Raw genomic sequence first — 60,948 nt, forward strand, 5'->3', positions numbered from 1 at the left:
AAATAAAAATAAAAAAATTAGTTTTAAAAGGCTATTGAGGACTTCCCTGGTGGCGCAGTGGTTAAGAATCCAGCTGTCAATGCAGGGGACATGGGTTCGAGCCCTGTTCCAGGAAGATCCCACATGCCGCGGAGCAACTAAGCCCGTGCACCACAACTACTGAGCCTGTGCTCTAGAGCCCATGAGCCACAACCACTGAGCCCGAGTGCCACAACTACTGAAGCCCGTGTGCCTAGAGCCCATGCTCCGCAACAAGAGAAGCCACCGCAATGAGAAGCCCGTGCACCACAACAAAAAGTAGCCCCCGCTCTCCGCAACTAGAGAAAGCCCGCACACAGCAACGAAGATCAAACACAGCCAAAAAATAAATAAATAAATAAATAAATAATTTTTAAAAGGCTATTGAAGCAGACATGCAGCTTTGAAACAGTGGTTCTTAAAATGTGGTCCCTGAACCAGCAATATAAACATCACCTGGGACCTTTCTAGAAATGCAAATTCTCAGGCTCCAACCCAGACCAACCAACCTGAAACTCTGGGGTGGTGGCCCAGCCATCTGTGTTTTAACAAGCTGGGACGACTGCTTTAGAAGAAGCTGAAGCTGATTTCTAAATACAAGTCTATAGTTTTTAAGGAGGCTCACGTGTAAAATTCCCAGCTTGATATCAAAATGAAGTTAAAAGACCAGCACATGTTGCATTTAGGTGATTCTAGTAGCATCACCTCGCAGTAACCTATTTTGCTGGCCATCGGTTAATCATCAACCTTGTGAGTTAGACACCGTTATCCATATGTTTAGAGGTGGAGAAATGAAACACCACAGGGAAAAGCCAAATTTACTCATGAGGCCAAGACGCAAAGTCACCTGAATTTAATCCTAGGCTTTTTGCCCAACTGTGCTAGGGGTCTGCACTCACCCAGGTACATGTGAGTGGTCTGTGTGCATGCTCACATAAACACAGGGATAAGAACAATGAAGTCTGCACGTATTAATAGAGTAGTAAGAAAATCTGTCAATTCTCAAGAATGGATACCTCGCATTTGCACAACAGTCTAACAATTCTGCAACCTTCTCAAAATAACATGTAGAAAATGAAAAGCAAGTCATCTACATACATATCTAATCAAATATTAGGATTCCGGGGTTCATGACACCAGCGTGTGAAGCCCGGTCCGCCTCCCCGTCTCGGTCTCACACTCCCTTAAGATCTTAGAATCGGCTGGCAACCCCTCGTTTACTGTCCTAAACATAGGAATTATAAGAATGCAAGTTGATTTACAAATATATTCCAAATGATAGGGTATCATAAAAAACAATTTAGGGCTTCCCTGGTGGCGCAGTGGTTGAGAGTCCGCCTGCCGATGCAGGGGACACGGGTTCGTGCCCCGATCCCGGAAGATCCCACATGCCGCGGAGCGGCTGGGCCCGCGAGCCATGGCCGCGGAGCCTGTGTGTCCGGAGCCTGTGCTCCGCAACGGGAGAGGCCACAGCAGTGAGAGGCCCGCGTACAGCAAAAAAAAAAAAAAAAAAAAAAAAAAAAAAAAACAATTTAGCCAGTCATCTGAATTCAATTTAGCGGAAAAATCCCTGGTTATAAACCAACCTTCTCCCCAGCCGGCAGCCCCCGGCGTCTGGGCCTCGGCCTTCCTGCACCCAGGGTCTCCCCCGACCTCAGGGTCTCCTCAAACCCCCAGGCAGGCTCTCACCTTCCTCCCAAACCGCATTTTCACAAATACCTTCTCTTGCAGCATAAATTTCAAGTCTACCCACGTGCACTACAAAACTCACCCACACCAGCTCAGAACTCAAACTCAAAATAAAACACAAGCCTCTCAAAGTTTGATCTGGTGATTATTTATCACTATTATAAATAATGATATAGAATATGTCAAAACAGAAAGACATGTTTAGCACAATGTTAAGAGAAAAGGTACAGTGGGGTATACGTTATAAACATGATATAAAAACATATTTTCACAGGAGGCCAGGGTCTACAGGGCCTCATGTTGCAGACAAAAACAGCTATGTTGGGCTGGTGCGGACACTGATCTTTACTTTAAATGTTCTCTAATAAACGTATCACAGCATGTTAGATATAACATGCCTGCCGGGACCTACCAGGCAGCATATGACCCGGCTCCTGCCTCTGTCACTCTCCTCACCTGCTTCCCACGGCCCCATGGGCCCCTCTGCCCAGATCCTCTCCTCCCCCAACTCTGCACCCAGCTGGCTCCTCTCACCTCCTGATCCACATGTTGCCATGGCCTCCTTAGAGACGGCGTCCTGCTTGCCTGGCCTACATCCTCCTGGTAGAGTCTCTCATCACAGCCTGTCCTTCCCCTGCACTGCACTCACCTCAATGAGTAATTACACTTTCATCTGGGAAACTATACACTTGATCATAGGCTCCATGAAATAAAACAGTGTTTTTGCACTACTGCACCCCCTGCCCCAGAGCACCCAGTATCACTGGAGCTCCAAAAGCATTTATCAAATTAATGAAGGAAGGATTTTCACAGCCCCGTCTTTCAAACAGCACTCTTCTCCAAAAACGTGTGCGCACGCACACACACACACACACACAAACACACCCTGCCACTCCTTGGTCTTGTTTAGGATCGTCACGCTCTTTCCCACCATCCAAGGTAGAAGCCTCGGCATCATCTGTGATTTCTCACTCTCATGACCCTGTGCCGAGAACTAGTGACCAGGGTCAAAGGTTTTCTTAATGAACACCCATGACCCTTATGATTGTTTGACGTCTATGTTCCCCGTTAGACCATCAGTGCCGCGAGGGCAGGGAGCACATCTGATGACGGTGGTCCAAAAAATAATGCTTACTGAGTTTAACTGAATTGAGTGTTGTGGCTTTGGGGTCACTTATATCAGCACGAATTCCTTGATGCTCCAGAACACAGATCCTAAAGAAAAGGCTTATTTTGTTTTTGTCTGTAACGCGCCTTCTCTATCATGGACACAGAAGTCTAGTTTCAGAAAGTGCCTCAGAAATTCACTCTTACCTAATGAATATTTTCAGACTCACCACCACTCCTAATGTGATGACAGATACAGCAACAGGCAACAGAAAAACAAGCTGCGTCAGAGAAACTGACCACACATCAGCTGTCAAACAGCTGTTCCCAGCTCAAACACGGTTTCACTGGCAGCCTTTTAAAATGTAATCGATGGAAACGACTGCATCCTCCCGGCTCCTGTGAGCAGACCAGGAGTGTTGAATGTGTCCTATTTATAGTGCAGCCGGGCCCCAGCAAGTCCTCGGATGCTGGCAAAGGGAAGATGAGAGTTTCCCAGCTCGAGTTCCATAACGGAAAGTCGTGGGGCTGCCGCCACCTACAGCCAGACACGTGGACCTGCACTGTCCAGAGAGCCCTGCGGGCCTGGCGGAAGCATCTTCCGAGTTCACCGTAGCCAGCTAACACCTGTGGTCACGTGCAGCACCAAACAAAGGACATTCGACTTTAAAATTTATAAGCCGATGCTTGTTGATATGATATGTAAGTTCCTAGAAGACAAGTGTGCAACAAGAATCAGCACTGAGCACACGCTTGCTGCGTAAACAACTGAAACAAAACAGATGGAAGTGATCGTGGTATCACCACCACTTTCTGAGCACCTTTGTCTCGAGGCCTGAGCCCAGCACCTCACAGTGAACTCGCCAGGTTCCTCTGACCCGTCTGCTGACACAGGTGTTGGGGAAAGAGAAGCGCTCGCCTGGCCTTGGCTCCACACGCGGCGCTGGTGATGGGGGCACTATCTGTTTTGGTGCTGTTTTGTTTCACTGCCTTCAAGATAAACTATTTCTGAATTTGTAAATTCTGAAAAGTAAGAGAGCAGCGGGGTTAGATGGATTTTCTTATTTAGCTTATCAAGCCATAGGAACAGAGCCTTTGGGTCTGCAAAATAATCCGATCTTGTGAGTTACTGGAAAATTGTGTCCAAAACCTTGGGCGGGTCCTTCATGTGAATTTCACACTAAATTTTACGTTTCTCAGGCAGAGGTATTTTATGTCAACACAATGAGCACCACTTCTCTTCCCATAACTCAAACACACCACACACACACCACACACACACACACACACACCACACACACACCACACACACACCACACACCACACACACACCACACACACACACACCACACACACACCACACACACACCACACACACCACACACCACACACACACCACACACACACACACCACACACACACATACTCCACACACACACCACACACACCACACACACACCACACACACACACCACACACACACATACTCCACACACACACACCACACACACACACACCACACAAACACACACACACACACCACACACACCACACACACACCACACAAACACACACATACTCCACACACACACCACACACACCACACACACACCACACACACACACACCACACAAACACACACACACACACCACACACACACACACACCACACACACATACTCCACACACACACCACACACACACACACCACACACACACCACACACACACCACACAAACACACCACACACACACACATACTCCACACACACCACACACACACCACACACACACACCACACACACACACACCACACACACACCACACACACACACACCACACACACATACTCCACACACACATACTCCACACACACACCACACACACACCACACAAACACACCACACACACACACACATACTCCACACACACACCACACACACACACAACCACACACACACACCACACACAAACACAAGCATACACACATACATGCATACACGCATACATACACGCACGCATCACACACACACCACACCACAGCCACACACACACCACAATCTCACACACACACACACCACTGTGGTTCCCTCCATTTTCCTCACATCAGCCAGAAAAATCATTTTAAAATACTGATCTCCTCACGTTACTTCCTTGCTTTAAAAACTCCAGTTGCTTCCTATTGTCCTTAGAAAACTAAGACCAGAATCCTTAATGGTGTCACAGGCCTGCTTCTTTCTCCACGACTCTGGCCGCCGGCACTCCTTCTAAGCAGTCAGCAAGTACTGCCAATGTTACTTGGACAACACCTCTTACATCGACCCCCCTGCCCTCTCCATCCCTCACGTCACTGCCCACGTTCGTCCTCACTCATCTGGATTCCAGAAAGAGCCCCTTAGATGCACCCAGGTCTCCAACTCCTTTCTGCTCCACCCTCCTCTGTTGCCAGGATTTATCTTTCTAAAGCACAGATACAGTTACATTACTCCCTGGCTTAAAAAACGTGCAAGGCAAAACTACATGTGTTAAAATTTCACAGGACTATGCACCAAGAAATAAAATGAGTGCCTGTCAAAACTGGTGAAATCTGAATAAAGTCTCTATTTGTTACCAGCACTGTAGCAAAGACAGTGTCCTGGTTTGCTAAGTGCGCTACGGTTATTCTGTAAGATGCAACCACTGGGGCAAGCTGGGGTCACTCGGGAACTCTCTGCACTGATTCTGCAACTTTTTTGTGAATCTACATTGTTTTTAATTAAAAAAACAACAACCAAAAACATGTACTTGCACTACTTCTCCAGGGTATACAGACTGAAATCAAACTCCTAACTGTGGGATGTAAGATCATTCACATCATTAATAACCTGGCCCCAGGAGACTCTTCCAGACACCACAGCTCCACACCTGCTGCATTTTTACACAGAATCTGAATGAATATACCATGTAGTCCCTCACCTCTGAGTATGGGTTCATGCTTTTTCCTCCTCTGCCACCACACTCCAATTCATCTTTCAAGACTAAGGGTAGAGCCCCTCCTTCATGAGGCCTTCCTATCCTCCTTAAAACTAATCATGCCTTCTATCCGGAAAAGGTGAAAACTCTAATTCAAAGAGATACATGCACCCCAATGTTTACTGCTGCACTATTTACGACAGCCAAGACATGGAAACAACCTAAATGCCTATCAACAGATGAATGGATAAAGAAGATGTGGTACATATATTTATGCAATGGAATACTACTCAGCCATAAAAAGAATGAAATTATGCCATTTGCAGCAACATGGATGGACCCAGAGATTATCATACTAAGTGAAGTAAGTCAGACAGAGGAAAACAAATAGCATATGATATCACTTTTATGTGGAATCCTTAAAAAATGACACAAATAAACTTATTTACAAAACAGAAATAGACTCAAAACAGACATAAAATACAAACTTATGGTTACCAAAGGGGAAATGGGGGAGGGATAAATTAGGAGTTTGGGATTAGCAAATACAAACTACTATATATAAAATAAACAACAAGTTCCTACTGTATAGCACAGGGAACTATATTCAATATCTTGTAATATCCTATAATAGAAAAGAATCTGGGGACTTCCCTGATGGCACAGTGGTTAAGAATCCACCTGCCAACGCAGGAGATGTGGGCTCAAGCCCTGGTGTGGGAAGATCTCACATGCTGCGGAGCAACTAAGCCCGTGCGCCACAACTACTGAGCCCGTGTGTCACAACTACCGAAGTCTGTGCACCTAGAGCCTGTGCTCCGCAATAAGAGAAGCCACCGCAATGAGAAGCCTGCACACTGCAACGAAGAGTAGCCACTGCTTGCCGCAACTGGAGAAAGCCCGCACGCAGCAACGAAGACCCAACGTGGCCAAAAATAAATAAATAAATAAATAAATAAATGTAATTTTTTTAAAAGAATCTGAAAAAGAACATACATATATATGTGTAACTGAATCACTTTGCTGTATACCTGAAACTAACACAACATTGTTAATCAACTACACTTCAATTAAAAATAATAAAATTAAAATTAAATAAATAAAACTTAAAAAAACCTAATCATGTCTTTACAGACAACTTGGTCTTATAGTTTTGCTTTGCCAATTGTTTTATTTAATAAAGAAAAGGACAGGGACTTCCCTGGTGGTCCTGCGGTTGAGACTCCACGCTCCCAACGTAGGGGGGCCAGGTTCAATCCCTGATCAGGGAATTACATTCCGCATGCTGCAACTAAAGGAGCCCGCATGCCGCAACTAAAGATCCTGCATGCCACAACTAAAGATCCTGCATGCCGCAACTAAGACCCAGCACAGCCAAATAAATAAATAAATAATTTTTAAAAAAGAAAAGGACAAAAAGGTCAAAGGCACCCATATTTCCATTACCTTGCTAGGGGCTGGGGCACGTCAAGAATAAAGTATAGGAATAAGAATAAAGGACCTCTCAGTCCATCCCTCTAGTCCCACATCTATCTTCACTTTGATTCTCTGCTTCCAGACTTTTCTCGTGGCTATTTATCTGTGCGCCCTGCTAGTTTGTCAGTGAGCTCTTCCAGCGGAGAGAATCAGCTGCACTCATCTTCCTGTACGCAGCACCTACCATGGGGCCTGGCACACAGGAAGCACTCTATGAATCTTTGTTCTCAATGGACCACAGTTATCAACACCTATCAGTGCAAGGGTAAGGGGCATGGGTTAATTTTACCCTTGATCTCGAAAGCCAAGCAATGTTCTGAGCACGAGCGAGGCACTGTGATGGGCCCTTTAGGTCACCCCTGGCTTCGCACCACCTTCAGTTTAGGTTTTCTACATAAAGAGAATTAATAAATACGATTATATCAAAACTTGTACGGTAAGGTAGAAAATAGCAAGGATAATAAAACCAATGCCCCCCAAACAAGCACCGAGTCACAGACCATCAGATGCACTTATTAACCACAGGCATAAACATGATTAGAAGGCTATTCCACTGATATATTTGTTTTACTTGCCAGATAAGTATTGATGTCCAGTTTCTAACAGATGCTATTTATATCAGAATCATAACAAAAGTGCCATCCATCTGCCTTGGCATCCAGAGAAAACATAATTCAACACGACAGTAAGAAATGTGCACAGCCAAACAGAAATGGCATCAGAAGCAAAAACTGTTGGAACTGGTATCATGGGGGGAAAATTATCACTTGACAAAACTGGAAAAAGTTGCAAGCAACACAAAAAATTTTGGCAGTTAAATCCAAGTACTTGAGAAAAATCTTCTCCTTGTCTATTCTGATATCAAATGGATGTTCTGTCATATTTGGGGGCACATACACTTTAAAGCTCCCTTTTTAAACCTTCCATACACTCACTCCCTCATTTACTGAGCACCTCTACTTTGGGACAGTGGAAAAAATAAAGGGTTTGAAGTCAAGAAGACATGGAGTCAAACTGATTCCACTATCTACCATGCAAACTTGCAAGTTAATTAACCTCCTCCTGACCCAGTTTCCTCAACGGCAAAATGGAGATAATATCTCTCTTTAAAGCACGTTATTCATAACCTGGAATCTAGGGGCAAGGTACACGTGTGCATTTTTAGATCTTCAAACTCTCAGAGATTAAATGCCAAAGTGTGTGTGAGGTGATTTTTCTAGAAAGAGGATACATGGCTTCCACCAGGTTCTCAAGGGGCAAGTGACCCACGACGGTTCAGTGCCACACTCTGAAAGCTGTGACAGGACTCAGATAATGTATCTAAAGAGCCTGACACACAGCAGGCTGCACTCACCCCCGGACAGTTGTCATTAACTTTAGGTCCTGGGAAGGCACAGAAACATGAATCAGCCAGAGCCCAGGGTCAAAGGCAGGGAGACCGTTACGGTGTAAGGTGTTGAGGGTCGTCTCCGGGTTCCATAGGACAACAAAGAAAGGCAAACCAAAGTCTGTCCAGAAACACTCCAGCGGGAGAAAACGACAGGGTGGAGGCACTGGGCTTATCAGGACAGTGACGTGACCATCACTGCAGTGTCCTCAATGCCTAGACAGGGCCTGGCATACAGCAAGTGCTCCATAAATAACTGTTAAGTAAACAAATGACTGAGACCAACCCAGGGTCCAGGATAAGACCATTTACAAATTCCCAGGAGAAAAACAAAATTCAGAAGGTCTTCCTGAAAACTACTACTATTCAAAAAATTTTCATTTCAAAAATCCTACGCAGGGCTTCCCTGGTGGCGCAGTGGTTGAGAGCCCGCCTGCCGATGCAGGGGACACGGGTTCGTGCCCCGGTCCGGGAAGATCCCACATGCCGCGGAGCGGCTGGGCCTGTGAGCCATGGCCGTTGAGCCTGCGCGTCCAGAGCCTGTGCTCCGCAACGGGAGAGGCCACAACAGCGCGAGGCCCACGTACCGCAAAAAAAAAAAAAAAAAAAAAAAAAAAAATCCTACGCAAATACAATCATCCACATTCTCTCCCTTAATAGTGAGGACACTGAGCCTACACCCTGGTCACTCTGTAGGAAACCCAGCCATCCAGGGCTTGGTTATGAACCCCAGGAGAAATGTCCTTTAGATGGGGGGGTTAGAAATGCTTTCTTTTTTTTCCAAAGGAACTAAAATGCCTTATTTGCCTGGACAAAATGAATTCAATTTCTTTCTTTTTTTTTTTTTTTTTAATTTTCTTCTCCTGGGTTCAAGAAGCTCACAGCTAATAAAACAAAAATGAAGCAGACTCACAAATATAGAGAACAAACTAGCGGTTACCAGTGGGGAGAGGGAAGGGGAGGGGCAATATAGAGGCGAGGGGAAAAAAGGGCTTATTATGGGATTATATGAAATCATGTGTGTGAAACTTTTGAAAACTATAAAGCGCTATAGAATTTAAAGAATCTTTCATTCAATGAGAAAAAAAAGAAGCTCACAGCTAAATTTGCAGCCCAACTGTATTAACCATTACAGATGATCTGAGTACTCTCTTTCCTCCTGAAGTTACTTTCCTATTTTACCATATTGTATATATTTTTACAAGTCACCTCAAAGCCCAGTGGGACTTTTGGAGTACACACATATCTGAGAGTGTAAAAGCACTGGTCAAGAACACAGGTTCTGGGAATTCCCTGGAGGTTGGTGGTTAGGACTCTTCACTTTCACCGCCGAGGGCCCGGGTTCAATCCCCAGTCAGGGAACTAAGATCCCGCAGACCGCACGGAGGGCCCAAAAAACAAAAACAAAAAAAAGAACACAGCCTCTGTCACCAGGCAGTCCTGACGCAGAAGCCACACGTCACCATCTATCAGCTTTGTTGTCCCTTAGTTTTTCTGCATCCCTGTTGCCTCATCTATGAAATGGGAATAATAACTGTACTTTTTCATATGCAGGAAGTGAGCACTAAATTAAAAAGGTAATGTGAGGTCCCAAACTGTGCCTGGAACACAGTAAGTGCTCAATAAGTATCAGCCAGGAGGAGCAGTAGTAGTAGAAACAGTAAAACTGCAGAAAAACAGATGAAAAGATAACAATGGCGCCTGAAACAAATTAAACAAAATAGCAGTACAAGATTGAAACCGGAGAAAAAAGTGGAAAGTGAAGCTCTTTCGTGCTGGAAGTGCATCACGTTCGTATGTTATCTCTATTCACAGAGTTTTCTCAAATGCTCCTTCCCTTTGCATCTCCTCTCCTAAATGGCGTGGATATCCTATCACCTGCGTTGAAGGTGAATTAATATTTAACTAGTCCAAGAATTCAACCTACATAGTTGCACAAGCCTAGACCTGGGGTATTCTTAGATAAGTATGCTATACAAAAAGGTCAGCTCGGGCTTCCTTGGTGGCGCAGTGGTTGAGAGTCTGCCTGCCAATGCAGGGGACACGGGTTCATGCCCCGGTCCAGCAAGATCATCCCACATGCCACGGAGCGGCTGGGCCCATGAGCCATGGCTCCTGAGCCTGTGCGTCCGGAGCCTGTGCTCCACAACGGGAGAGGCCACAACAGTGAGAGGCCCACGTACCGCCAAAAAAACCCCAAAAAACAAAACAAAACAAAACAAAGGTCAGCTCACTAGTGGTATTTAAAGGAAGAAAGCGACTGTTAGCTTCTTGCCTCACTCACACCTTCTCATCTGTATTGTACAGCTTGTTTTTCAATCCTGGCAGGGGAAGGATTCATCCAAGAAAGACTTCAGTGACTATCATCATCTACTAACCTTAAACATTCACTTGATACCTGTAAAGAGGCTTTATTAAAGCGACTGTCTGGTTAACAGCCAATGGCCTCCCACTGGATTCCTGCTCTGGGCGGGTGCCAGACTCCTGAGCATCCTCCTGGAGCTGGTTCTGTCTCCATGTGCCACTCAGCTGCAGGGGTCACAGCATGGGTGCTGTAGAGATCTCTGCACAGGAAGAGGTGGACAGCTGGAAAAGGTCAGGGAAACGGAAGACAAAATGGACAGCAAATTTAAAGTCTCATGTAAGCCTTTCTTGACAAATATCTACAAGCACCTGCCATGAGCCAACAACTAAACTGATGGTATAGGGAAAGGGAGAGCACAGGTAGCTGAAATAAATCCTTGCCCTCCTAAAGCTTCCAGTAAGGCTGAGTGGGAGACAAATATGTTCATGGAAAATCAAAATCCTTGCCTGATTCACTTTCGATTCCCCAGAACTTAGCCAAGTAAATGTTGAATTGAAGACAACGGATAAAAGAGATGAAGGAACAGCAGTATGTGAACGTCAAAAAAAAGTCTTTACAGCATTTCTGTAAGTCTACTAATTTAGGAGCACATACAACTTAAGAAACATTATTAAATTACTCCTCTTGAAAGTGAAGTAAAGAGTCCTCTTAACAGGGGCAAGGCATCCTGAAAGGCAAAGATTTTCAGGAGAGAAGGAAAAGGAAGTATGGGGTGATTTAACCAACAGTCTTAAAGAACCTCTGAAATTTCAGAGTGCTTCCAAACAACATTTCTGAGAGAGGCAGGGATAACTCGTGCGGCCTGAGGAAGAAGAATGTTCCAGAAAGACCAGAGATTTTGACATGAGACTAAGTGCTGAGTTTGAATTCTAGCTCTGCAACTTCCGGCTGTGTGATTTGGGGACAACCCCCTTCACCCCGTGGAGTTCAAGTCCTCATGCATAAGGCGGAGTTTAAAATACTCGAAAGACTGCTGTGGGGACAGATGAAATAAGGGACATGAAGCATTCTGTAAATTGGAGCGATGTAACCCTCAGAGATGCAGGGAGGCAGATTCGCCATCTTCCTCGTTGCTTATAGTCGGTTTCCCCCACGCAAATAAGACGGTACTATTCACTGCAGTAGCCCCAGAGCCGAAAACGGCTCCTGGCACAGCCAGGCGCGCCACACACATGTGTGGAACGAGTAAAAGGGTCACCTGCCCTATGCCACGGACGGGGAGGGGACGCTCTGCGTCCCGGGGCTGTGGGACCCCCAGAGCTGCCCGCCCGGGCCCTCCTCAGCCCCCCGGGCTCGCGCGCGCTCGCAGAGGCCGCGCCGTCTTACCCCGGCCCCTTCTCAACCCTCCGCCTCGCGCGGCCCCTTCTGAGCGCCGACGCACTTCTAAGCGCGGACCCCAGAGCCTCAGGCCGCAGAAGCCCAGCCCACTCGGCGTCTCTAGGACGCTGTTGCCCGAGCGACGATGGCGCTCGCTGATTGGAGAACAAGTTTCCCGCACCTGGCAAGAAGCGGAGCTCCGATTGGCCAAGTCGACTACGGACTTGGGGGCGGAGGGGCGTGCCAAGCCTGGCGGTGGCTCCGCCCCCTCAGAAGGAACTTCCGCCGGAAATCCTTTCCCCCGGGCGCGGGAACTCGGTTGGAGTTCTGGTGGCCAGCGTCGTGGAAGCGCGTTTGTGTTAACGTGGCCTTCGCGCAAGCTGTCGGACGAGTCTCACAGAACCGATTCGAGCCTCGTGGCCACACGGAAGCCAGTCCCTTGCTGCGAATTGGACTCCTCACCTGTAAAAACCGAGCTTACCCACTCAGGACCTGGTATCAGGATGAAGGGAGGAATGTATCTAAAGCCGCACCCACGTGGTACGCCCTTTCTACATGTTAGCACTTAGGGCGATTGTGATTGTTGCATTAATTGGTATGTCTGGTTGTGTCCTGCTGGCCTCCTTCAGGAGACCTGGTGAAGGCAGGACAAGGTTGCTCTGCCCACCCCTGTATCCGCAGCCTGCTTAGGGCCACACGTAGGTAGTTAAGTAGAAAGTCATCAGGTAAGCCAATTCTTACCCACACTTGCAGGCTGAGTGGAAGCTCAGTAAGTCATTTCGATAATAATAGTGGCAATGACAGTAGTTGTCGCTGGCCCTTCAGGAGCACATCCTTTATCGGGCACCCAGCTAAGTACTTTACATGTCATTTAATCTTTTATCTTCGTAACAGCCCTGTGAGGTAGGTACTATAGTTATTCCCATTTTACAGATAGGAAGCTGAGGCACAGAGAGGGTCCAAGGACACAGCTAGTCAACTGCAGACCAGGATTAGAACCCAGGCAGGCTAGGCCCCACGTCCTGCTCTTCATCACCCTGTCATACCACTCACGGTGGGAGAGAAGCAGTGGCCCAGAGGCTCAGCCTTGCCGAGGAATCCCCACCACTCGTTTCTGTCAGCAGGTAAGTTACAGGGTGGCCTGCTGAGTGCCCCGGAGAAGGATGTTTTATGGTCCCTCTTGGCAGTCTGACTGTCCGTCACTGGTAAGCGAGTTTTCCTACTCACCAAGAGAGTAAATTCATGTCCTCTCTCTCCTCAGACCTCCTGCACTGAGTGAATGACTTCACCTCAGGTCCCACTGAGAAAACCAGTCCATAAGAAGGGAACAGATAGGACTTCCCTGGTGGTCCAGTGGTGAAGACTCTGCACTTGCACTCAGGGGGCACGGGGTCAATCCCTGGTCAGTGAACTACGATCCCACATGCCTCACAGTGTGGCCAAAAAAATAGAAGAGGAAGGGAACACATGGTTGCCTCACAACTGCTTTGGTGCCCATCTCTTCTGCTCTTGTTCCAAAAGGTGAAGTGTTGCTTTTCACAGAGGCTACTTCCGCCACTTGCATCCTAAACCCCATCACCATTTGCCATCTCTTGGACTTCACTGCTTAGATCAGCAGTTCTCCAAGTGTGGTCTGGGAACCCCTGGGTGTCCTGAGACCCTTTCAGAGAGTCCATAATTGTCAAAACTATCTTCATAGTAAGATGTTACTTGCATTTTCAGTCTTATTTTCTCGTAAGTGTGCAGTAGGGTTTTCCAGAAGCTACATGATGTGTGACATTGCAACAGATTGAATGTGAAAGAAGATAGGAGAATCCAGCTGTCTTCTGTTAAGCCAGATATTAAAGAGATTTGTAAAAATATAAACTGCCTTTCTTTTCACTAATTCTTTTTGTTTTGGAAAACATAATTGTTCATTAGAATGTTAATATGTGATGGGTTTACTGTTATTTTAAATGAATTAGTAAACAAGTACTTAAATTTTTTTAATCAGTTTCACTAACTAGTATGGTAAATAGTGATAGATATAACTCACAAAAAAGCAGAAGCTTTGGGGGACCCTCAGTACTTTTCAAGAGTGTAAATGAATCTAGTTGCAGGAAAACAAGCTCAGGGCTCCCACTGATTCTGCATTATGGTGAGTTGTATAATTATTTCATTATATATTACAATGTAATAATAACAGAAATAGAGTGCACAATAAATGTAATGCACTTGAATCATCCGGAAACCATCCGCTCCCTTCCCCACGCTGGTCCATGGAAAAATTGTCTTCCACGAAACCGGTCCCTGGTGCCAAAAAGGTTGGGGACTGGTGGCTTAAGTTATTGCCTCTCTGTCATAATAGCCAACAATCTCATTCATTCATTCATTCATTCATTCTCTGTTTCTATCTTTTCTTCCCTCCTTCCCTGTTGAAACATGTTCTGGTGTCCCACATCTTTAACAAAAAAAGATTCTAGTTTCCACCCCATTTCTCTTCTCCCCTTTAACCCACTTCTCAGTAGAGTCGTCTACACATGCTCTCTTTCAGTTGCTGTTAACTCTTGATCAGTCTTAACAGAGGCATGGCTCTATTATTCCCTGACACCTGGTCAATTTTCATAAATATTTCTATACTTGACTTTACCTTACTTGACCTCTTAGTAGCACTCAACACGGTTAATCACTCCTTCCTACCTGAAACTCACTCTTATCGGCTACTATAATATCACATGGTCCTGGGCCTCATCCTGAATCACCAGCTACTCCATTCTCAGGCCTCACTGGTAATTTTCCTCCTCTGTATGGCCTTTGGACATTAGGGTCCCTCTGACTCTGACCTAGGTGGTCCTCTTATACTTATTGCCAGCCTTGACCCCCTCCACTGGTATGTATTGAAGACCACCTGGACTTCAGCCATCCACATAGCCCTTGATCTGCCGACCTCCCTCACTCTGACCCATTTCAATAAATGGTACCACTCAGTCCCTTAATAATCATTGCTTCCTCCCTCACATCTAGTGCTGCAGCAACTCTAATGCCCGAATATGTGCACTGTGATCTCATTCATCCATTCTCTCCAACCTCACCGGCCCCACCCTGCCTTATGAGGAGGGAACATAGGCAGAGCCTTTATTGTGGTTTCCCAAGGAAAAGCAAGGCAGGTTCAGCAGGCTTAGCTTTGGTTAGTTTGAATAATTTCAGCAAGTCTTTTATTAGGAGGAGTTGGCTAACCCTGGGAAGAGCAGTCACTCCAGTGTTAGCAAGACCCCAAGACGTCAAAGCATCGGGAAGTACAGAAAATAAAAAACAAGGGAAGTACATGTTGTTTATCCATTCATCTGTTGATGGGCACTTGGATTGTAATGGGCACATAATTGTAATGAAGCGTATTGATTTTGTAAAATTCCTTTTCTAGTCATGTGTTGCTGGTATGTACGAATACAGCTGATTTTGTATATTGACTTTACACTGAGTGCCTTTCACTTATAAATTCTAATTAGCAATAAGCTTCTTTTTGTACTTTCAAGTTACACAATATTGTGATATGCAAATAATGAGTTTTATTTCTCTAATTCTAATATGTTACGTGTTTTTCTTGACATATTGCACTGACTGGGGTCTCCAGCATAGCGCTAAATCGTAGTGGTGACCACAGACATCTTTGTCTCATTTCTAAGCTTTCAGTATTTCACCATAAAATACGCTGTTGGCTTTAGGGTTTTGTTTACTTGTAAGTACAACAGATTAAGGTTTCCTAGTCCTGGTTCACTAAGAAATTTTATTTTAAACAAGTGTTGAATTTTATCACACTTTTTTCTACATTTATTGAAATGATCCTTTGGTGGTTCTCCTTTTTTCTATTAGTGTGGTGAATTTTTAATGTTGAAATTACTTTGAATTCCTGGAATAACTCTTATTATTTATATATACATCACAGGATTAAATTAGCTAATAGTTTGTTTAGGATATTTGTATATTTACTGGACACCCAAAGTTTTATTGGACACTCACAGCCATGCTCATTAATTTATGTGCTGCCTATGGCTGCCCTTGCAGTAAATGGAAGAGTTCAGTAGTTGCAACAGAGATTGTGTGACCCACAAAGCTTGAAATATTTACAAAAAACATTTGCAAAAAGATGGACCTTTGCCAAAAAAAAAAAGTTTGCCAATCTTTGGTCATTTTCATAGGAGAGATTGACCAGTAATTTCCCTTTTTTGTAATGTCCTTGTCAGATTTTAACATTAAGGTTACACTGGCCTCATAGAATAAGTTGAAAAGTGCTTCCACTCTTTCATTTCTCTCAGAATTTTGTGTGATACTTTTGTTTTTTTTTTCTTTAAATATTTGGGAAAATTCACTGGTGAAGGTATTTGGTCCTGGAGTTTTCTTCATGGGAGGCTTTTAGTAATTTGTTCAAGTTCTATATTAGTTGTCAGACTACTCAGATTTTCTGTTTTCTTCTTGTGTCTATTTTGGTAAGTTGTGTTTTCCAAAGAATTTGTCTACTTCATCTCAATTGTTAAATTTACTGGCATAATATTGTTTATAACATCCTCTCAGTACAGTGTCTGTTGGATCTAGGGTGGCAAATCTTGAATCTGTGGCTTAATATCTTTCATCAGTTTGGGAAAATTCTCAGCTGCTATGTCTTCAAATATTGTCTCTTCTCCTCTGAGAGCCACAATTACCTACTCACATAACACCAGGACAGTTGTTTTAAAACAAACAAACAAACAAAAACATTCTGTGGCTATTTGTTTGTAATCTCCAGGATTATCTCACGGTGATGTTTTTAGTTGCGGCATGCCTGCAGGATCTAGTTCCCCAACCAGGGATCGAACCTGGGTCCCCTGCATTGGGAGCATGGAGTCTTAACCCACTGGACCACCAGGAAGTCCCTCACTGTATTGTTTTTTTAAGTTCACTTTAGAAGGCCTATTTAAAATAACACCTAACACATCCAACACCAAAAAATGTAATGATAGGACATTAGGAATTTACTAAGTCTGTGTTAAATTTCTCTCCTTCTCTCCAATTCCATCAGGTGTCCTTTTGTTCAAATCCAGCAATAGTTGAGGTGATTTCTTGTTCAAAATAAAGTTAACTGAGATAAGCTGCTACATTAGAGTCTTTGTAAAGATTCTAGTTTTTAGTAACACTCTTTTCCAAGGGAAAATTGTAGGGGGAAAATGCTAATAGTTGGCTGTGTGAGCAAACATGGGACTTAATAAATGTCTTTTGAATGGATCTGAACTCAACAGTAAAGCATAAGTGGTGTATGATTGGGCCAACATAGCCTAGAATTGGCTCAAAATCCTTGAAACTCAGAATCCTTGCTTATTGCCTTGAAGAGAAGGATGACTTTTTCCATGTATTTAAATATCTGATTAAATCCGTCTGTCATGAGGTTTTGTCCTAGGACTCTTTTATTCTTTTTCTTTCTTTCCTTTCTTTTTCTTTTTCCTTTCTTTCTTTCCTTTCTTTCTTTCTCTCTCTTCCTTCCTTCCTTCCTTCTTTCTTTCTTTCTTTCCTTCCTTCCTTCCTCCCTTCCTTCCTTTCATCTTCACTCCAAAGTGTTTTTCCCTGTGCCTGGAAATTTTCCACTTCCACGTGAAGAGTTAACTTCTTTTTTTGTTTGTTTTGTTTTGTTTTTAACAAGAGCCTAAATTCACCTTACTTTTTTATTGTCCCAATAAAACCCATAAAGTCTATTAGATTAGGTTTGCTCTCTGATCAAACAGACCAGAATTCTATAATGTGACAGTGGCTCCAAGGAGGATGCTGTGGGAGATAGTTTCCCTCCTTGGCCTCACCTTCCAAAGAACACTCCCTTAGATGCCCTGAAGTGGGTCTGCTTCCAGCAGGGCTGAACCCATTACCTTGTCCAAGATACCTTGCAGTACCACGGAAACCAGAAACACTGCGCAAGAAATTGTTTCAGCCTTGACTACACATCCCATTGAGGGAACCTGCTGCTCAAAACCTTTGAGGATAATCTGGAGAAGCAAACCATGGAAAGATGAGGGAAATACTTCTACGCCTGCGGCAGCCAGCAAACAGCTCATTCCCTCAGTGATTGCGAAGAAACTCGGGATCATGGCGAGCTGTGTCTGCTCTGTGGGTTCTGAGTACTCATGGCTACATTCTCACCACAATTCAGTACACCTAGGAGACGAGGCTATAAGATCAAGCCTGTAATTATCTCACGGTAATCAACAATGATGTTATAAATGGAAGTTATGCTTTCATGTGGGGAAATAAGCAGCAGGAACTGATTAACCCCTCAGACGTTTCCACCTTGTCTATTCATAAAGAAGGAGGGAAGAGCTAGTGCGTGACAAGGATACATAATGCATCTGAAGGGAAGCGGAGAATATCCCTGGGAAATCTGCTAGGAGAGATTTCCCTGACTGCTGTGCTTCTGGTGGCCTCATAAAATGAAGACCAGAATCTCCTGAGCAATCCTTAGGCGAAAATAAAATTAAATAAGAAGGAATGAGGTATAAGTAGCTCTTTTGGAAAAGCCACTGTGGTTATTTTTTCTCTACTAAAATAGGTGCTTTCTCTCTCGGATATTTACCTTGACACATGTCGCAGCTGCTCATTTTAGTTCAGTCAGCCAGCAACTGAATTGCAGATTTTAAACACTGTCTCTACAAATAATTGATTATCGTTTGTAAACAGGGGGCCATTTTTGTGCCTATTTTAGGATCGTCCATGGAGAGACCACACAGGCCAGGAGTAGCAGCCTCCCCTTCACGTGCCAATAAATGGGGAAGCTCTTCATTTCCCTTAACAGTTACTGGTTGTCTCCGTTCATGAAAACAGGAATCAAAATCCACTTATCTTACCCCTGAACAAGATTCCATAGTGTAGAATACTGGTGTTTAGAATTTTAATGAATCCTGCCCTGCCCTCCGGATATTTTATTGCAGCAATCTGAGAAGAACGGCCCACCCTCTGGAACAAAGAAGCAGTTAGAAAATAACAATTTCATGTTTCACACACCTGGGCAACTAGCAAACCCCTGACAATCACAAGTAGTTCTCTTTGCTGAGAGCCAGGATCTTGCAACAGCTTGTAATTAGTGCTGTTTAGCATTTAATTTGCCTTTAGTTAGGGAACAAGCATTCATTGATTACCTGATAGGATTGGAGCTCTGTGCTAAGCACAGGACGGGGACAGAGTGATGAATGAGGCACGGTCTCTACTTGGGGCTGAAAACACACACTTCGGAAAGGAAACTTGAAAACAGGTACAAAATGTTTTCTTAACAAATGTAAACCAATACCCTATTATAGGGAATTATTACTCTTTCAGAATTCAAGGCTTTAACTCCTGGCATACTCCATTCTAAGGAGAAAGGTACTTGCTGTCACATCTTGTCTCACAGCGAGAGTGGGGACACCCCAGTCACTCATTCTCTGGGCTAAGGACGGTTCTGGCCTTCTCCTCCTCTGGAGACCCCCAAGTGTGGTCAGGACCCAGGAGAGAGGTAGCCACCAGCCCCTGAAAATCAGTCTGTCTGCCATAATTGGCAACCCTCCTGATGTCTTTGGTAAAAATGGAAACCTGGGTACCTACAGAACGGCAGCGTCAGTGAGCTAAGTTAATTCACGACGGCCTCCTGGAGACTGTTTTGAGCCCAGCTTGCGGCAGGTGGTGGACGTGAATTGGCAACACTTAGAAATAGCAGGGAAGGCTTTCCAAGAGGGCAAAATGGTCCAGCCGAGTTGGGGAAGAGTGCGTGAGGTGTGTAGGAGTGAGCTGTGTGGCCAGACCAGAGAGGGCCCACGTGGTGAGTCACAGACGATGTGCTTGCAGAGTCTGAGACTGTGTTGAGATGACCAGGGAAGGCTGAATTCAGCGGATGGTGGGACTATTCAGACCACCAGCACATCACTGACGGTCTCTTCTGAGCTAACTTCTCGGCACCAAGGAAAGTGAAAGAGACACGGCCGTAGCCTCCAGAAGCAGATGGTCGCAGGGCCGGGGTCTGGTATGAGAGACACAGGAGTGGGCACGGGAAGGAGACTTCAGGGGTTTCTTGGAGTAGACCTTGCCCGTGCTGAGCTTCAACCTTAAATCAGCAATCAGCGTAATCCGGGCTGAGCTGGAGATGACAATCCAGGCAGAGGGAAGAGCCTGAGGGCGGCACAGAGGCCCAGCCAGCCAGGGGTTCTTGAGCAGAGTTAGATGGGCTTCAAGCTACCAGCTGTATTTGAGTAAGACTTTCTGGAAATCACATGTACTATGGATTGTAAAGGGGGGAAATGGGAGACAGCAAAAATAGCTGGAGGAGATTTTAACCAATTCACTTAAGTTTTTCGAGGATGCAAAAGATTGGAGAAGAGAGAATCTTGTTGGCCTTGGGAGTCTTTCCTTCTGCAGAGATGGCCTTGCTCGTGGTATTTTAAGACTTCTGTTCCCAGCTGGCGCCCAACACCACGGATACATGTAAAGATGACAACTTTAAAGAGGGGGAAATGCATTTTCTGGTTGATTTTTTTTATATTTTAAACACACTTAGCATTCTCTGGTGTTTAAAGAATGCTTTTAATAGAGCACAGATTCCTCCCGTCAGCGGTGAGGGGACAGATTTAAGGACTGCAGCTCAGACGTCGGGTGCCAACTAGCTTACAGGGATCCAAGTGTGAGAATCAGATTGTCATTTGATGTGTAGATTTGGCAAAGGCTCAGCATGCCTTGGCGATGGCTGCTGTGGGCCCAAGCTGTGTGACAGGTGCTTCTGTAACAAATTCTCTTTGCCCTCACTGGCAAAGTCCATCACTGGCTAAAAATTCACGGTCTCCCCGATGGATCAGCTCCTCTCGGGTTGAATTCATAGACAGTTTGACCACTGAAGGGTCGCAGCATGTTTGAGCTGTGTGGGTTTTCAAGACACCTGATACGAGACCTCCTCATTATGAGATGAAAAGGGACCTCCCCCTTGGTCCCACCACTAGTGGCAGAGCTGGGTTAGAACCGGTTGCCTGACTCATTTTAGGGCATCCTATTTCTTCCCACTGGGCATGCCCGTCTCTGGCCCCTGCCCTACCCACGTCCCACCTGCTGCAGACTCAGCTCTCACCCTAGTTTTTACATCTAGCAGTCTTCCTGCTGTCCCTACAGTCACCTCTCCTTGCTCGGCATCCCCGGAGTGCTGGCTCTCCGTACTATTCCTTTTGTTCCCGATTGGTGAGGAGGCAGGGCACCAGCCTAGTTCTTGCCTGGGAGGTTACGGCCCCCAAGGGCAGGACCAAGAACAGTGCATCCTGGGAGGTTACGGCCCCCAAGGGCAGGACCAAGAACAGTGCATCCTGGGAGGTTACGGCCCCCAAGGGCAGGACCAAGAACAGTGCATAGAAGGGACAGGGCAGATGGTTTTCAGAAAAAACAAAACCCACTCCAAGAATGAAAGAGTCCACTCACTCATTAGGCGCTAACTATATGCCAAATTCCGACGTAGGGAAAGACTGACATAGCATGGTCCTGCTTTCAGGGTGTCACTGTCCACGTGGGGAGACAAGTGCAGAGCAGTGAGGCGGGCGGGATGAGAGGAAGGCAGGGGACGCCTGGGAGTGGACGGGAGCATTCACCAGGTGAAGGCAGGGCTGGGCATCTCAGGCGAGGGAGGCCAGAGACGGGGGCAGTCCCGGGCTTGGGTGAGGGTCTGCACAAGTGGCCAGAGAGGACTGCCAGCAGTGGAATGGCTGTCCCAGGAGGTGGTGAGCTTGTCGGGGATGGATGTCCAGGGATGTCAGAGGGCATCCCTCAGCTGGGCGAGGCTGGACCATCTGGCCAACGTACCATCCCAGTCTGAAAACACTCATTCTACAGTGAAGGGTGGAAGATGCTGCTGCACGGGTAGGGCAGAGGGCCAAACCCTATGGGAGGACGGCATCCACAGCCCAGAGTCCTCGGGGACACCCAAGGACTCCCTCCACCCGCTACCAACTGCAGTCACTCTGCTCAGAGAGGTGGTAAAACTGTCCCTCACGTGGGACCTCCCGGGACAGGGACTGTGCACCTCACCTGTATCCACAGGGCTGAGGGCCACATCCGGAGTGAGGGACCTCACTGTGGACTGAGGAGGTCGGCTGTCACCGGTGACTTGGCCACTAGAGGGTGCTCACCAGCAGTGCCAGGCACAGACCAATTCTGCGAATTTTATTCATGCTTTCAAAGCCACTTAGATCATGTTATGACCATCCCATGAGGTAAGCAGGATGAAGAAAACCTCCGTTACGTAAATTATGACACCGGATCAGAGAAATTAAGTGGCCTACATGCTTAGGTGGGAAGGCCACAAAATCTGAGCCAGGAAGGCCCTCCTGGGCCTTTCAGACAAAGAAACTGGGTGAGTGGGGGAAGGGTGGCATGTCCCGAATGGCACAGTGTCAGGGCCAGGCGGAGGGCACAGGGGTGGGCCCAGCTGGTGAGGGGCTGTGGCTGAACCCAGCTGTTTGGGAGTAAAGCCCTATGCTGGTGCCCCAGATACTTTCTGGGATCTTTTTGGTCTGTGAAGTCAAAAGGCCAGGCCACCAGGGACACCCTGGAGGCCCCCAACGTGCAGGAATCCCGAGGGGTGTCTGTAGCATCAGCCATCTGCCCAGGCCTCTCTCTTCTCCATCTGTCCAGACGTTCCTCACCTCACGGCCCCTCAAATGCCATCCACACCCGGATGCTACCCCATGGGTCATTCCACTCTCCAAACTGGCTTCACTTGTGGGCTCCACGGCACCTTTTGCCTTGAATCATTTTGCCCTTGACTTTGCTCCGTGTGCACAAGGTAGGAGCCGGTTCCCAGCATACATGGCCCGAGAACGCTTAGAGCCAGCTAAGAGTTGAAAATGCAAACCAGGTAGCATTCCTTCAGTTAAGCCCTCTTGTGCCTTCATTTCTTTGTACAAAATCCAACCCTCATGACCTGCGAGGACTTCTGTGAGCTGACTCCTGGCCTCCCTCCAAACTGAGCCCCTACCGCCCAGTCTCCGGGCACTGCCCAGCGCACTCCCCCCGCCCTGCCCCTCCCCCAGGCGGCCCCAAGCCTGAGTCCCTCATGTCCTCCTGGTCTCAGCTCAATCAGCATCTCTGCACTGGGCTTCCCCTGGTCCTTCAGGAGCACACCGGTCCCTTACAGCCTGCTTGAGCCTGTACTCACCCCAGGTTTCATGACGTCATCTCCCCACGAAAGCATGAACGCCATGCAGGCCGGGGCCCTCTGCCGCATCACTGCATCCCCAGTGCCTCTAGCAGGGCCCCGTGCAGCGCAGGTGCTCAAGCGTGTACTCAGTGAGTCCATAGGATGTGGTGAAACATCAACTAGGCAGGGCCAGAGTGGACATTCACTAAATAGCACCATGAATGTACGGCACTGCCCTGCTTCTTGATCCAACGGCTCTACCTTTATTGTCTGCTTTATTTTCCGTGATTTCTAAGTGATTTGGGAGCAGACCCCCTGGGACATAGCAGACTGGGTATTCCTTTAACTAACCTGGGGCCTGGGGATCTAGGGTCATCCCAGGTACCAAAATTAATTCCGGGATTTCACCTGAGACCTAAAGGAACTAGTCCACTTGAAAATAAACATGACTTTTCAGAAAGCCGAAGCTTTATTCAGTACAGCAATGTCCTGGACTTTCCTTCCACAAGGAATTGGTTAGACGGACTCTGGAATTCACAGGGGCGAAGTGCAATCAGCCGGGATGGTCTCTATACCACCGCCCATCTTGTTGAAAGTGGGACCTTCCAAGACAGAGACCAAGACCCCTGGACCCCCAGGTGCACCAAAACCTCTCCCATGCTTTCCTCCTTTCCCCTCACCCTTCCTTTCACTTCAGCTTTAAAAAGATATCAAAGGCGAAGGGACAAACAGTGAGGGAAATTCAACCCTCGGAACGTTGAGTCTTGAGTGACCCAGCCCGACACGGGCCCAAGACCCCCTGAGCCCCAGCGACGGAGGTCAGCGGGGCTCCCTCTCGTTGCCCTGAAGTGCTGAGGGGACCACGCAGGGCCCCCATCTCCACCTGTCAGCACAAGCTGGACACAAGGCATGGGACGTGTCTTTATTAAAGATGCAAGCAAACACAGAAGTATCATGTGTGGGGCTCAGTAATATCCATACAGTACTAGAAACAGAAAAATAGAAAAGAAATTTCACAGAAAGCTGCCTCTCTCGCAGATACACAGAAAAGGTGCAGCTGAGCCCACCGCGAGGCGCCGAGTACCACCTGCCCTGCTGCAGCTGCCCTCCTCAACCAGTAACAAAGCGCACGTCCGCGCTTTCCAAAGACACCACACACGACAGACCCCTCGCGCGAGCGGTGGCGACCCCTCCGACCACCACTCCGGGCACTTCCCAGCCAGACAGCCGGGACGGCCCCGTCCCACCGCGGCGGCAGCGTGCGTACAAACTGGCCACTGGCCCTGCTCTCACCTGGCCGCCCTTCCGTCACTCCTCCGGACTAACGTGGGCCAGTTAAGGAAGCGAGTGGCGGGGCAGTAAAGACCGCACCTCCGCTCCCTCAGACACAGCACCGGAGGCGACATCGCCAGCCCCGTCTGGGTGAGACAGGGCGCTACACTCGCACATCGGGTCTCTGGGGCGCAGAGTTGCGGGCCCAGATGGAACAATGAACGGTTTGTAAAGACCCAGTAGTCCTAGAATTCACCATCAATCATCTGTTTGCCAACATAAGCAGGTTTCTGCTTTGGGGAATGAAAGTAAGACTGCAGAACGAAAAGTCAGGTTCCGAGTGGACTCAGTGTCTCTGTAGCGGGCTCTCCGGTCACCGCGTCGCGCACCCATCCCGCCGGGTCCTCTGCATCAGCCTCGGAGCCACTGGCCGGGGGTCGCTGGCAGGAGGGCATCCTCTCTGAAAACGCCCCAGTGAACAGTTCCTGCTGTATCCCGGGACGACTACCAAGAACTGAATGCCACCAGCAAAAACAAGGTCCCCCCAACACCCGACTCACCCTCGGTCCTCACCAGCGTCTCACAACCAGACAAGAACCGAATGGCTGTGCCTTATGGAAGAAAACTACAAAAATAAAGAGTCAACCCTGAGATCTTCCTACCATTCGGTGTGGCTCGCTCCTGAGTCCCTCGGAAATGAACTTTTATTTGGTTTACTGACATTTATTTAGATTTCCAGTGAAAAGCTCTATAAAATACAATAAATAATGTGGGTTGTAAAAGGTAGACATTCTAGCTGCATATGTTACAGACAGGATACGTATGGTCCAGGTCATCAGAACCGCAATCTTTGTAATCAGACATGTAGACTTCAAATTCCAAAGGTGAGACAGCTGCTCTGGATCGGAAATAACCCCACTTCCTCCATTTCTCCACCGTGTCTTACACTGCTTCCAGAGTTTGTCCAGCGAGTAACAAATGAGTGCAAACGGGACTCTGAGCTATTAGTGTCTGGGTACTGTGAGCATGCAAGTTTGCTGTTGCTGTTATTATAAGTAAAAGTCGAACATGAGGTCACACTTTCCCATCTTCTGCTTATACACCAAATCAAACTTCTCGTTCATGGAGACAGTGAAGATGTCCTTCCACAGCCCGACTCTTCCTAGAACACAAACGAGCAGAATGTGCTGAATTCACTTGCTGTCAGGCCAGCTACCAAACCACAGGAAATGGATCTGGAAGGTTCCAGATCTATTCCCGGACCCCTCTGAACCTGGCCTATTGGGGCAGGATGGGCCATGTGAACTACAGACCAGCTGAACCCTCTTCCCTGAGTCTGGTTATCCCGATGTGGTTTCCGCCCAGCACCACAAATGTGCAGAGCTGCGGGCCTTGCCCATCCACCACTGAATCCCCAGCACCAGGCCCAAAGCAGGTGAGTCACAACACCCCAGAGGACAGACAGTGTCTGTGGACAGATCTGCGGCTCCAGGCACCATGTGGATCTGGGTCCTCGCGACACCACTACTCAACTCACTCACGGCTCAACAGCTCCATCAAGGCAGGATTTGCTTCTGGAGAATTTTAAAAGGAAAAAAAAAAATCATCCAAAAAGGTAGAACATTTTATGGTGAGCAGGAAGCCGCCTGACCAGGTCAAGGGTGAAGATTTCGAGAAGCCTGCTCATGCAGCGTCAGGGAGGAATTTAAAGGGAGAAAAACAGTCAGAGCTCCCAACTGAACATCACAACGAGTCCCGGGCCCCCCAGCCACTCCATCACAGGCACAGCTCAGCGAGGCTTGGTCAGAAAATGAGACCTCCTCCTGGCAGACGTGAGGGAGGCTGGAGAGTGCAGACTGATGTGCAGGCACGGGCCTACCCATCCCTTTATGAAGGGAAGAGAGAGCTCAAAATGACGAAAACGGCTGAACCTGCTTTCCTTAACTATAAAATCTTCAGTTGTTCTGGTCACATATGAATGGCGACTGTGAAGATATCACAAGTGGGGGTCCCGCCCTCCTACCTACAGGAGCTGTGAACGCGTCACCTGGAGAGCCAGGGCTATGCTTTTATATAGCCGCCTCGGGGGACTGAAATGCCCGTTTAGAATTCTATTTACCGTCAGCATCTCTGAGATCAGAGCTCTGACTGTCTCCAGCAAACATCCTTCGTTAGCTCTGTTATTAACAGTCGTCCTTGTCCTGGCAGGACCTCACATATGAAACTGCAACCCTGCAAATGCTGAGCTAATAGATCCAAAGCGACAAGGATTTTCTCTTTGGTGATGAAAAATTATATGTCAGTGTTGGAGAGGAAAAAAACTGTTCTTGCTACCCTCTGATGATACCTAAGGGACAAAACTAAAAGCTTCTAGACCAATCACACCATAAATATATTTTTCCATGATTATTTTTCTCAGCTGAGGCAGCTGAGAGCTCATCAAAGGAGTCACCCACCTGGTTTAGGATTTGGAATCAAGACAGTGCAATTTATGCTGTGATATGAATCAAATCTAAGCAATGCAGCTGGCTACTCAAGCCCCTGCATTCTCACCAACGCAAGGAGGTCTTCTGAGCAAAGAGGCAATATGCTAAAAGAAAACAAAATCAAAGAACTGAAATAAAGCAAAACCAAGGTAAACGATGATAAAGCAAACACATCGGAAGGAGCATATGGGCACGCAGTATGTTCTCGACACTTCTTAACCACACAAATGAACCGAAAGGGGGATTCTGGAGAAGGTCACACCCAAGGATAACAAAACACAGCGAAAGCAAAATAAAAAAGAGCAAATAAATTTTAAATAATAAACATTTGTGAAGAAGCAGCCAGGAACGAAACAGCAGGGCGATGTGGCTTGTTAGTGTCTTCTTGGAGAGCGGCCCACCCACCTTTACAGGAAGGCGCTCACCCCCTGACCTTCAGAACAGCCCTGGGAGCCAAGCGGGTTGGCAGCCCCGACCCACCCTCCTTAGAGGAAGGACAAAAGGCCAGAGAAGCTCAAAGGCGTGGCCCGAGCTTGGCCAGGCCAGGCCACAGCCCAGCTCTTCTCTCCGCTCCAGGCAGCTGCCTGCAGAGCCCGGCTCGTTTCTGGGCCCTCCTCTCCGACACCGTCACCGCCCAAGGGAGCTGGGAACCGGCCTCGCATTCGCATCCACAGCACCGAGTCAGGCGCGACTCTTGCTGAAGGGGCGCTCACAGGCCTCGCCGGCACCCAGCGGCGCCGGGGATTTTAATGCCCGAGCCCTCCACAGTCGAGCAGCCTCAAATACCACATGCCCTGAGGGCACAGAGAGCAACCCAAGTGGGTCTGGGGCGGATCCCTGCCTGGAACACCTGCCTCACCTCGAACTGCTTCACGCACAAGACACAGTTCTCGCACCAGGAGGGAGCGCCAGCCTCTGTGACGGCCGAGGCCTGCACCTCCAGCTCGTGCGCTCATCTCTCTCTCTCTCTGTCTCACACACACACACACCACACACACATGCGCGCGCACGCGCACACACCCCTCCCCGACGGGGCTGCTCCTCCCGTGCTGGCTCCCCCAGGGATGGAGGGAAACGGCCCTTCCGCACACAGACTCTCCGCACCCGCTTCCCTCGACTCCCACGGGCCAGCTGGAGCTCAAGGAGGCCACGTGCACGCACTGCGCTTCTAAACATCACAGCCCCCAACCCATCCCCAGGGTCTGCCCTGGGGGGCATCTGGGAAGGCGCCCGCCTGAAACACCTCTTGCCCACAGAGCCTGAGACATCCCGGCAGCCACGCCCGCGAACTCCGACACTGTGCGGGGCGACAAGGCCAACTGCAGCAGGGAGCTCCGGGGAGCCTCAGCGACACTTCTCGCGTCACCTTCCTGCCCCTCGAAGAACACAGGGCTCCGGAGAAATGAGGCTCAGGGCAGTGGAACCCTGACATGGGGGGACTGTGGTCCAGAAAGCGCGAGGACACCGGCAGGAAGGGGGACGAGGCCCCCGGGGCCCCAAGCAGAGGCAGAGAGAAGGAGGGTGGGACAGGCAGGCGGCGCGCATACCCCGGCCCACAGGCAGGGCCTCGGCGTTGCAGCACTGGTCCACCAGCTGGTGGCAGTGCTCGATCAGGGACTCCAGCTGGGCCTTGTCACACGACACCCCCAGGAACCGGGCCAGCTGCTCCACCATCGTCACCAGGTCCTGCAAGACAAGAGCAGAGTGCGGGAGCCTGTCGGAGGTGGCGCCTTTACAGAACACGACCTCGGGTACCGTATCCACAGCCTTACTTAGTCCTCAAGACAAGCCTGAAATTGGCCTCGTCTGGAAATAAAATCCAGGTTAAGAAACTGCCCAAGGGCACTCAGCTCTCAAGTGGCACACCTGGAATTCAAACCCAGGTCCCACGGAAGCAGACGTGAGGTTCTGATATAGCTGCGGTCATTTTAAACAGCAGCAAGAAGGAAAAGCACTTTGGAACTGTGCCAGAAGCAAGAGCAGCTCACTCTCTTCCCGTCCCGCCACGCCATCGGCTGGGATCTGGACTGGCACTCGGGAGAACAGGGAGACCCTAGGGACCCCAGACAGGCCTCAGGGCCGGCCCACCTCACCGGGCAGGCGGAGCTGGCTTGGTGTGAAGCAAGATTCAGCTCTACTTGACTCGCTGACATAAAGCCATCTCTGGGCCCCATCGCCGCACCATTCCTGAGAGCGGAGCATTACGGGCGCAGCCCAACAGCCTCCGGAGGGGCCCCACCCACCTGCTCACTCTGGCCCACGTCCCTCTGGGCAGACACCCGGACCTGCACCCCGACCTGCAGGGGCCTGACAGCCAGGTCCACACTGGCTTCCATGCTGTTCCTTCAGCCTGTCAGGCGGGTTCTTTCTGGGACTTTACTTTGCTGTGTCCTGTCTGGAATGTTCTTCTCCAGGTGTCCACATGGGTCACTCCCTCACTTCTTTCAGGTCTCTGTCCCCATCAGTGACGCTTTCCCTGACCTGCACTTAAACCTGCCACCCCCCCTCCCCAGCACTTCCCTTTTCTGCTTTATTTTTCAGCATTTATCATCATCCAATACATTTTACTGTTTGTGTTTGTGGGGGAGGGGGGCGGGAGGAAGAGGCAGGGAGGCTGCAAAAACCCAGGCCACAGTGACACCGACCTGGACCAGGGAGACGGGGGCAGAACTGGGGAGAAACAGTCAGATAAGAGAGACGTTTTGAAGGTAGAGCCAACAGGATTTGGAAAATGAAGGCCAGGTGTGAGAGAGGGAGAAGTCAAGGATGAGTCCAGACTTCTGCGTGAGCCGTGGAGGACGGAGCCGCTGCCCTGGATGCAGACGGGTGAAAGTGCGGAGGACCCGAGGGGACACCTCCGGAGTTTGGTTGGGAGACGTTAAGTCTGCGATCTGCACGACATACCCAGGCAGAAAGGTGCAGTGGGTGGACGGACATGAGCCTGGAGAGGGTCCAAATCGGGCCTGGGGGCCTGAGGCCCAGCTGAGGCCACCAGGGGAGGGAATGTGGATGGAGGAGACCGGAGCCGAGGTCTGGGGGCAGAGGCAGGGCTGCTGCCATGGAGGAGTCAAGGGGAGCATCCAGGGATGCGGGACGCACGACCAAGTGTGACCGACTGCCTGTCGCCTGCTGCTAGGAGGGCGGGACCGTGGGACCCAGACACACAGGGGTCGTGGTGACCTTGACAGAGCAGCCTGGGGACAGGGTGAGCCTGCCTGGAGGGGCTCAGGAGCAGAGACAAGTCTGAGGTCCCTCGGCAAAGAGGAGCTGAGGAGGGCTTCCCTGGTGGCGCAGTGGTTGAGAGTCCGCCTGCCAATGCAGGGGACATGGGTTCGTGCCCCCGTCTGGGAAGATCCCACATGCCGTGGAGCAGCTGGGCCCGTGAGCCATGGCCGCTGAGCCTGCACGTCCGGAGCCTGTGCTCCGCAACGGGAGAGGCCACAACAGTGAGAGGCCCGCGTACAGCAAACAAAAAAAAAAAAAAGAGGAGCTGAGGAAAGGGAAGGACGTTGGGGGGAGGAGGGCTGGGCTGGGGGAGGTTCGTGCTGTCGCCGTGAGAAAGGAGAGGCGTCAGCACTTCTGCTCAGGCAGCGGCAGGGTTCAGACCCGGGGGCAGCGGGGTTCCAGGACCAAGGGGACCTCGCACACGCTCGGCACACAGTGAGGCTCTCAACGTGCTGAGGACGACGGTGCTGACACCGAGAGGGGACGGGACGTGCCAGCCCCCCTTCCAGACCTCGCCCTCCCGAGGGCACAGGAGCGGTCCTGCCTCGCTGCCCCAGCACCACCGCCCAGCCTGGCACAGGCACTCAACCACCACCTAGTGCCCATCACCCTCTGTGCCAGGCACTCAAGAACTCGTCACAGGAATCGATTCATAGGTACACCCGCCGGGGTTGTCAGCACTTTGAGAATTGCCACCCTAAGGCAAACAGGCTGGGATGAGAAATTCGGACTCTGCCATCTCAGCCCTTTGCCCCAAGCTGGTCACCTTGGGTCACGGAGAGGGTGCTGGGCGGCAGCAGCGTGAGTCCGGCTACTGCTCCACTGCTGTTGAAGCAGAAAAACAATAAACGGGCCTCTCGAAAGCACCACATGCCACCAACCCAGAAGCTGTGCTTGGCCGGGGGCCAGGGCGGGGAAGAGGCCGGGGGGCCAGCACCGACTGGAGGCAAAATGCTGGTCAGGGGGACCCTGGGCCCACCCAGAACTCCTGAGTCCGACTGTCACCCCTGATGCCCGGGGGCTTGGCGCTGCAGGCCCCGCCCGCCCGCCCGCACTGGGGGCGGCTGTGAGACTGACGGCGGGGCCGGCAGCTGCCTCCCGTGGCGCTCACCCCTACGGCACTCACCCGGTGCATGTCTTCGTACTTGAGGAAAAGCACGTTCGAGTCCATACGGTGCTCCCAGAACTCCTGCACGTGCTCAAACCAGGAGCCGTAGCCCACTGTGGAGACAAGGGGACAGGTGACCAGTCACAAAAAAGGAGCGGGCATGTGTGAGGCGGTCTTGCTCCCTGCCTTCCCTGCCAGAAGGCTGCCCTCCTCTGCCCAGTAGCTGTGTTTCAGGAAGCCCTGGGCTCCACCAGCAGCCCCCCGAATGAGCCACGTCCCCTGGCCTCCTGCCCAAGGCCTCGGCCCCTGCCTCCCGGATGCCTAGAAGCCCTGACCCTCACATGGAAGCCTCTGTTCTCCGGGGGTACGGATGGTACCCGGCACCCATGAGTTTCTCTAACAAGGGGTGACCAGGAAGAGAATGATGCCCAGAGGAAGTGGGACACAGGACCAGTGAGTTTTGCTGTCGGGGCTAGGATGGGGTGCAGGAGGCTCTAGACAGAGCTGCGAATGGGGCCTGCCAGGCAAGCGCATCACAGACAGAATCCTGGAACCAGGCAGAACCAGGAAGGCACGGGGATGAAGGGGGGCAGCGGGCCCCGTCCTGGCACACGAGGTCGGGCAGGACGGGACGACAGGTCACACCCACACCCCAGCCCTCGCATTTCCCACGCTGCTTAGGGCCTTGGTGTGGGGCTGAGGTCACACAGGCAGAGACAGAGATCAGTGTGGCCGGGCTGCTTCACAAGGTTTTTCATAAAAACGATTGATTCTCACTGCCGAGTCACACTGATGTGCCTGTTGCTGTGAGGACACCTCCCGAGGGGGCTTCCACACTAATCAGAGGAAGGTCTCGGCCGAAGAACATGGGGGCCCCTGGGCATCGGGAAGCAGGTCCGGCTGGATAACAGGGGCCAGTCAGGGGTGGTGGCCCTGCCGCCTGCGTCCTCACTCGCCCGAGCACCCGTCCAGCTCACAAGCACTGGGCCCTGCAGTGGAGTTCCCGGCCCGGCGGCAAAGCCCCAAGGAGACTGGCACGGCGACACGGAGTGACCAGCACTGGGAGGGAGGCCCCGCAGACACGGGCGGCCCCGAAGGATCAGTGAGGGCTGGGCAGGCAGCGGAGGGGAAGAGGCAGCAGGGGGAGCGGCGCACAGAGGCAAGGCCTGCAAATGGGCCTTAAAGACATAAGCAGTGGCCGCGGGCGCCCGCGGAGCGGGTCAGAAGCAGCTGGCAAGGTCAGACAGAGGGCGAAGGGTGAAGGACAAGGGCTCGGGACAGAGGCAGCCGGCCCCTCATCTCCTCGCTGGCCGTGAGACCCGGCGGGCCCTGAGCCTTTCTGCCGCCCCCCCAGGGCTGCCGCGGCGCCGAGAGCCCCGCGCACAGGAGGGCCTGCAGGGGCAGCGCCTGGGCGTCCTCCTCTCTGGGGGAAGGTTCCACGGGGTGGGACGGGCAAGGCGCCGGCGAGGGTCCTACATGTACCGCTGAGGCCCCTGGGTGGCAGGGCCGCTCCCGCCCCCACACAGGCACATCTCAAGGTGCTGACAATCTCTTACACTTACACGCGTGACCAAGGCTGGGAAAACAGGGGTGACCCAATGCCTGGGTCCCAGCCAGCGCGACCCGACATCAGCCTGCCATCCCGCCAGCAGGTGGCAGCACAGCAGCAGCCTGGGCCCCGCGGCCCGACGATGAGAGGTCCTGAGGGATGGAGGCGTAGGTCAGGGGTTGCTGAGGGGCGGGCCCTGGGGACCAGACCAGAGCAACTAGGCGCCCCTCCAGTACTTCATGCGGAACGCAGGGCGGGGAGCTCTGGAAGGGGAGGGGTAAGGGGGCGGAAATGAACCAACACAGGACAGGCTTCAGCCAAAGGCCTTGCTGGAGACCCGCTGCTGGGCGAATCCTGGCCCTCTCTGGGCTCCAGTGCTCCCACGGCAAAGTTCTAGCTGCGGGGCCCTGGACTCCAGGCCTGGCACATCCCCGCTCCGTGCACGCACAGGGCAGGACGTAACAGCCAGGCCAGCCTTCCCACTTTACAGGACAAGGGCGAGTCCAGAGAAGGAAGGGACCTGCGCAGCTCAGGGCTGCTGGGGACGGGGACGGGGGAGGCTGGACGGGGGGTGACTCAGGGACAGCGAGGACGTGAGGACAGGGTCACTCGCACGGGGACAGGGGTGACAGGACAGTGGTCACACACAGGGACTCCTCCACCCTGCTCCTGTCCCCCAGGCACATGGCTCCAGGGCCCCCCAGCCCTGCAGCGTGCAGGTCACGACCCCCAACACAGGGCTCGGCCAGCATGTCCTCGCTCTGTTAGCAGACAGCATCATTTCACTGCCCCTTCTGCACTTCATTCTTCAAGTTCTTCAGAACCTCGGACAGAAAAGGCAAGCCTCCTCGAGAGCCGGAATTGGGCAGGAGCACAGAGGATAAACAGGACTGGGGAGGCTAAGTACACGGGTGCAGAGGCTTTGGTGGGACCACAGCCAGTGTGTGCAGCCTTGAACCTCGGTGCCGGGCAGGGCTGTGACCTTCACAGCGTGGAGAGGCCTGTACTAGGCAACCTGTAACAGCTCTGGCCCGAGCGGGAGGCTTTCAGCCCCGCACCGCAGGGCAGTCTGAGCTTCGTGGGCACCGCCATCTACGACAGTGTTGTCCCCACGCAGGTGACTGCTTCTATAAAGGCAGGGGTGCAAAGTGGGACTCAGAAATATGGCTTTGGGAACCACAGGAGTGGCTTGCTCCAAATGCCTGGCAGACCCCGAGGGGCCTGAGCCAGGCGGTGGGTAGGCTGGGGGGAAGGGAGGCTGGACAGAGGCCTTCAGCAGGGGCCAGGGGCCTTAGGGTACAGCTGCTGGGGCCACCGACGCCTGTCCCCTCCCACCCGGGCCCCCACTCCCAGTCCCAGCTGAAGCAAAGACTCAAGGGCAGGGAAGAGAGGGCCTTCAGGCGGCGCGCTCAGGAGGACCTGGGCTTCAGCCAGGCTCGGGAGGCAGCTCCAGTCAGGCCACCCATTTGAATTTGGGGCGCTGTACTCCTGGACCGCCATTATGCACCTTACCCCACGCCTGTCCCATGACCTCACCACAGAACCCGACTGGGTTGGACAACAAGTGGACAGCGGGGCTGAGGGTTACTTGAGCTGGGAAATAAAACAGGAAGTGTATTTTCACACTCCTCGGGTGCAGAGAGTCTGGGTGCAGGTTTAGTTAACAGGTACGTAAGACCCATTTCAAAACCCTCCTGGGCGCAAGCTCTCAACAGAAGGGTGCCCAGAGAAGCCAGGGTTGGCGATGGGGGAGCCACCCCGGGGCTGCAGGGAACAGAACCGTAGTGAGGAGCTGCCACCCCCGTGCCAAGGCGACAGCTCCCTCCCTGGCCCGCCGCCCGGCCCGCTCCGCCCTGGGGAGGGGAGACGTGGAAGGGCCTGGGCTCGCTCGGCCCCAGCTCGCCCCTCTCCCCCAGGAACAGGCGTCCTGCCCAGAGCACTGCCTTCCCCCTCCCCCAAAGTGCAACCCGCCTGTCACACGGGCCTAGGGCTGGGGGCCAAGCCTGACCCTCAAGTCCAGCTAAAGGCCCACAGGGCTCTCACACGAAGCCACAGCCTCCACTCTGGCCTCAGGCACTGGTAACAGCGGTATCTGGGCCACCGTTTTCACTGCTCGGAATCCAGGCAGGAAGAGGGATGCTTCTTTCTAATTGGGGAACTTCTCAGAACCCCAAGGACGTGGCGAGAGAGAAGGGCTTCAGCGTTGGACACCCGCTCTGTCTGGCACTAGCTCGACCTCGGACAAGCTTCCTGACAGCCCTCAGCCCAAGCTCCTCTGCCCGCCAGCGGGAAAGCAGGCCAGCCCCGCGGTGACTGTAGGACTGGGGGCACCGCGAAGGACACGCGGGTGCTCAGCGAGCAGTGACCACCGCCGCTGTAACGCCACACAGACACTTACACTTGTCGTTCATGAACCTCCGGCAGAACTCCTGGAATGTGCCTCGGTAGCTCATGGTCCGCAGCGAGCGGTGGAACTGGTAATAGGACACCACCAGGTCCTTGGGGTTCCGGGCCATGTATATGACCTGCAAGAGGGAGTGGGGGCAGAGGAACGGACAGAGGGACGGACGAGGTCAGTCTGCGATCCTCCGTCCCAGGCAGGCCGCCCTGTGCAGGTTCCACTGACCTACAACCCACTCTTTTGACCCCGTTTCCAACAGCAAAGTCAGCCCCTCGTGCACCAAGGCCAAACGCTTTTTCTCTATTATTCTGTTTCAGCAGAGGTGCACTCCTGTCCACGCAGTAGCATCAGCTAGGACAACTACTTGAGTGTTTTAGTATATTTCTGTTCTCTAGCACTCCTTTTTTTTTTTTAATCGAGGTATAGTTGCTGTACAATATTATATAAGTTACAGGTGTACAATATAGTGATTCACAACTTTTAAAGGTTATATTCCATTTACAGTTATTATAAAATATTGGCTATACTCCCCACGTTGTACAATATATCCTTGTAGCTTATTTTATACATAATAGTTTGTATTTCTTAATCCCCTACCCCTATCCTGCCCCTCCCCCCTTCCCTCTCCCCACTGGTAACCACTAGTTTGTTCTCTGTATCTGTGAGTCTGCTGCTTTTTTTATTATACCCACTAGTTTGTTGTATTTTTTTTAGATTCCACATATAAGTGATATCAAACAGTATTTGTCTTTCTCTGTCTGACTTAGCATAATGCTCTCCAAGTCTATCCATGTTGCTGCAAATGGCAAAATTTTGTTCTTTCTTATGGCTGAGTAATATTCCATTGTATATATAAACCACACCTCCTTTATCCATTCATCTGTTGATGAATACTCAGGCTGCTTCCATGTCTTGGGTATTGTAAATAGTGCTGCTGTGAACACTGGGGTGTCTCTAGCGCTACTTTAAAATCAGCGGAAGACAGAAAACTTACAGTCCTGACCCTGGTGATGAGAATTATAGGCCTCATACGTCTAATGCAGTTGAGAAAAAAGGAAAAAAATCAGAGACAGTGAAAGCAGCCATGAGTCCTCAGGCCTTCAATGGGCAGAGGCTGGGCTCTGGCTGGTCAAGTTCAGCTGTGAGGAAAAGCGAAAGTGAGAAGCATGGATAAAATGCTAGAGACACGGGGTCAAGGACAGCCTCTCCAGCGCTCTTAGCACACCGAGGTTGTCTGGGAACTTGGGCCTGTGACAGACCACCGTTTGGACTGGCACATGGGCCTCTGGTTCCAGGAACAGTGGGGAGCGGTGGGGAGCGACGGGGAGTGGAGTTACCTTGGAGTCGCCGCTGTGGAGGTCTGAGGGCAGGAAGCGGTAAGGGAGGTGGCTTTTGATGAGGCGGGGGGACGTCAGTTCCTGCAGCAGGGCAGAAGGGAGGCGCTCAGAGGACACGTGCCCTTTCTCTGGGGCCCAGGCAGACGGGGCTGCAGACGAGTCAGGACCGGCACCACCTGCACCCCGAACAACCTTCTCACCTGAGACAGGACCCCCCCAGCCCCGCCCAGGCTGGACCCTGGGGGCAGATACGGGCCGACGCGGTCCCCGTCCTCGGCCCCCGTGGCCTGAGTCAGAGTGTACTGTCAGGGGTCTGCTCAGAGGACATGGGCCGCGATGGCAGCCCGGAGCGGCCACGGAGACGGGGCCCCGCAGTCAGCCTCAGCACAGAACTCCTGCGGCTCCTGGACCGGCCCGGCCCCTCCCTCGGCCAGCGCTCCGCTCCCGGGCCCTGACTCAGACGTGCCCCCCGCTCCCCGAGAGGCCCGGCCCCGTCCCACTTTGCTCCCGTCTGGTGTGGTCACCCTTCAACCACTAGGACTCTCAGTTTTCCTGCCCTGGGGGCTCCCTCACTGGGATCTCAGCTCTGCGAGGGCTGTGACATCACGGTCAGTTCAGTCCTCGGCGGGACCCCAAAGCCAAGAGCAGGGCAGCCCGCGACGGGGGCCCACGCAGCTCTACTGGAAGGCTCAGCGGTGGGTCAACACGGGCTGCAGCCCTGTGGCGGGCACAGGGGCGGGAGGGGCTGGACGCAGGTGGGCCAACGCTGGGGGCTGGGGTGCAGAGACCGGCTTATGCGGGGAGCCAGCAGTGGGGGGCATTCTCAGAGCTCATTTCAGGATGCTCGTCTAGCGGGAGAAGGGACAGGCAGGCCACACAGGAAATGAGGCCTGAACGAAGAGGTGGCAGAGGGGAGGATGGAGAGAAAAAACTCCAGATCTGTCTGAGGGGTAGAAAGGATGGGACTTGGGAATAATGTTTTTTTCACTTGACACCAAATGTTCGATGCAAACACATCCCACCCAGTCCCCTCAACAGATGGGATGAGCCACAGCGGGAGGCCCCTCACCCCTACACTCCCCAACATCTCCCCTACTCCTGGCATCTGCCTCCTTTCCCCCTCCAAGCCACCCACATCACCCACTGGTTCAGTTCCAGGGTCACTGCCACCAGCTCAGGCCCATCAGTCTTCCCCCCCCCCCACCAGCTACCTGGGGGTCCCGGGAGCTCGCTGCTCTCCCTCCACCCACGAGGCCCCCAGGGACCCCTCAGGAGCAACCGTCACTCAGGGTGCAACCGTGGAAAGGCCCCGGGGGGTCGTGTGGGCTGCTGCCACCCGCCCAGAGCCCACCTTGATGATGTCCAGGCCCGGCTGCGGGTACTCCAGGACCGGGAGCTGCTCGTCGATGTTCATCAAGCCGATCTCGTCAGGGTCGGCCCCCTGGCTCACCAAATAGACCACCTCCTGCAGCAAGCTGGTGCCTGGAGGGAGAGAGGCCCAGTGAGGGGCGCCAGAGGAAGCCCAAGGGCCAGCCCCACCCTCGGGTCAGCGCCTGCCGCCCAGAAAAAGGGCTGAAGGGCCGCAGAGCTGGGGGGCGTGCAGCGTCCCAGGAGTGCCTCGCGTCTAGTGGAAGAACACTGGCCTAGGCATGAGACCTTGGCCCGAATCCCACCTCTCGGGGTGACCGTGGGTGAGCCAGGTTTTCTGAGCTGTTTTCTTGGCACTAAACGCAGGCAGGAGATCTCTCAAGGCTGTTGTGAGGAGTGAACAGGACACACAGTACCTGCCTCCCCAGGGCTTGAGGACTGTCACGAGCGGACGATTCTCAGTCCTGGGTTTCCAGAAGCTGAATTTTCATTTACCCAGAAGTGATGAAGGTCCAGGGGAATGACTCGCCAGCCAATAATGATTTACAATGAAAACTATGTCTACTCGTACCTGCTAAAGTGAAACACAGGTATGCCCTGTGAGCAGAGAAATGTACACGACAACACCGACACACACATACTGGAACAACCCTGCAGTGCTACTGAGAAGAGCAAACCTTGGAAACAACAGGAACATCGGTCAGCAGCAGAATGAACGAATAAGCCAGGACACTCAGACAACGGGACACTAGGCAGCAGTGGAAGCCAGACGCCAAAGGGCGTCTGCTGTGTGATTCTGCACGTTCCCATTCCTACTGGGTTCCGGAATGGGGAAGTAAGCTGCAGCGACAGAGGTGAGGACAGTGGTTCTCTGGGGGAAGGCTATCGACTCAAAGAGGACATGAAGGAGTTTCTGGGGTGCCGGGATGGCCCTTTACCTTGGTCTGGTGGCAGTTACATGGAATTGTGCACACACAAGGCATAATTCAATTCAAAGGAAAACCACCTGTCTGCCCAGTGCTGTGGTCATCAGAACCTGCTCCCCAAGGAAGACGGAGGGGGTCCAGCGAGCATGGAGATGGGACACCTCAGCCCAGTGACACCCCAGACCCTCCAAGACGGAGAGAGGCCCTCCAGGGAACAGGAGCGCTCATGTGTGTGTCGAGGGCGCCTCCCCCGCTTGTGGGGCCGCAGCTGCAGCCCTGCCCGCCAGCTCCTTCCCCTCAGACCACCCCACGGGCTGTCCCAGCAACGCGGCTTGGACAGGTCCCCCATCCAGACTCGAGGACAGCCCTTCTGTGCCTTATGAACAGCGAATTTCAGATTCAGGGTGGATGGCTCCCAGCCTAGACCCTTCTGCAGCTTCCCAGTGTCCATACACTGGAGTCCGGTGGTCCCTTCACCTATTCTCTGCACCAGGTCCCTGGGGTGCGGGTTCCCCTCCCCGGGAGGCTCCCTGCTGGCCCTCACCCCGCAGCCTGTGCACAGCAGCTTCCAGTCGTCTCCTCCAGCAAGCTGGCCTTCCCAGACCCCCACGTCCCCCACTACTCATCCTCGCCCAGCGCGAATTGCTTACGACGCTCCCAATTACCACACCGACTGCACGGCCTCACTCCAGGGGCAACAGCGCCGTTTCCCCGCCAACACCCCAGGGGCCCGGCACACAGCACACGGCAGGCAAACCCAACATCTGAGCATCTGTGCAGGAAGGAAGAGCAGGGGCCTGGGTCACGACACGCAGTGGGCCGACCCCACAAGGGCAGAGCCCCAGCGGCACCCCGGGGTGGCAGGGAGGGAGCCCGGGGCCGGGGAGAAAGGCGGCTCTCTGCGCTCCCCCAGCCCTTGTGCGGCCCCACCCCGTCCAGGTTTTCAGCTCCACTCCGGGACCGCAGCCAGCCAGGGCCTGCCCGGTCATCACCCCATCCGACCCCCCAGAAGAGACACGCTGGCCAGGTCCTCCTCCCCAGCCACTCTGGGCCCTTCGCTTCAGGGGACTCGGTCTCTGCTGCCGATTCCTCATCTCCCCCCGGCCGAAAGCGCTGCCCCCTCGTCTCCCAGCTGCACACACTCCCCCAGGGCCTCCAGCAGCCCCACCCCCAAGGCCAGCTCCACGCTGACCCCCGCACGCACCAGCCCACGTGGAAGCTGCTGCCCAGCGCCCCGCCAGACCAGGTGCCCCACCTCCTGCCCCCCCAAAGCCCGCCTCACCCACCTACCATCAAGGTGAGCGCGGAGCCGACCCTTCTTCCATCGGGGGCGCTGCTGGAGGCCCTGCAGCCCTCTGCCCTGCTCACCCTCCTTTCAGTCCAACAGAAGCAGCCAGAACCACCCGACCATCCCAACAGGGACCTACGAGGGCACCCCGTCCCTCTTAGGACCCCGCGCCTCCGAGGACCCTCCGAGGAGTAGAGCAAGGTCTTCCACGTGGCCTGCAGGCCTGCCGGCCACACTCCACGCCCCACGCCCGGCACCGCGCTACCGCCTCTCTCCCTTCCCAGAGCTCCTACGGGCCTCCTGGCTGGTCCCATGTCCGGAGCCCTTTCCTCACTCCCTCAGGTCCTTCAGGTGTGGGCGCTCCCCTGACCAGCCACATGACGAGCACCCTTCGCCCTGCCCCGGTCCCCACCGCAGCGACAGTCCGGGAACAGCCTGCATGGTCCTCTGTGTGCCCCCACCCCGCCGCCCTCCACAGGGCACGAGCGGTTTTGTCTGGCATTTTGCCGGGAGAGCCAGCACATGGCCAGGCTCAGTTCACCTTTTCTGAATGCACGAACAAGCCCTGGGTTTGTTCAAGGGGATGTGTCCATCAAGGAAGACTTCTTGAGGAGACAGCTTTGGAGCAAAGGCCCTGAAGGAAGAAAGTGGTGTGGTGGCTCTTCAACCAGAAAGAACTTCTGTCCATCAACCACAGGACCCTCACACCAACCTGAGAGGTGGGGACCACCACCCGCATTTACAGATGAGGCTCCTGAGGCCTGACTGTGCCCAAGGTTACAGAGCCGGTGTGTGGCTCCCACCTGCCCGCTCCTGCTGGTGAGGCCCGTCCACATGGCAGCTCAGGGCAGCTGCACTGGGCGGGTCCGTGCGCTTAGAAATACGACTGTGCGAAGAGTTTCCACCAAAATAGGCCTCTCCCAGGGAGGTCTTCAGGACGCCCACCCCTGCAGCCCCTGCAGGTAATGACCCAGACAGACCTCGTTAGTACGTCTTACATCAATATCGACATGTCAGTTCCACAAGCTCCATCCGTGCCTCCACTAAATATCTGCACCGGAAGACCAGCCTCGTTAGAGCCCACAGGAGGCGCTCTACCTGCGAGGCTGCACACGGCAGAGGGAGGGTTTACAGGCACCCCCGCATGGACAAGGAAGCTCAGAGTTCAGGTTCCAGTGCCAGGTCCCAGAGCTGGGAAGGGGAGAGCTACCCCGGAGGGGGAGCCCACGTCCCCACCTGCCTACGTGGCCTCCCCAGCACCCCCAGGGGAGGGGGGACGGGTGGAGGGTCTTGTGCGAGGCCCGTCACGTTGCTGCAGCAGGACGCTGGGGGGCCGCCCCTCCCGCAGGTGCGGGCAAAGCGGGGCCGCAGCCCCCACCCCACCATCCCCCTGCGTCCAAAGCCCCAGGGGAGAGGCGCCCGGGAGGCCAGCCCGCCGCCCAGCAAGTCCGAGGAGAGGCGGAGCACAGCCAGGCTTTCAACCCGGGAACACACAGGGCTGCCGGGTGGGTGGGACCGCCTGGCAGGGAAAACACAAGCCACTTGCTTTCCAACAGCTCGTTTTCAACTCAACAGACGTGATGCAATCCTGATGCAGTCCTTCACAGACGTGCTTCTGCTGACAGCAGTGAAATCACTCCCGGGTGGCACCTCAGCGTCGGCAGTGACTCTGACACCAGACCTCTGAGGCCAAGACCTGTAGGAAACCACTGGGGTTCCGGGCGGAACTCCCCAGGGATCCAGAGTCCAGTCCGAACTGCCACAGTCTGGGGTGGAGCCCATCAAAATTCCCACCAGAACTCTGGGGATGGGGGGAACAGCACTCCAGGGTCAGAACCAATCAGAACTGAGCCTCCAACCACCAGGATCCTGGGGCTGGAACCCTTTGAAATTCTTTTTTTTACTATTATTATTTATTTTCAGCTGTGTTGGGTCTTCGTTGCTGCACACGGGCTTTCTCTAGTTGCGGCGAGCGGGGGCCACTCTTCGTTGCGGTGCGCGGGCTTCTCATTGCGGTGGCTTCTCTTGTTGCAGAGCGCAGGCCCTAGGCACGTGGGCTTCAGTAGTTGTGGCGCATGGGCTTAGTGGTTGTGGCGCACAGGCTTAGTTGCTCCGCAGCATGCGGGATCTTCCCGGAGCAGGGCTCAAACCCGTGTCCCCTGCATTGGGAGGCGGATTCTTTTTTTTTTTTTTTTTTTTTTTTTTTTACTTTACGCGGGCCCCTCACTGTTGTGGCCTCTCCCGTTGCGGAGCACAGGCTCTGGACGCACAGGCTCAGCGGCCATGGCTCACGGGCCCAGACGCTCCGCGGCATGTGGGATCCTCCCGGATCGGGGCACGAACCCGTGTCCCCTGCATCGGCAGGCGGACTCTCAACCACTGCGCCACCAGGGAAGCCCCGGGAGGCGGATTCTTAACCACTGGTCACAAGGAAAGTCCTGGAAAGTCTTTTATTTTCACTTTTATTATTTACCAAAGTCACACATGTACCTAGTTTAAAAGTCAAAAGACTCAGGACAGAAAATCCAGTTCCCCTCCCCACCCCACTCCCACGTCCAGAGCAAACCCTTGCTGATTCTTCTCTTACCCTCAGATTTCTGACATGCTTACATCATTGTTTCACGATCTGTATATTTTGATGGGCTACTAATTTCTGACTGAGCAAGACGATGACCCAGCCACGTTCCCTCCTGCAGGCTTCCCTCCCCCGACACGGTCCCGGGACAATTTTCAGTCTAATTCAAAGTACACCATGTAGTGATTACACTGCCTTTTTTGCACAAGATTTTGTGTTTCCTTCGCTTGCTTGCTTAGTGTTCTATGTACCTATTAATAATTCCTTCCCCAGCTCTGTGGCAAACCCTCTCCATACGGCCAAATGTAGGAGGTATGCTCTAATCCCATTTATCTCTTGGGGTGGTGCCCCTGCCCCTCAGTGCCCCACGACTGTCTTCCTGCAATCTCCCTCGGGCTGGATGGACTGCGTCCTTGACCCATGTGCCCCTCGCTGGTGTCCGTGCACACGGTGGCAGAGTCCACCCCCAGCTGCCTCCTGACCGTGACAACTGTGTGGGACAGTATGTGACTACAAGCGCCTGTTTCTACCTCACTCGGGACCGGCAGTTGGGCTGGGTATGGAATTCCAGGCTGGGGACCACGTCCCCTCAGAACCCTGAATGCACTATTCCCGGCGTCCAGCTGCCAACGCTGTGTCGCTGTGTCGAGAACTCTGAGGTCCTCCATTCCTAGTCCTTTGAACGTGGCCGTTCTTATCTTGGGAAGCTTTGCAATCTTCTCTGTATCTCAGGTTTGAAATTTCACAGTTAAGTGCTTCAGCAGGGCCTCTTACTCAATCACAGTGCCTGGGGGCACATTCAGACACAAGGGGAGTCTTTAACTCCCCCCTGGAGTTCTGGAAATCCTGGTTTCAGTAACTTTCTCTCTCCCATTCTCCCTCTTTTCTCCTTCTGTAACTCTGAGATCTTCCACTTTTTCTTCTCTTTTTGCGCCCATTTGTCATCAATTTCTAAAAATTTTTGCTCTACTTCCTGGGATATTTCCTCTGCTTGATCACCCAAACCTCACAACTGAGTTTTTAAAATTTCAACTACAGTACCTGTCTTCACTCCCTGACGATATTACAGAGTTAGGAGTGCAGGTGGTAGGACTTCCCTGGTGGTGCAGTGGTTAAGAATCCACCTGCCAATGCAGGGGACACGGGTTCGAGCCCTGGTCTGGGAAGATCCCACATGCTGTGGAGCAACTAAGCCCGTGCACCACAACTACTGAGCCTGTGCTCTAGAGCCCACAAGCCACAACTACTGAGCCCGTGTGCCACAACTACTGAAACTCACACACCTAGAGCCCATGGTCTGCAACAAGAGAAGCAACCACAATGAGAAGCCCGCACACCGCAATGAAGAGTAGCCCCTGCTCGCCGCAACTAGAGAAAGCCCACGCACAGCAACCAAGACCCAACGCACCAAATTAATTAATTAATTAATTAATTTAAAAAAATCATAGTCCTATATACTAGGGATTTGCAACTAGAAGCAGAATTTTTAAAAAAAAGAGTGCAGGTGGTGTTTTGTTTTTTAGGTTTTCTTCTGCTCTGTACAATGTCTTTGATTCCTCCAAGCTCCTTTTGCTGCTTTTTGTTTTGTTCTGGTTTTGCAGGTCTCTGTCCTTCATGTTGGAGATGTTAAGATCTGAAGACCTTGAGTCCATCCACAGGTAAGAACGAGCCACTGGATGCAGCCATCTGCGTCCAGGCTTGTCCAGGACAAGGCTTGTTGACTGCACGGCTTCACGTGTCTGTAAACACAGCCCAGCCTGGGTGCCCTCACAGCTGAGATGGGAGATGCCCACACACAAGTAATTTGTAAGTCTTTTCTTTGGGGTCAGTTTCTCCAGAGAAGATGCCTCCACTCTCTGCCCTGGGGGACCACAGACATCCCAGAAGCCAAGGAGGGGAGGGCGCTGGGAACCTCCCTTTCAAGCGTGTAGCTTTCATTTGACCCCCATTTCCAACTCAGCACTGTACCCCAGCCTGTAGCTCTGCGTGGCATACCCAAGCCCACAGCTTCTCTGGATCAACTTCCCCCAAAGAAACCCGTCTTTGCAATAGCTGCCTGCTCTCAGCCTCCCCGTATCACGGCGGCCACCCTGAGGGGCCAGGTGCATGATTCCTGGGGCCCTGCAGCGAAGGGGTTCACGTGCCGGCTGCCCTGCCCTCTGCTGGCATTAGGTTCTCTACCTGCTAAGTCAGCTAACACTGAGCCACCACATCTGAGCTTCCAAAATCCACAGTCACCACCTCTCCTTCTCCCTGGGAGGAGGGCCTCAGAGCTTCCTACCCCTCGATCGTCACGTAGTGAGGTTTGAAGAGGAAGCAACGATAAGCAGGCGTGCTCAAGTCTGCCCCACGGGCACTCTGCAGGCACCGGACATCAAGGTGTCACAGCCGGGGTCAGTCCAGCTCCCTTACAAACAGCAACAGCGGCGCACCCGAAGCTGCAGCCCACGGAGCTGCCAAACCAGCCGGGCCTGGGGTCCTGCAGGCCCCTCACCAGGGGTGGGACGTGCTAACCCAACAGACACTGAGAAGGCCTCCAGGACACTCCCCTTGGAAAGGAAGGAGCAAAGGGAGCCGCTCTCCTTGAGCACCTCCCCGTCCTGGGAACATTCACATGGGCTGTCTCAGGTCCTGAGACAATCCTGACACTCAGGGGACACGGAGCCCCACACGGACAGGCACAGCTCCCGTCTCAGGCTGCAAGTGGATGGGAACCAGGCCAAGAGGCCCATGCTGGCTCACACGAGTGCCCTGCAGGCCCCCAGGGACAGCTGAGGACAGTGCCCAGCGCCCCCAGGTGCTGTGCCAGGAGCTCACATGGCCCTTCCCCATCTGAGCCACACAGGCCGCTCAGCGGCCTCTGCCACCACATCTCACACACGACAAAGCAGACTTGGAGGCGAACTGCCTGGGGCCACAGACGCGAGTGGGCCGTGAACCCAGGACCCAGAACAGTCTGACTCCAGAACCAGAGTGCTTCAACACACCACAGCACACGCAGATATGCACACCACGTCCATGTGCCCCCCCACATATACACAGACACCACACGCATGCAGCACACACACACACACAGACACCACACCCATATACCATACACACACCACACACATGCACACAAACACACACACACCACACACGGCTCACAAAGCAAGTGGGCAGCAAAACCAAGGCCACAAGCCACACGTTCTCATTTCCAGGCTAAAGCTCTAACCTCAGACCCCACCACTTGCCAGCTGGGGATGGAGCAAGGGTGAGACAGAGGGAGGAGGGGCTGGACCCTGGAAAGTGAGCCTGGCCTGTGCTCTGGGCCCTGCTGGACACAGAGGGGAAACAGGCTTGGCCACTGGGTGTGACTGTCCCTCCTGTGGGACGATGTCAGATGCTGTGACACAGCTGGACCAACAGCCAGGTGGAGAGGCTGCCCATCTCCAGACAGCCCTGGCTGCCACAGTCCCTGCTGCTGAGGCCTGGCAATCTGGGGCCCACATTCCCAGCCCCGCTCTGCAGTGACTGTGGGGGCCTGACGAAGTCACCAGGCTCCAGCCTTCAGTTTCCTTAGGGTGAAATTCTCCCGGGCCTTGAGCTCTCGGGTTCCCGGGTTCAGAGATGCGGACACACACTCAGGACCCCGCACACAGGCCCCTACCGAGAGGCTGCCGACCCCTCAGGCAGAGCGGGCGGCTCCCCCAGGAGGCAGAGGCCCCACCTCCAGGAAGGTCTGGGAAAGTCTGGGAAGGCTCCTCTTAAACAGCAGCCTTCGACCTGGGACCCGAAGGACAGGAGCATGGACCAGTGAGATGTAGCACGTCGGGGAGGGGCTGGGTGTACAGCGGTAGGAGTCCCAGTTCTCCACCCTGTGCCATCCACACTGTCTGCCCTGAGACTTCACAGCCCCTCCCAGAAGAGGGTCCCCATGATCGCGGGCACGGCAGGGACTGGCTGTAGCCAATGCAGGGAAGCGAAGGCACAGAGCTTTGCACGTTCCCACTTGCTCTTCTGTGCTTCTAGCATTGCCAAGGGAAGGACATTCCCAGGCTAGCCTCCTGGTCCAGGGACACCTGAATGAGAACCGCCCCAGCCACGACCAGCCTGCCGCAGGGCCCCCAGGCAGCCCGCAGATGCACGGGCTGAGATCAGGACGGCGGACTCTGGGCTACAGTAATAACCGCTGTCTTTAGGTGCTGAGTCTGGGCGGTCTCTTACGCAGCCACGGGCAGAAAATGCTCCAGGTGGAGCCGAAATGAAAGAGGAGAAATGAAAATAAGGGCTAGCAGCGTATCAGGGCTTTCCGCGCCCATCACCACGTCCGGTCCTCCCAACAGCCCAGCAAGACATCACCCCACCTGAAAAGGAGCACACCGAGATTCAGGAAGGCTGAGCGCCTTGCCCCAAGTCGGATTCGGGCTGAGGTCATTACAACGCCTCCTCCAGCAGACCCTGTCGGCGCCCACCATCCACCTCGGCACCCTGGAGCGCGGTGGGCAGACCCCACACGAGGAGGTCCTGCACCCGCTCTCCCTGGGCCCCAAGCACCCTCCACTGCTGGGAGGCGGGAGCTGACGGGTGAGGCCCGGCCCCCACCTCTTTAGGGAGACCCCCGTGCTGTGCCCACCCATCTCCCGAGGGCACCGCTCCTGGCTTCCTCTTTGCCGCGCCTCCTGAGACCACCTCCCACCTCACTCCTCCGCGCCGAGCCTCGCTTCCAGGTCTCCAGGCCCCAGGCTCACCCCCTCCCCGTGCTGGGCCTCGCCCCTCCCATGGGGGAGGCAAGACCACGTGGGCACGAGCTTCAAGAGGACACATCTGAAATCCCGGCTCGGCCGCTTCCTGAGGCCTGGACCCCAGGATGACTCAGCCCCTCCCAGCAGGTCTGCCCACCGCACCCCAGGGGAGGACCGCCCACAGATCAAACGCCAGGACCCACGTGCTGGGGCCCCGGAGCCAGCCCCCGTGGGCTCTGTCCCCAGGACCCGGGCCCGCTTCTCCTCGGGCCTCAGTTCCTCACCTAATAAGGGACATCTCTGACCGTGAAGCTCTGAGGATGACAGGAGCCCCCCGCCCCCGTCCCCGGCACAGAGACGGGCCACTCTCTCAGCTCCCAGTCTGCCTGAGGCTTGAGAAGGATCAATGCAGACTCAAGCAACTGTACCATCACCCAGACCACAGCCTGCCGCTGGTGGGAGTGGGGGGCCCAGGAGACCCTGGCTCATCCCAGGCTGAGCTGAGCCTCACGAGACCCACCTGGAAGCCCACACCTCTCTGGCTCTCCAGCCCCTCTGGAAATGACTTGTTTCGCTTCCGGAAAACCCCAGGAAGTCTGCAAAGCATGTTTCGGGGGGGCTTCTGACTCCTGACAGCCCCTGCACTTGCCCTAACGTGCTCCAGAAGCCCCAGCTGGGTCCCCACCCCCTGCTAACACCTGCTGTCCGACCCCCCAGAAGCTGAAGACACGCCCACCGCCTCACCTGACCATCAGGACAGCAGGAAGCAGTGCCACCCCAGCCAGGGTGCAGAGAGCTGGGAGGAGCGCGGCCCGACACTAACCGGCAATGGCCAGACAAGCTGCCAGACCCCACCTGACTCAAGTCCGTCAGAGAGCTGAAGCTGCGGGCAGCCAGGAGGCTGGAATCCCAGGAGGACGGGCCAGGAGGAGGAGAAGCCAGGCGCCACGCACGCAGGAAAGAAGAATCCAGGTGGAATTTCTACAAAGTGCAAAGGCTGACTGCGGGCTTGCAGAGCAAGAGACACAAGGAGAGAGCTGGCACCAAGCAGACTCTCCTCTGCTGACCTACTAGGCGCTCGTGAGAAAGACGAGGGGTGGCAGGGTGGGGACAGCGTTCCTCAACATCATGGCTCCAGGAAAAGGAAAGAAACCTGCTGGGACTCTTCTCCTCTATGGGAAGAATGCATTAAGCCACTGGGGGAGGGGCAGCAAAACCTGTTACCCCCCAGGGCACTGGTGAAGACCCAACACGGCTGGAGACTGGGTGAAAGAAAAGAACTCTGCCCCTGTGGGAGAGGTAGGAACTTGCCCCTGGGCTCTGAGACCCCCAAATGCTGAAAGAGGAATGTGAAACTCTTTCCTGCGCAAGACCCACCATCAAGGCAGAGCTGGCTGCCACTAAGGGGCATCACTGAGAAAGCCCCACCAAGACCCAGGAACCCAGAGTCTGCCTAAGGCCTGCAGCTGGACCAGGTGACAGAGGACCTCCCCCTCAAAACCTTCCCCTCTCAGCCAGCAACAGAGCAACAAGAAACAGCAGTCCACACCTGAGGTAGGGGACAGGGTGTGGGGAGAAACCCCTCGGAGACTCAGACCAAAAGCTGAGGGTAGGGCAGAAACACTGAGGAAAGACCCTCTGGAAACTCAGCTTCCCAAGCGAAGCACAAGGTGATGCTATAGGAATTAAAACCAGTCATCACTCAAGTGCCCAGGGGAACAACAGAACCCAACACAGCCCTACTCCTACCAGACTGACTCACCACCTACACTAATGGCAAGAAAAGCCAGGCCCATTTCCAAGCATAAATACAACTGACTCCAATCTCTAATGTGGGCACACTGTGTCCAGCATTAAATCAAAAAGTACTACACATTAAGAAAAGGAAAGAAAAAAAAATTTATATATATATATATATATATATATATATATATATATATCCCAGTCAAGAGACAAAACAATCAACAGAATCAGACTTTAAAATTAATCTGATTAAAATTTTAAAGGATTTCATGGAGAAGGTGGACAAAATGCATAAACAGATGAATATTTCAGCAGAGAGATGGAAACTATCGAAACAATGAGACACTAGAGGAAAAATAAAAACACAATAACAGAAATACAGAATGCTTTCAGTGAGTTCATCAGTAGACCTGACACAGTGGAAGAATCAGTTAACACATTACTGACCGGGGGATTTTTGCAGAAACTAACGTCTGTGGCCATAATACACCTCTGGTCAAAAATGTGTTGACCTGAAGATTGGTCAACAGAAATTACCCAAGCTGAAACACAAGGAGAAAAAAAGGGTGAAAAAATAGAATATACAAGAGCTATAGGATAGTATCAAACAATCTAACACATATGTAATTGGAATCTCAAAAGAAGAGAAGACAGAAGAAATATTCGTAGGGATAATGGCTGAGAATTCATCCAAAAGAAGGAAAGGCATCAAACCATAGACCCAAGAAGCTCAGAGAACCCCAAGCAGAATAAGCATCCCCCTCCCTGAAAAAATACATACCTAGACACATAATATTCAAGCGCTGAAAATCAAAGATAAAGAGAAAATCTTGAAGGCAACGGGGGGCGGGGGGGGGGCAGGGAAAAAAGGTCCATTCCAAAAGGAACAAAGAATCACAGCTGACTTTTCAACAGAAGCGACGCAAGCCAGGAGACATTGGAGTGGCAGCTCTAAAGTGCTGAAAGGTAGGAGGGAGGCACAGGAGGACGTTCAGTCCCACAGTGAACAGATGAGAGGAGTTCAAAAACGGGAAGTCCTCATCAGGTAATCAGAGGGAAGGAAAAGGAGAGGAAGGGAGGGGAGGGGAAGAGCACACCAGACAGAGGGAAAAAGAAGCAGGCGTGTTCAGACAGTCCTATGTGGCTGGTGAGAAAGGGGGCAGAACAGGTGAAATCAGACCACAAGACGATGGGTTACGGAGTGGAGTTTACCGTGGACTGAAGGCAATGGGGAGTCAGTGAAGAGGTGCAATGAGGGACTGCCCGAGGTCAGGTCTGTGTTTCTAAGAGGTCACTTCCGCTGCAGAGGGAAAGGTGAACCAAGGGGGGAGGCCACTCAATAGTCCAGGTGAGAGAGGAAGAGTCCCAAGACTGTCTCGAGGGCTGAGGGGGTAGACGGACCTGAGAGCTTACCGGGTGCAGGAGCCACGGAAGCAAAGTAACAAAGAGCATGTGGGGGGGGTGGAGTGCGGAGAAGTTGTCACTGTCTAGGAGGAGTGAGAAATGAGAAGCCCGGATGAGACCCTGGAGCTCAGAGTGGGGCCAGGGGTCTCTTCCTGTTCCACTGGTATCACAGAGATGCTCCTCCCGGAGGCCCTGCGCCTTCCTCCAGAATCCTGTGGGTGCCTCTCGAGGCTCTCTCTCCCAAGCCCCGTACAGTGACGAGAAGAACGTTCCCCTGGCCAGCCCAGGCACTAGGACTTGCCACCTCCTTCCCCAATTCCAAGCCCTCTTCATTATGTGCAAACATAGTGAGTAAGAGCAAAGGGAAGGAAGAGGGAGGAGGAAGGGAGAGGGGAGAGGGGAGAGGAAGTCGGCAGTTATCCTGCACAAACCTCCTGGTACCTCTTCAGGCCTCTGCACGCTCTCCCAGGAGGCAGGGAACTGAGTGCTGGGTTGGGGAGCACTCATCACCCTGTGTAGCTGGAAGGGAGGGACGGTCACCCTGATCTTGGCACAAACGTGAGCTCAGGGTGGGTGACAAGTCCCTCCCTGAAACCTTGCAGCCTGCTTCCTGATCCGCATTTGAGACCAGTCTCCTCCCCAGACTGTGGGAAAGTGCCATGTGACAACTGCATGTGAAAACCTGGGGAGCGTCTGGCACAGAATGGATGCTGGGTGGGCGCCGGTTCCCATCCCCACTGTCCCTCTGCCAGCTCTTCCTGTGGCTGCTTCCTCTCCACCGTCTACAAGTGAAAACTCTACACTCACATGCTGATACCGCCCTTTCCCCTCACTGGGCCTGTTTCTATCCAAAAAAGGAAACAGTCACAAGAACACGGGACTGTTCTGAGGCTCAAACAAGGGAGGGGGAGTAGCTGTGATTGCTAATCCCACCTGCCCTCATGGCTGGCTCCCTGCCCACCTCCCCCACCTCCTCCATGCAGGCCCCCAGTGGTCCTCCTCCTGCCTGAGCCCTCCTTCCTGGGCCCCTGACCTGACCCTGGGAATGACCACCCCGGCCTGTCAGACAGCTTTCGGCATCAGGGGCCTGGCTTCCCAGTGTTACCGCAAGCTCCCTGAGGACAGCGTCACCTCATTCATGACACTTCCCAAGGCCCCCTCTCCCGGGCATGGTGACACACACAGTCAAAGAAAATGAAGAGCTCTGCCAGCCTGGGGCCTGTGAGCCTCCCCGCCCCAGGGTGTCTAACATTTAAGACTTACATGAACCCATCAGGCCCAACCCTCTCATATTTCATGAGCAAACTGCAGTCGCACAGTGACAGGGCTAGAGCTGGCACCAGATGCTCCCCCCTCCCCAGCAGCAATGCACTGCTTCCCTCCTCATCAGTGACAGGAGAACGAGGATGCACTTCAAGACAGGTGGGAACCAAAAGGAAAAGAAAGTCAGGAGGTGGGCGCTCTGGCCGAGCCACGGAGCATGTTCCAGAGCCAGTCTCCGTGACCTTGGGGACCCCGGGGACAGACACGTGACGTCTCCCAGACACAACGGGGTTCAACACTCAACATCCTGGGACCAAAGAGGCTATAAGAATGCATGACGATCAACAAGCAACCATGAGGAGGGTCCCCCTCGGAAGGCACAATGGGCTCCCACTGCTGGCGTCGCGGTGTGAACCTGCGCCGTCCGGCAGAACTTCCGTGAGGATGGAAATAGCTGATATCCCATCCGTGCTGTGCAACACGAGAGCCGCTAGCCACTGCGGCTCCTGAGCTCGTGAAATGTGGCGACTGCCACTGGGGAACTGAATCTCTAATTTTATTTCATTTCAATTCATTAAACTTCAATACCCACCTGTGTCTAGAGGCTCCTGTATCAGACAGCACAGTCCTAACCTGTCACCCGAACTCAAACGTCAGAAACACAAAAAAGTTCTAGAAGTAGTGGAGTGCTGTGGGAAAAAAGCAGGATCCACTTACTACTACCTTTACCACCGGACGTCCCCTGTCCTGTGAACCCCAGTTCCCCACCAGAGAGGGTAGGGTGGACAAGGGACCCTGGGGCCACCTGCAAGTTCACTAAGACCTTGTAGACTTGGGCACTGGAAACCCAAGGGGCCCCGTGGTCCCCTGCAAGGCAAGGGAAGGGGCCTCTGCTAGTCCTGACTACTCGCCCCAGTCCCAGCACCAACCACCCTGCAGCTGCCTGTCCCCCAGTGGACTGAGCGCTCACTGAGGACAGGCACCAGATGGGACGCTTCTCTGCACCCCCGGCACCTAGGAAAGCGTCTGGGCACCGCGGGTGCTCAGGGAGTGAAAGCTGGCATCAATAGCACGAGGCTTTCCTGTGCTTACGGTACATCCGGGACGGGAAGGAGCCCTCGCCCATCATCTCATTCATCCTCACAGCCACCGGCAAGGCACTGAGGTGGTCTCTCCTATCCCCGAGGAAAGCCCAGCTCAGAGGGGTGATGTCATTTGTCCATGCAGCAGGTAAGTAGCACAGCTGTGTTCAAACCCAGGCCTTCCAGCTCCAAAGCCAGGCTCTTAATCTCTAAGCACCAGTGCCTCCTACAAATCCACTCCTGGTGGGGAGGAGAAGGGGGGGAGGGAAGGGACGGGAAGGAAAGGAAGCGTGAACTGGTCCACCTGAAGTTCATGTGACTCAGAGCAGTGACAAAAACCCTAAAATCCCAAAGTGTCCTGAGACCTCCATCCCAAAGCGCACAGAGAAGGTGGGAGCCTCCCTCTGCCTTGAGGCCTGAGTCTGGTTGCCCTCCTCTGGAGGGGAAGGGGCAAGGCTGGCTGCGGACCAGGGGACCTGACTAGACTGACTGTCCTTCAGCAGCTGTGTGACTCTGAGCAAGTTCCTGCCTTCTCTGAGACTGTGGATTAACATGGCAGAGCACCTGGCACACGGGACTTGCCAAGGGGCTGCTTCATCGTTCCTAGGGCATCCCAGGTCCCATCGCAAAGTGCGAATGGCCTGTGTTCAAAGTAACAGTCGCTCCAAGGATCCCAGAGCCAGAGTCGCCTCTGCAACTATGCAATTTATGATGTGGATTTCACAGCAGGGGAAACAGGGGCTCAGAATCACCCAAGGGCAACGACTTGGGAGAACCCAGATCCTGCCCCCCAGACTGCCCCTCCTGCTGCATCAGCTGCCACTGGAGATGACTTCCAGGGCCCTCCTCCTCTGGTTGAGAGAAAACCTTTCAGGCAGATTTTTGGGACCAGTTCTTCAGCCCCCTTCCAGATCATTTCGTGTAATGAACTTTACAGGCGGTGTGGGTTGGGGGAAGGGGGGATCCTCAGAAGCACTGGTTTCAGCTAGTGCAGGTCATCCTTCCTGAGAAAACTTCTCATCTATCCTGTCACCATCCCACAAACTGGATGAGAAGGATGGACTGGGCCAAGGTCAAGAACCAGGAAGAAAGCAAAAAAGGAACAGAAGATACTGGCCTACACAAAACCCAGGACTCTGCCTCTCCTTTACTCCTGGGCTCGTGGTCAGCTCAAACAAGCCTCATACCGGGCATGTGAGCTTGAGCACGTCACTTCACCTCCCAGAGCCTCCGTGCCCGACCTGTGAAAGGGGAGACCGCCTCTGATCAGAGAGCTCTGAAGGGAGTTTGCTGTGATGACGAACACACACAGAGCGACAAAGCACGGCAGGTAGTCAGCTATGCAGTTACTACTGTCATTACTCCTGGCTTACACATAGTTCTAACAAGGGAGTCTTCAGGTTGCCCAGCCCTCAGGTAGAAGGTAAAAGATAAAAGGAGCAGGCAGGGGGCAGACGGACAAACAACGAGGGCCTGGAAAGGTTATGAGGTCTGTGGAAAAAAATTTTTAAGTTTCAAAAAGGAGGCTCTCTAGGGCTCTGTGCAAAGGGACCCCACACAAGGATCTCTGGCCACCGTTGGATTCTCCGTCACCAAAAGAAAGAGCCACATGTTTACTCTCCTTGTGAAAAACTCTACGATATGTTTTTGTTTGTCTCTGAAAGATGCAAGTTACAAACATGATGTGAGTTTTGGTTACCTAGAAAACTTCCTTAAACCTACACCCCATTCCCCATCGAGGTGCCCAGAAAGAACCCCAGCAGGCCCCCAGTGCAGGGCCCCTCTAAAGGATCCCCCAGAAGCCCCAAGTACATGCTTTTCAACTAAGCTCTAAGCCTGGTCCTCCCCAAGCCTGCCAGCTACTTAACTTCTCACCCTCCATCTCCTTGCCATGAAATGGAGGGAGAACACAGAACCACAACTGCTCATGTGCAATTCTGAAATCCTCAAGAGCGCCCCAAACCAAGTTTTTCGCAATTCATGTGGAGGCAAACCCTGCCCTAAACTAACATGAGACAATTTTTAGTCTTTATTGATCCCACTTAACATGAGGGTCCAAAGTACAGCGCCACCACACCCAGCTGGAAGGGGGCGGGTGTCTTACATGTAGGAATGGTATCTGTGGCTCTAAAATCTGACCAATTCTGAATCCCCATACCTCCTTCCTTTCCTTCTTCCCAAGGATGGCTCAGCAGCACCTCTAGACTTTTCCCCACCCTCCACTGACAGCCCCTTCTCCAACCTTCCTCGGAGGACTGGGCCTATTCCTCGGGCGTCTGGGACCCTGCCCAGCTGCGACAGCCAAGTGTACAGCTCTTCCTGCAACCTACCACCCTGCTCCTCCAACACGACCTCCAGGCTGCCACCCTCCACACCAGGCGTCAGACGCACTGCACTGTCTGGATTCAGGCGTCTCCCTGCCTCTCCAATTCAGCGGCAGCAATCGAAACCCGCAGGAACGCTCAAACAGGAAAGCTGCTTCTTTTCCCTACAAACCTCAGAAGGCAGTACACGATAATCTCTTATATCAGGTCCCGGGCACAGACCAGCCTGGCTTTAAATCTCTGCTCTGCCACTCATCAGCTGTGTGACCTTGGGCAAGCAACTTCCCCTCTCTGAGCCTCAGTGCCTAGACTGTAAAGTGGGGATGATCACCTCTACCTTACACGGTTGTCATGAAAATGACATCAGTTAATGCTAGGAAATGTGAATGCCCTGGGTTCTGCCCGACACCAGGGTGATGGAGGCGGCCCTGAAACAGGGGAACACACCAGGCACGCATTCCGGGCACGGCCAGTCCCATCCCCCACCCTGTGCCCACGCAGGAAATGACGGACGCACACAGCCCTGATGCCCGTTTTATCCCCTTCCCCAGATCACCACCAGGACTCTGCACTCATCAAAGGCTGAACCGGGCCCAGGAACAGAGAGGTTAAGTGACTGTCCAAGGTCACACAGCCAGCTGGACAACGGGAGGGGAAGCAGAGAAGCGTGGTGGGCCTGGGCCTATCCTCCTGGCAGCTCCTGCCAAACTGGCTCCATCCCCACGGACGCTAGCTGGCCATGGACACCGGGGCCCACCTCCAAAGACTGGTTTCGCCAAACGCGGGCCGACCACCCCCCACCCCACCCGGTCGGGCTCTGGGCACCGCGCCCTCGCCCTCCGCCCCCGACGGGAAGCCCCCGGCGCTGGCGCATCGTCTACGCGGGCGCGCCGCAGAGCCGGGCGGGGTCTGCCCGGGGCTCACCGGACTTGGGGTAGGTGACGATCCACACGTCGCTGGGCCGCACCGGGAAGTTGGCGATCTCCTCCATCTTCCCGCGGCAGAAGGGCGGTAGCCGCACGCCGTGGAACTCGAAGTACTTGCTCTCGAACTCGCCCGGCGTGCTGGGGGTCTCGGCCTCGCTCTCCGCCATGCCGCCGCCACCACCCGGCCCCGCAGCCGCGCCGCCCGCTCCCGGCCCGCGCCCCTCACCCGCGCCCGCTCCCGCCACCCTCAGCCGCCGCGCGGCGCTCTGCAGGCATGACGTCACGGCGCCGCCCGGCCCGCGCCCCGCCCCAACCGGCGCTGGCGAAGGCACTCCGTGGCCGTGACGTCACGACGCCGCGGCGCCCAAGCCGGCGTGGAAGCTGCGCTCCGCGGGTATGACGTCATGGCCCCCGCCCGACGCGCGCCGGCTGCCCTCCTCAGACTTGCTGTAGTGGCGCCTCCGGGCTCGACCCGCCCCACACCCGGCAGCAGCCACCCACCCGCCCCGAGGGCCGACCAAGACCTCTGTCCGCCGTCCTCCTCCCAGCCCTCCGTCCGCATCACCTCCATCACGCGTACATTTACCAACCTAGTGACTCCGTCATTCAGCGAGCGTTCAACACAGAAACATTCCAGCTAGAAGTGACCTTAAAGATTAATTCATTTATTCAACAAATATTTAGGGAACATCCGATCTGTACCAGACTCTGGTCGAGGTTCCCGACCAGTGAGACTGGCAAAAGCCTAGCCCTCTTGGAGCTTACATTTGTGAACAACCGAGATAATTTCAGATCGTAATGGGAGCTGTGAATAACATGCTTCACAATACGCTGAAGGCAGAAAGGGGGCTGTTAATTGCAGATTCCCAGGGCCAAGCTGCAGACCTCGGGATATCCAAGGCTCTTGGGATAGTGCCCCGCAAATCTGCATTTAAAAAGTACTTCTTATGCAGACCACATTTTGAGAACAACAGGATTCTATAGAGGCTTTAGTACAACCCCTCATCCATTCACTCAAGAAACAGACGCAGGCATACCTAATTTTATTGTGTTTTGCAGATGTTCTGTTTTTTACAAATTGAACGTTTGTGACAACCCTGCATTGTCAAATGATGGTTAGCAATCTTTAGCGATAAAGTATTTGTTAATTAAGTCATGTACATTCTTTTTTTATAAAAAAAATTATGCTATTGCACATTTAATAGACTACAGTACAGTGTAAACATAATTCGTGTGACTGGCTTTATTGCAGTATTTACCTCATTGCAGTGGTCTGGAACCATTCCTGCAATATCTCTGAGGTATGCCTGTATTAAGCACCTACTGTATGCCTAGGGGAACACAAAGATGAAAATGATAATGTCCTGGTCTAATTCTCTGAGGTTCAGTGTCCCTGGCTTTGAAAAGGGAACAATAATCTCTACCTCTAGGTACTGTAGTTGAGAGGACAGAGAAAACTACACCAGCAAGAATCCAGAGCAGAGCAGGTGGACAGGACCTACTTGCTCTCTCTCCTTCTTCCCCTGGACTGAGACACTTGCAGTCAGGCAAGGGAGCCACACACGTGGGCTGAGAGGCGTGGGCCACATGTACACGGTGGATGGAGAGAACAAGCAGAGCATTAACTCACCCGTGCCCCCTGCAGTGGAAGCACAGAGCCCTAACCACTGGACCGCCAGGGAAGTCCCGAGGATGTCTTTACAAAAATGAAAGAGAAGATTCCAAGCACCAAGACATTGTTAAGAACAATTAGGTAATGGCACAGAGACAGGTAGCCAAAGGCTAGAGGAATTGAGGGAATGAATAAGCTGATGTTTCAGATGAGGTTTCACTATGGAAGAGCAAGGAAGAACCCTTTTGCTCTTTTTAGATTTTGGGGTCTAAGGTATTGACATGAATTTATTATTTGAAAAACTATCTATTTCTTATCTTTGCTGAAAAGGCCTTTAGGTTCTGTATTCCAGCAATACTAGGCACAGTCAGTGTCCAAATCTTGGTTTCTAAATACTTCCCACCAAAAGGAACCAGGGTTTCTTGGAGAAAAGACTAATTCCACAGCTGGGCAAAGAAAGTACAAGATGAGCCTAAAATATCTTTTGGGGCAAAAAAAATAAGAAGAAACTGTTAAAAATGTTGGGAATAGGTCAAAAGAACACAGGAGCTAGTTTGAAAGATCAAATTAGGAGCACTTTGCACATGTTAGACAAGAATTGGAAACAATTCAAATGTCCATCAACATTAGGCTGGATAAATTGTGATATATTCATACAATGGAATTCTTACTACACAGTGATTTAAAAAAAGAATTACTGGTATATGCAACAACACAGGTGAATTTCACAGTCAAAATGATGAGCAAAAGGAGCCAAACACAAAAGGCAATATGTTATATGATTCCATTCATATACAATTCAAGGACAAACAAAACTAATCTACGGTCAGAGGTCAGAAAAGGGTTTAATTTGGGGCAGTGGGAGGGGGTTGACTGGGAATAGACACAAGAGTACCCTCCAGAGTATTGGAAACATTATATCTTGCTCTCAGTGATGGCCACAAGGTGATATAGGCATAAGTATAGATGAATATAGATGTGGATATAGATACAGATGCAGACACAGGGTCTGCTTCACGGTCATGCAACCAGGGGAGTCAGAAGTGCCCTGCACTTGGGGTTTAATGCTCTGTGTGTGGTCAGCATCTTAAAATTCTTAATAATTTTATCTTGGAACTTGTGCTTTATAAGTGAAGTCTGATGGACAATGAGGTGTGTGCTGAGGGCTTGGAGCCTTGGCTCATGGGAGGTCCCACCTCCTGCCACCTTCCAAGGTCTTGACTGCCCACTCCTCTGTTCTCTAGCATCCCAACCCTGTGGCCATGGGGACTTGGGGCCAGCGCCAAGAGGGTCAGGTCTGATGTTGACACCCCATGGCATCTCAGAGTGGGGCATGATAGAAACCATCCCTGCCTTCTCTGTCCTAAACTGGCGGCACCCCAGGACATTTGGTGGATGAATCAACAAAGATGAGCCTCTCTCCCACCATCAATTCAGGTATCCATTTCTCTGGTGGGGATGTTGCAATTCCCTTGGGACATCAGGCCAGTGGGAAGGGGTGATGCCTGGCTTGAGGTCTTCGCTCCCAGCCAGGGCAAGATGCGTCAGCCCCACAGCTGACAGGAGGACATGGGCAGCCAATGGGCTGCTCTGGAAGTCATGGGCTGGGTCCCCCAAGCTCCTGTGAAGGTCTGCAGGTACCCCGTGAATACCCCAGTTTTGGAGAGAGTGGCATTAAATAGAAAATTAAAAACACCATGACAGGCTGAGAGATTGTGGAAGAAAGCAAAAAGTTTTATATTTTAGTAATTTTAATGGCATGTTTTAATGCCATTACATTAATGGCCCTACATTTTAATCTTGCACTGGGACCTGCAAATTATGTCCTATATAGTTGTACATGTAAAAAAAGTATTGAGGCGTACACAAGATTTGTGTATGTACTTTGTACCTAAATAACAATTTACTTTGTGTATGCATATATGTACTTAAGCTAAACAAAAATATTTTTAATGGGTATACGTTAAAATGAATTAGGAAAGGAACCGTGGGAAAAAAAGAACTTCCATACTGAAACTAAGAAAAACAAATGAATGAATGAGGAAAAAAGAAAAAGGTCTTCTTTTCAGTAAAATGGCAACTAAGAAATATAGAAGGAATGATGGAGTTATCAAATCACCATTTTGCAGCCATAATAATAGTAATGAATCAGATAAGTATATCATGTGAAGCGAAAACCATCAATGGGTGAAGAATCGTCGGGGAAAATGTATCTTTCCAATCTACCCACATATTACTTATCAATAACAAAGGAAAAAGGATAACTTTATAGAGAAGAAATCTGGCAGACACCATCTTAACCAAATGATCAAAATTAACATCACTAGTTTGCATGGCAAACTGACACCTGTGCCTCCTGATATGATGTACTGAGAAGGACACAGAATCACTTATGTGGTTTTCCCACCAAAAATTCATATCCTGAATCTAATAATGAGGACAAAATACAAGACCTAAGCCAAAGGACAGTCTGTAAAACAACTGACCAGTACTCTTCAAAAATGTCAATGTCATGAAAGACAAAAAAAAAAAAGTTGAGAGAACTGTTCTAGATAAAAGGAGACTAAAGATAATTGACAAGGACGTTCCTGGGACAATTTGCAGCATATGAATATGGACTCTATATTAGCTGGTAATATTGTATTAATTTTAAATTTCATGAGTTTTAAAGCTGTACTGTGGGTATGTAAAAGAATGTTCTTTTTCTTGGGGGTTACATGCTGAAGTATTTGGGAGTGTATAATTATGTCTGCAAATTATTTTCAAACCGTTCTGCCAAAAAAAAAACCAATTATGACAGTATGTGAGTGCATGTGTATATATACATTGAGAGAGAAGGAAAATGTGGCAGATGCCACAGTTGGTGAATGTAGGTGATGGTATAATTTCAT

At 52.4% G+C, this 60,948-nt stretch overlaps 1 protein-coding gene across 3 annotated transcripts; it reads right to left on the bottom strand.

The window, feature by feature from the left end:
* Nucleotides 1–25,418: 25,418 nt before the first annotated feature.
* On the bottom strand, nucleotides 25,419–56,778 carry SULT4A1 (sulfotransferase family 4A member 1). Of its 3 annotated transcripts, none has more exons than XM_082634695.1 (7): nucleotides 56,444–56,777; nucleotides 38,174–38,304; nucleotides 36,823–36,903; nucleotides 35,483–35,609; nucleotides 31,554–31,648; nucleotides 28,750–28,888; nucleotides 25,419–25,878 (listed from the first exon to the last, which is right to left on the bottom strand). In XM_082634695.1, exons 1-7 carry the CDS (start codon nucleotides 56,610–56,612, stop codon nucleotides 25,766–25,768), a joined length of 855 nt encoding a protein of 284 aa, XP_082490821.1. In that variant the 5' UTR covers nucleotides 56,613–56,777; the 3' UTR covers nucleotides 25,419–25,765. The 3 variants fall into 3 exon arrangements, with proteins under 3 accessions (XP_082490821.1, XP_082490822.1, XP_082490820.1); XM_082634696.1 differs by having other exon boundaries at nucleotides 25,795–27,306; XM_082634694.1 differs by lacking the exon at nucleotides 25,419–25,878 and having other exon boundaries at nucleotides 28,556–28,888; nucleotides 56,444–56,778.
* Between the last annotated feature and the right edge of the window lie 4,170 nt (nucleotides 56,779–60,948).

Source organism: Mesoplodon mirus (genome assembly GCF_964341445.2).
Source record: "Mesoplodon mirus genome assembly, chromosome: 11".
Classification (NCBI taxonomy): Eukaryota; Metazoa; Chordata; class Mammalia; order Artiodactyla; family Ziphiidae; genus Mesoplodon; species Mesoplodon mirus.

Excerpts from the sequence above, each read along its gene's own strand:
- SULT4A1 (XM_082634694.1), bottom strand. The coding sequence starts at position 56,612 with ATGGCGGAGAGCGAGGCCGAGACCCCCAGCACGCCGGGCGAGTTCGAG. Across the intron at positions 36,904-38,173 it reads CGGGCCTGGACATCATCAAG|GAACTGACGTCCCCCCGCCT; the intron begins GTGGGCTCTGGG and ends GCCCTGCTGCAG. Across the intron at positions 35,610-36,822 it reads TCCACAGCGGCGACTCCAAG|GTCATATACATGGCCCGGAA; the intron begins GTAACTCCACTC and ends TCCCTCTTGCAG.